The sequence below is a fragment of the Ictidomys tridecemlineatus genome, chromosome 15 (genome assembly GCF_052094955.1).
Source record: "Ictidomys tridecemlineatus isolate mIctTri1 chromosome 15, mIctTri1.hap1, whole genome shotgun sequence".
NCBI classification, from domain to species: domain Eukaryota; kingdom Metazoa; phylum Chordata; class Mammalia; order Rodentia; family Sciuridae; genus Ictidomys; species Ictidomys tridecemlineatus.
The window spans coordinates 58,459,139-58,521,417 of record NC_135491.1 but is presented as its reverse complement, the minus strand read 5'-3'; the positions used below and the strand labels follow the sequence as shown (position 1 = coordinate 58,521,417).

General features: G+C 61.8%; 2 long non-coding RNA genes across 2 annotated transcripts; one reads left to right on the top strand and one right to left on the bottom strand.

Moving 5' to 3' along the window:
* Positions 1-13,617: 13,617 nt before the first annotated feature.
* LOC144370947 (uncharacterized) lies at positions 13,618-23,990 on the bottom strand. The gene is made up of 3 exons (XR_013431080.1): positions 23,475-23,990; positions 14,538-14,664; positions 13,618-14,309 (listed from the first exon to the last, which is right to left on the bottom strand). It is a non-coding gene; the product is annotated as an uncharacterized LOC144370947 (long non-coding RNA).
* Positions 23,991-27,823: 3,833 nt separating this feature from the next.
* On the top strand, positions 27,824-30,957 carry LOC144370946 (uncharacterized). The gene is made up of 3 exons (XR_013431079.1): positions 27,824-28,458; positions 29,261-29,515; positions 30,486-30,957. It is a non-coding gene; the product is annotated as an uncharacterized LOC144370946 (long non-coding RNA).
* Positions 30,958-62,279: the final 31,322 nt, after the last annotated feature.

Sequence of the window (62,279 nt, the reverse complement as noted above, 5' to 3'; positions counted from 1 at the left end):
GGGGGAGGCTCTGGGTGGAGGGGGAGGGGAGGGGGAGGGGGAGGGGAGGGGAGGGGGAGGGGAGGGGGTGGGGAGGGGAGGGGGAGGGGGAGGGGGAGGAGTGAGGGCTGTGGGCAGGAGCCAGCAGCAGGCACCGCTGGTTATGGGTTGGTTATGGGTTGGTTATGGGCTGGTTATGGGCTGGTCATGGGCTGGTTATGGGCTGGTCATGGGCCGGTCATGGGCTGGTCATGGCCAGTGCCCTCTGAGAGCTCGCAGACACTCACTGGGCTCCCCCAGCCCCATTTCAGAGATGGGCAAAACCAGGCAGCGGCAGACCGTGGCCTCCTCGTGCCTCTGTCCTGAGCACTGAGAACTGGGCTCTGGGGGTGCCTTCCTGGCGCCTGGTGGGGGTCCCTCACACACCGCTGGCCCTGCCCTTCAGCGCCCTGAGGAGGCCTGGTCTCCAGCCCCTCCCTGTCCCTCAGCAGTGTCCCTCCTCCTGGGCCGTCTCCCACTCCTTGCCATGACGCCCGCAGCCTCTGCTCCACAGGGACAGAACACACGTCCCCTGCTCAGAACCCGGAGCTCACCCCTGAGCCTCTGCCATCCCCGCAATGGGCACATGCCCGGGGCAGGCCTCGGATCTGCAGTGGAAAGCCACAGGTGCAGGGAGCCGAGCCTGGCTGGCCGACCCCCACCCTGTGCAGCCACAGGAGCAAATGGCCCCTCTCCTGGGAAGTGCTAAGGCCCTGTGGTTGTTTCCCCGGGGCCTAGCGGGAGCCCCATAACTGCCACAGTGTGTGGTGGGGAACCAGGAGGGGTGCCAGCAGAGCCTGGCCCCTGTGTCCTCCGTCTCAGGGGTCTGTGCTGCCCAGGTGCTCGCCCCCCATCCCCCGGCCTTTTGGACCCTCGGCCTCCTGGAGTGGACTCAGCCCAGCTCCCTGCGCTCCCCCTGGCCCTGGGTCTGGTGGACCCTCCATCCTCCCACAGCACACCAGCTCCCTGTCCCCATCCTGCTCGCCGGCCCACGTGTCCCGGGGCTGGTCTGGCCCCCTCTCCAGACGCAGGGCTCTGCCAGGGCAGGCCATGTCTGTCCAGTGTCCCCCGTGAGGGCCGCCCCTGGCACACGGTGGCAGCAGTCGACATGCGGGAGGTCCAGCCGTGCCGGGCCTGTGTGCTGCTGCCCCCGCGTCCCTGCTGCTTGTCGATGGAAGCCTGCCCCCAGGGGAGAGGCCGGTGTGCGCCTGAATTTCAGCCAGGGCTCGAGGATCCTTGTAAAAACAAAGGGACTCGTCCCCAGATCAACGGTCCCTGGACCCAGGCCTCTGAGCCCAGAGTGACTTGGCCTTAGCTTGACCACGTCTGCGAGGACCGTTTCCACACGTGGTCACGCTCAGTGCTGGGCCGGACCCCGCCCTGTGGACACAGCCCTCGGAGGGCCAGTTTCTGGAAAGAACTTGGTCACAGACATCGGGAGCCTGAACACGGCCGGCTTCAGTCCTTCTGACGGGCTCAAGTGGAGCGGTGGCCGCGTCGGTGCAGCCCTGGCCCTGGGGGGCTGGGGGGGCTGTGCGCAGACGCCGCGTGAGGCCCGCGGATAAATGGCCCCACAGAGCTTCCAACTTGGGCAAGAGACGCCTGAAACAGAGCCGGTTAAATATGGAGTTGGTTTATCTTTTCGATGGGGGCTGGGCACCTCTGTGAGGAGCGAGAGGGTAAATATTTAGGCTGCCAGCCTGCGGTTCCACGGCGGTTCCCCTCCCCGTGGCTGGGGGGACCACCCGGACCACCCACGACGGCTGGCTGCGTGTCAATAAAACTTTATTTACCCAACAGGTGGTGGGCCGGTGGCCCCGGGCTGCCCATCACCAGCGCCTGCTCTGGACCCGATGCCAGCAGACGGCGGCCGACAGGACACCACGGGCAACACCGTCCCGGCCACAGAGCCCTGGGGCTTGGGTTCCAGAGTCAGGGTGGAGACTGCTCCAGTCGGGGGTGGAGAGACGGGCTTCAGGGCCAACACGGCAGGTCCTGCCCGGGCAGCTGCCCTGTGGCCAGGCCAGGCGCGGGCCTCGTCCAGCCGGGGGCCACCTGGAGTTCCCCTGTCAGGGCGGGAGCCGGGGTGGGGTCCTGGCTCCTGGGTGGGGCGCAGCCCCAGCCCTTGTGCCCACCCTGACCTCCAGGGAAGGTGCCGGGGCAGAGGTCCCCAGAGCAGCCTCAGTCTCATCCTTGAATTGCTGTGGAGCCCTGTTGTCCTTGCCATTTAAACATGAAGAAAAATCCACAAACGACGCCGTAGGAGAAAACCCGATGGTGTGGTTCCTGGTCTCCAGCCGGCCCCTAAGTGAAGTCGGCTGGACAGGTCAGCTGAGACGGCCCTGAGCCACGGCACACCACCCCCGGCCCCGCCCGAGTGCCTGCGCAGGAGCCGGGTGAGTCCGGGCACACGCCCACTGTATGCACGTACATCTGTGTGTGCACCCATGCAGGCACGCACCAGGGTCCTGGGTGCCCACCACCGTCTCCCCTGTCGGCCCCTCTTCCTGTCTCTCCGGGGAGGGAGGGGCTCTGCGTCTGGGAGGACACGTCGTACTGCAACGTGGGCCCTGGCCTGGGCTCTCTCCGGGTCTGCGGTTCAGACTCTGGAATAACAGACATTTGCTCTCGTACATCTTCAAGTCCAAGTTCTTGGGCTCTGCGGCTCCTGCAGCCTGGAGTGGGTGTCTGGGATGGCCTGGGTGACGGAGGGCACCAGGCCATCCTCTCTGAGGAGCTGTGAGGCCACAAGGACCATGGGGTCCCCAGAGCTCCCTGTGTGGACCCTGGGTGCAGACGAGTCATGGGCAAGCAGCCCCCCACCCCCTGGGCAGAGAGCTGGCTCTGGGTGGTGCTGTCCGTCCTGGGCTCAGGATCCACCAGAGGTGGTGGGAGGTGCAGGAGTGGGGGCTTCCAGAGGGGGCTGGAGGAGTGAGGAGAGAGGGCATGAAGTTAGACTGCCAGGCACCTGCCATGCGAGGGGGCCCGTGGAGAGGCAGAAGACAGCCACAGGAGACGTGGGGGGCCAGCTGGCATGGCCCCACCCTTCATGCCCTCTGGTGCTCACCCATGGATCACCTGCACCTTGGACCACCTGGGCACTGTCAGCCCCAGGACCTTTGCACCTACTACCTCTCTGCCTGGGACGCTCTCTCCAGGTAGCTGACTTCTCATCCTCTGCTCTCAGCTCCATGGCCACTATCTCAGCTGAGAGGCCACCCGGCCTCCTCTGGTCAGTACCTTCAGCAAGTGCTCTTTGCCACCATACCTGCCCCCTTCCTCAGAGCCAGATCCCCAAGGTCTAGCTCTCAGGGCTGTATCTTGTTATAGCTTCCTCCCTGTCGGATGACGGCCCTGGGAGGGTGAGGCTCAGCCCTGTGTGGGTCACAGCCGTCTTCCTGGGGCCAGAATCTAGTAGATGCTCAATGAAGCCTGGTCCCTTTCGCTGGCCTCTCCTCCCTGGGAGGCCAGGACTTGGGGGCATTGCTGGGGTCTAAATGGTGAAAGGAAGAAGACACAGAGGGTCCAGGCTGGCCTCGGGTTGCACTTCCTGCTCGGGTTCAAAGTCAGCCCTACCAACATGAGTTCAGATTGTTCCAGAATCCCGCCCGCTAGAGCCCGTTCAAAAGGCTCCCAGCTGCTCTCAGGAAACGGCTCAGGAAGGTCTCCATTAAACACAGAAACGGGACGCAGCCAGCCAGCCAGGGCCTGGGAAAGCGCTGGCGGGCAGAGTCCCGCGGGCACCTTCCCTAGAGGCAATTCCCCAGCTGGAGGCCACCTCTCCGGGAAGCTCACGCCTTGCATGGTCCCCCTCTCTGGCTTTCCCTGTCCCTTCCCTGTTGCTTGGACAAATGTTTGGGGCCACTGCCAAGAGAGACCCTCGGCTGGGCCCTGGGTCCAACATGGATGTTCACAGGAGCCAGGAGTCTGTCTCTGGAAGGAGAGAGGAGCCAGGAGAGGAGGGCTGCCTTTCCTTCCCTGCGGAAGCCTCACTGCCCGGAGCCTTCAGCAACCTGAGCCCCCAGGAGCCTGCCCAGCCCCCGTCTCGCTCTCCTCAGCCCGCAGGGGCCCTGGTGCCCACAGTGGCCCACAGGGGACCTGCTGGTCTCCCCCAGGCACAGGCTGGTCTCGCTGCCGGGCTTCTGCCCTGGCCAAGCCACATCCCTGCAGGGTTCCAGCCTGCTCTGTCCTCCAGGCCCAGCTCAGATCCCACAGGACACCTGGAGATGAGAGACGCATCTGGTCTTATCACCTCCTCCCTGCAGGTCCCGCTCCCCCAAACAACTTCTATCTGGAAATAACGTAATGCAATTAACGTCCCGACTGCCCGATGCCCTCTGGGCTCTGGAGATTTATCGGGTCCTCTGCTGCTAGGTGCCCAGGGCGGTGTCCACTCAGAGGCCCTTGATTCAACAGGGAGGCCAGGACGCAGCCCTGAGAGCCGTGCGCCAGGCGCTGCCCCGCCCCCACCACGCTTTCTTTCTCTATTTGGATCTCAAACGGCTCCATTCCTCGCACCCCACCCCTTCCCGGGGCAGGAAAAGTTCTGCCCCTTGTGAGTGCTGCCTGCATTTACGTCACCTAGGAATTTCTTTCTCTGGCTCACTCTCTGGCACTGCCCGGCCCAGAGGCTCCAGGAAAATCGTAAACTCTGCTGAATGGCACCACGTCAGGGCGACCCCGTTGGAACGTGTCTTGTAATGTCAGAGGAACTTGGCCTTCCGCGACCCTGGGGGAGGCATCATCGCAGGGACAGCTAGCCAGCCCCGGGGACACGGTGGGGGCCAGTCTGGCTGCCTCGGCTGCCCTGGCGGTCCACGAGCACACCAGGACCCCACTGTGTCGCAGAAGACCTGGGCAAGCTTCAGCGATGCCGCCACCCTCTGAGCTTCAGTTTCCATCTGTACACGGAGGGGACACGGGGCAGGGCCAGGTGTGTCCAGTTTTGTTTTATTCTGGGGCTTTATTACCTCTAGAAAAGGTACCAGGAAGGGTCCTCCGTAAAGCAGCCTTCCCATGTGGAGCCCGGCTTTGCTAGCAGAGCCCCACCCTGGAGCCCCGCGACCTCCCCAGGAGACCCTCAGCCTCCCCAGGAGACCCTCAGCCTCCCCAGGAGACCTCCACCTCCCCAGGAGCCCTCCACCTCCCCAGCCCCTCCACCTCCCCAGCCCTTCCACCTCCCCAGGAGACCCCCACCTCCCCAGCCCCTCCACCTCCCCAGCCCCTCCACCTCCCCAGCCCCTCCACCTCCCCAGCCCTCCACCTCCCCAGCCCCTCCACCTCCCCAGGAGACCCCCACCTCCCCAGCCCCTCCACCTCCCCAGGAGACCTCCACCTCCCCAGCCCCTCCACCTCCCCAGGAGACCTCCACCTCCCCAGCCCCTCCACCTCCCCAGGAGACCTCCACCTCCCCAGGAGACCTCCACCTCCCCAGGAGACCTCCACCTCCCCAGCCCCTCCACCTCCCCAGGAGACCTCCACCTCCCCAGGAGACCTCCACCTCCCCAGGAGACCTCCACCTCCCCAGGAGACCTCCACCTCCCCAGGAGACCTCCACCTCCCCAGCCCCTCCACCTCCCCAGCCCCTCCACCTCCCCAGGAGACCTCCACCTCCCCAGGAGACCTCCACCTCCCCAGCCCCTCCACCTCCCCAGGAGACCTCCACCTCCCCAGGAGACCCCCACCTCCCCAGCCCCTCCACCTCCCCAGGAGACCTCCACCTCCCCAGCCCCTCCACCTCCCCAGGAGCCCTCCACCTCCCCAGCCCCTCCACCTCCCCAGGAGACCCCCACCTCCCCAGGAGACCCCCACCTCCCCAGGAGACCTCCACCTCCCCAGGAGACCTCCACCTCCCCAGCCCTCCACCTCCCCAGGAGACCTCCACCTCCCCAGGAGACCTCCACCTCCCCAGCCCTTCACCTCCCCAGGAGACCTCCACCTCCCCAGCCCTTCACCTCCCCAGGAGCCCTCCACCTCCCCAGGAGACCTCCACCTCCCCAGCCCTTCACCTCCCCAGGAGACCTCCACCTCCCCAGCCCTTCACCTCCCCAGGAGCCCTCCACCTCCCCAGGAGACCTCCATCTCCCCAGGAGACCTCCACCTCCCCAGGAGACCCCCACCTCCCCAGCCCCTCCACCTCCCCAGGAGCCCCTGGGGGCTTCTCAGCATGGAAAGGAACACACCACCAAATGCTCCTAGCAGGGTGCCCTGGTGGGGGTGGGGGGGGAGGTCTCAGGCTGGTGATTGGTCTGTTCGTGTCCAACCTGGTCTGGTCTCATCTGTCACTACCATTGATGTGCCTGTCATCCTCTCCTCAGCCACCATCTACCTACCAAGTCACCAGCTCCACCCTCATTTGTCCCCACACTGTCATGTCAGGGAATCCCTGGGGACCTTGTCCCCGCAGCGTCCAGGCTGTCTCCCACAACCTCCGCCTCTGAGGTGGGCAGAGGAAGGTGGCACTGGGCCTGGACTGCAGGTCCACCCCAATCTGGCTCTTCTCTTACTTCACTGAGAGAAGAGCTTCATCCTGGATCTGACATTGGGTGTTTTTGCAAAAAGCCCAGAGTCACATGCACCCAAAGTGACCATCCATACCACACTTGTGTCCATGTCGGCGCCACTTTACCACAACTGGGGCCTAACTGCATTTGCATTATGGGATAATGCAAAAAAAAAAAAAAAAAGCCTTTTCCTACTTGTAACGGAGGCATAACCCCGACCTCCTTCATGCTCACGCACCCTGCACTGCAGCCCCGTCCCAGCCTGTGAGAATCCAGCCATGTTCTCACCTAGGTCCATCAGGACATGCGGCAATGTCCATCACAGTGCTGGTTATGGTGGTGAGAGCCAAGGAGCTCCTCACAGGGACAGTGGGTGGCACGATGTGGAGATGACCACTGCAGAGGGAGGCACCAGCTGGGGACAACCTGAATGGATCTTTATACCTTTCTGGGGGAGGGGAAATAAAAGGAGCGAACACCAGAGCACTTGTGCAAATGGTGTGCACACAAAAGTGTGTGCGGCTGACACCTGTAGACACGCTGCAATGTTGTCCACTCTTCATGGGCACTAACAGTGACCGCCCGCAGGCACGAAGTTGCTACAACTGTTACAGTTGCCCAGGGCTTAGGCAGCTGGGCAGTGGCCCATGTGGTGAGCAGGATGAGCCTTGCAAACCCAGGCAGAGGGGCTTGGAGCAGTGACAGGCGGGCCCATGGGACAGAGATGGAAGGGATGCCCCGGCTGACTGCACCGGAGAGCCCTGGAGAGTGGGACTAGACGGTTAGCCTAGATGTCTGCGCAAGACTTAACAGGCCCCTGTCCCCTCTACCCTTCCGAGCCTGCACAAGACTTAACAGGCCCCTCTCCCCTTCTACCCTTCCGAGCCTCAGGCCACCTCTTGTCCTCACCACTAAGCCCTTGGTCACTCCAATTCCCGCACTTCACCCCAGTGGACAGCAGCGGCCAGAGCTCAGAGGTGTGGCCCATTGAAAATTAAGACAAGGGCAAAGAAGTGACTCATCAGGCCACCTTTCCCTGTTCTCCGCCCTCGTGATTGACAACAAGTGGGGCAGCGCTGACTGTGTGCTGGTGAGCTCAAAACCAGGAGGCCCCTGGACCTGGCCACAGCAGGATCGCCCCAGGCTCTGCTTTATAAAACACTAAGGTCCCAGAGTGCTCCGTAGGAGGCTCCGTGGGAGCAGAAGTAAAGAATCCGCAGTTCAAAAACACGAGACCGTAACTCCAGGAGTCCCGGGTGATAGCCGAGTTAGACTGGGCCTGCAGACACACCTGTGGGTCTCCAGGTGCGGGGACGGACTCACCTGCGCCCCCTGGTGGTGAGCACCAGTGCTCTCGGCCACCCCTGCTGGAGGAGCATCCCCCAGAAGCCTCCTGTGGGCGGGGCCCCGGGGCCGAGGGTGAAACCCCAGCCCAGGGGGGGGCTTCGTGACCCTGGCTTTTTTTTTAGTTGTAGATGGACACAATACCTTTATTTGTTTTGATTTTCATGTGGTGCGGGGGATCGAACCCAGGGCCTCACGTATGCTAGGCAAGCGCTCTGCCACTGGGCCACAGCCCCAGTCCTGCCCCTTGCTTTTGATCCTCTCCTGCATCTTACTGCCACGGGCACGGTCTCGTCCAAGCTTGCTGTGTCCACGGGTGCCCTGCGGGGTTCAGAGAAGGGCTCTGCCACGAGGCCCAAGCCCCTGTGGCCGGGGTGGTTCTGCTGGAGACCCTGCTCTTGTACCCCTGCACGTTGGCTCAAGCCCACCCTCAGGCCAGCTTCCTCCCCCTCATCCCTTCCCAGAGCTCTCCGATGATCCCTGAAACGGGACGGGGACTTGCCTGCACCTTGGCTCGCGGGAAGGGCTGTCTGGGCAAGGCAGACTTCTGAGTGTGTTATTCTGCACGTCGTCTCGGCAAGAGCAGAGCGTCCTCGGGAGCTCGGGTTGTGTAAATGGTCACACCCCCCCTCCAGGAACTTGGCGTCTACAGGAGCCATCGAATAGCCACACAGATAGACAGAACTAGAAATAGAAGCTCTGGGGCCTGAGGCCTGGCTGCGAGGAGGCAGCCGCACGTGCAAAGGCCCTGTGCTGTGTGTGGCAGAGCTGCTCCACAGGAAGGCTGCAAGCTCTGGTGTCCCTGGCGGAGTGACCCAGATCACACTGCTGTTTCCCCAGATGCGATGCACGCTCCTGATTTAGAGGGATCCACGAAGCCAAGAAACCTGTCAGGAGGATATCTGCTTCCTGCTGGGCTCCTCCACCCGGGCCTTGCCCCAGAACCATCACTTGGGATCTCTGTTTCCTCTCTTGTCACTAGCTCTGGGCCTCCATTCTGTTCATCAGAGAGGAGAACGCGCACCATCGCTGGATGAGAGAGGGGATGTGGGTGAACTGCCACCTAGCCCCCGGCAGGCTGGAGAGGAGAGGCTGGGGAGGACAGGCTGGAGAGGAGAGGCTGGGGAGGAGAAGCTGGAGAGGAGAGGCTGGATGGAGAGGAGAGGCTGGGGAGGAAAGGCTGGAGAGGAGAGGCTGGGGAGGACAGGCTGGGGAGGATAGGCTGGAGAGGAGAGGCTGGGGAGGACAGGCTGGGGAGGACAGGCTGGGGAGGAGAGACTGGGGAGGACAGGCTGGGGAGGACAGGCTGGGGAGGAGAGGCTAGGGAGGAGAGGCTGGGGAGGAGAGGCTGGGGAGGAGAGGCTGGGGAGGACAGGCTGAGGAGGAGAGGCTGGGGAGGAGAGGCTGGGGAGGACAGGCTGGAGAGGAGAGGCTAGGGAGGAGAGGCTAGGGAGGAGAGGCTGGGGAGGAGAGGCTGGGGAGGACAGGCTGGGGAGGAGAGGCTGGAGAGGAGAGGCTGGGGAGGAGAGGCTGGGGAGGAGAGGCCGGAGAGGAGAGGCTGGGGAGGACAGGCTGGGGAGGAGAGGCTGGAGAGGAGAGGCTGGGGAGGAGAGGCCGGAGAGGAGAGGCTGGGGAGGACAGGCTGGGGAGGAGAGGCTGGAGAGGAGAGGCTGGGGAGGACAGGCTGGAGAGGAGAGGCTGGGGAGGACAGGCTAGAGAGGAGAGGCTAGAGAGGAGAGGCTGGGGAGGAGAAGCTGGGGAGGACAGGCTGGGGAGGAGAGGCTGGAGAGGAGAGGCTGGGGAGGACAGGCTGGAGAGAAGAGGCTGGAGAGGAGAGGCTGGGGAGGAGAGGCTGGAGAGGAGAGGCTGGGGAGGAGAGGCTGGAGAGGAGAGGCTGGGGAGGACAGGCTGGAGAGGAAAGGCTGGAGAGGAGAGGCTGGGGAGGAGAGGCTGGGGAGGAGAGGCTGGGGAGGAGAGGCCGGAGAGGAGAGGCTGGGGAGGACAGGCTGGAGAGGAAAGGCTGGAGAGGAGAGGCTGGGGAGGAGAGGCTGGAGAGGAAAGGCTGGAGAGGAGAGGCTGGGGAGGAGAGGCTGGGGAGGAGAGGCTGGGGAGGAGAGGCCGGAGAGGAGAGGCTGGGGAGGACAGGCTGGAGAGAAGAGGCTGGAGAGGAGAGGCTGGGGAGGAGAGGCTGGAGAGGAGAGGCTGGGGAGGAGAGGCCGGAGAGGAGAGGCTGGGGAGGACAGGCTGGAGAGGAAAGGCTGGAGAGGAGAGGCTGGGGAGGAGAGGCTGGGGAGGAGAGGCTGGGGAGGACAGGCTGGGGAGGACAGGCTAGGGAGGAGAGGCTGGGGAGGAGAGGCTGGGGAGGAGAGGCTGGGGAGGACAGGCTGGGGAGGAGAGGCTGGGGAGGAGAGGCTGGGGAGGACAGGCTGGGGAGGAGAGGCTGGGGAGGAGAGGCTGGGGAGGAGAGGCTGGGGAGGACAGGCTGGGGAGGAGAGGCTGGGGAGGAGAGGCTGGGGAGGAGAGGCTGGGGAGGACAGGCTGGGGAGGAGAGGCTGGGGAGGAGAGGCTGGGGAGGACAGGCTGGGGAGGACAGGCTGGGGAGGAGAGGCTGGGGAGGACTGCCTGGACACTGGAGGCCTCTGGGCAGCTCCGAGTGCTGCCTGAGTCAGGAGGAGGGCGCTGGGTGCACCTTCCCTTGGGGCCACCTGCTAGGCGGGCAGAGGCGGGGTCCCCATGGGCTGGTGTCTGGGGTCTGCTCGGCCATGCCGGCCCTGCTAGGCAGGGTCAGCTCTCTGCAGGCTGGCCTGTGTCGGGCAGGATGACAGGAGGAAATGGCCACGGGGCCCGGCCGTGGGAAGGAGAAGGAGGAGGGGAGGGACAGCTCCCAGCACTAGCATCAAGCCAGGTCACCCTGCGGCCACCTCCCAGGGGTCTCCAAGAAGTGGCACACAGGGCAGTCACAGCTGGCAGAGTGGCCTCTCAGTGAGGGGACAATGGCCAGCAATGTCTGGGGCTCATTCTGGCCTGTGTTTTCTGAGGTCCCATGTCACCCCTCGGAGAGGAGACGGAGGCTGGAGAGCTGGGTTCCCACACCAGCTGGGCCAGAGCCAGCCTGCTGGACACTGTGACAGGCGGGGGTGGACTTGCTGCAGGGCTGGCTGGGAGGTGGCGGCTCAGTTATCTCCGGTGACTGGCGGAGAATCCAGGTGGCGTTCCTGGGAAGGGCAGGCCAACCGCAGGCGTGTGGGCAGGGGTCAGTGTGGCCATGCCTTCCTCCACCGGCCTCCTGCAGCCCTCTCCTGACACCGCCCAGCAGAGCCCTGAGACGGGGGTGCTCCCAGGTCTCCTGGGCATTTGAGGAGTCAGTAGAGAAAGAGCCGGGAAGGGCTCCTTTCAGGCTGGTCCCAGGGGAGTCCAGGTGGCAGCCAGGACTGGACCGACAGAAGCAGGCCAGGGGGACTTGGAGAGTCAGCCAGAGAGCAGAAGGCTCAGGCCCTGCTGGGAAGGAGCCAGCTCAGGTCCCCTGCCCCTGCGCCTCGGCCGGGAAGAGCTGAGTCGCCCACACGCCCTGTCCCTCGTCCCTGCCTGGAGGCCCGCAGACTAGCGCCCTGAGCGTGGCTGGGGCGGGTCAGCATTTGGTGTTGGCCCTGCTCCCCACACTGGAGCTCCTGCCCACTGCCCTGGCCTGGGGGACAGATCCCAGCAGTGACCGTGGCCAACAGGTTCCCTCGTCCCCAAGGGCCAAGGAAGCAGAGGGAGGGCCCTGGAGAGCAGGTGGGCTCCGGCTCGCTGCCTGCCCAGGGCGGCGCTGTCCGCTCACCTCCTTCACCTTCCTTGAAAAGTCTGACCAAGACCGTGGGGTTGACTCGCCGCAGGGCAGAGCTCAGGGGAAGCGGGGTATTTGTGAACCCCAGCTCGGGGACGGGGACGCCTGCCATCCACGGTCTGTGTGTCGGAAGGGAACGCATGTCCACGTGGGGACCTTTGTCTCAGGACATCAGCAGTCGGAAACCTGACAGGAAAAGGCATCTCCCAGGAGAACGTCTATTCACGTCCATCGGAAACGGCCACCACCGGCCCTCCGCGCAGCCTGGGCCACGGGGTGGAGGAGCCAGCGGCAGGGCAGGGACAGGGCAGCCGCGTGCTCACTCACTCAGCCACAAACACCTCTGAGCACCTGTGTCCCGGCTCTCCTCGATGCGGGGACACTCAGCAGGCGCCTGCGTGGGGCTGACCAGGAGCTGGCGAGAGGACGCGGGTGCTGCAGACAGCAAGTGGGTGGGTGGGTGGGGGAGCAGGGCTGGGCCGAGGGGCAGGGACAGGAGGCAGGGGTCAGCTTGGCTCTCTGGGTCCTGGAGGGAGGAGGTGCAGAGGGCCAGGCAGCCAGGGCAGCTGGGGTGGCCGGGACAGCTGGGGTCAGGCGAGCTGTGGGGAGGGACACTCGTGCTGGGACAGGCCCCAGCTCATGAGCCAGGGCCATTTTGAGGACCTTGGTGGCAGTGTGCAGAGACGGAGCCAGGGGAGGTCTGAGCGGGCAGCAGCGTGACCCGCGGGCAGCAGCGTGACCCAGCTCAGGCTTAAAAACTCAAGCCGGCTGTTGTGGCAGAAGGGCCTGGAGGCTGCCAAGGTGACACAGGGAGGGGGCAGCTGGGCCTGGACAGCAAGAGAGGGGCATCAGGTGGGGGGGGGAGCCTTGTGGGGAGGGAGATGGAGGAGGAGGAGAGACACCAGGGAGGGCGGGAGGCAGGGTGGGCCAGAGAGGACCAGGGGGTTGAGGCCGAGCCCCCGAAGGATGAATGGCAGCCGGAGGAGACTTGGAAGGGCAGGTTTAGGGACATTTGGGGAGGGAGACAGCTGTGGCCACGGATGTTCCCAGGGGACATCTCCAGACCACAGAAAGACGGGGGAGGAGGGGGCATGTTGCAAAGGCTGCAGCAGGACCTTGGTGCTGTCCCCATGGTCCCCGGAGAGCGGTCCCCAGCTCCATCCCGCAGCCCCCGATGGATGGCTAGGCTGAGGCCACGTCTCCCAGGGGCTCTCCCAACTGGTTGGAGGGCCTGACGGGGGGGGCGCCCGTGGCCCGAGCTGTGACAGGAACTTAGGGTTGAGACTCCCAGGCCCCTGCACCCCACTCGGGTGCCAGACTCCCCCTCTCGACCTCCACCCTGCCACCAAGGGCCGCTCCACCTTCCCTGTGTCGCTAAAGGAAGTGCAGCGCCCCCGGCCACGCGTGCTCGGCTCCAGGCAGGTGAGGGCTGCTTCCCGGAAGGGCAGGAGGGCGGCCAGCCGGACCTGGACGGCACACTGTCCGCGCCCACACACCGTGGCCCGACTCGGCTCCCAAAGCTCATCTGCTGGAAACCGGACCCCAACACGGCTCGGGGGTGCGGGATGAGGGGCGTCGGTCCAGGGCTGCACCGGGGACGGGGCTTGTTCTGAGAGGACGCGACCCTCCCCTGCCTTGACCCCTCTGTCCCTGGCCCCGGAGCACTGGACTTCTCAGGAACTGTCAGAAATAAGCCTCTGCTCTGCAAAACCGTCAGCCCAGGTCCTGTCCCAGCAGCAGAGAGTGAACTGAGACGGAAACCCACCTGTAACACACAGGAATCTCTCGAGGCGTAAGTGAGTCTCTTGTTCTTTTATAAATATATTTATTATACAGATTCTATATATAACATGGCCATTTTGTATAATACAAGAATAACATAAAGATTATATAAAATAAATCTATATATATTTAAATAAATACATATTTTAAACATGTAGATTTTATTTTTTCCTTGAAGGCTATATAGATATTCGTAGGTGTATGCACACACACACACACACACACACACACGAACCCTCAAAGAGAATCACTTTGAGGCTGGGGACAGGGCACACCTGTGTCGTCATGCTGTTGCTGGGCCCAGAAAGGCCCTGCCCAGGACGAACACCTTTGGGAAACTGGACAGCGGCCAGTTCTCAGCACGAGCTGAGGCCCAGGGGCTGCAGTTCTGTGGGGCGCTGGGGAGCCCCGGGCACCTGGTCTCACCCACCTAACCCTGACGGGTCTCTCGGGGTCCCTGCGGGAGCTGGGAAGGGCAGCGGGTGTTTGCAGGTGTTGGGCTCTGGGACCTCCCTTAGAACCGAGACTGAAAACGCCAAGGGCAAGCCACCCAGGTCCCTTCTGGGAGGTCCCTCCCCATGGCTGGGCCCGGAGTCCCCCCCCTCTCCCCCCGCAGGCCCTGCCCACAGCTGTAATTCATCTCTGTGCCACCTCGGCGGGCGGGCCTGGGGACCCACACAGGTGGGCGTCTCTGCCCTGCTCACAGCTCACCAGCCCAAGCCCTGCCGATCCTCCAAGCGAAGCCTTCACTGTGGTCTTGCCTCTGCTCTGGAACTCAGGAGCCTTGCGATAGTCAAGACTGAGAGAGAACCTACAGGTGCCCTGAGGACCGCACACTGATACAACAAAAACGCACGGATCCAGGCTTGCAGCTGGACGGACTAAGCAGCCTCTCCACCCAGGAGCCCCCACCCCTTCCTGCTCCCCTCTGGCCCGCCCACCTCCTGACAACCCGTCAGGCCTGGGGAGGCCTGCGTGCAGTGCCAGATTCACTGGACCCTGCAGGTTGTGGGCGGACCTGGGGTGGCTTCCGGGAGCCCCAGCACAGGGGGCGGGACACTCACAGGGACCTCTGGAGAGCAGGGTGCCCATGGGGAGCAGGACTGGACTGGCAGAGACGTCTGTGGGGGACAGGGGACAGTTGCTTCTGGGACTGGTGGTCCGGAGGTCACCAGGGGTCAGAGAGGCCAGCTGAGGAAGAGAAGGGGAGAATAAGAACAGGTTGTCACCACCAGCACCGCCTGCCCGGCTGTCACTAGAGCCAGGGAACTCCCGGAGGACAAGGTGACTCTCCACCTCCACCTCCCAGTCCTCTGCCCATTCCTCCGTTGCCAACTGTAAGCTGGCACCCCATAGGGGAAGGTGGCCTGGCTCAGCCTGGTCAAGCACCGGGACGCCCAGGGGCAGAGCCTAGGACCTGTTTCAAACACTGTGGAAAGGGGGTGGCACGGGGTACAGGCGGCACCCCCAGTGCCCGCTCCTCCTGCCTGGCATTGGGCTGGCAGGGTTCGCCCTGGCTCTGGGCATCTCACTGGGCATGGTAGCCGCGGCACCCCCCTCCCACCATCCTCAGCTCCACCTGGCTGCTGAGAGGCAGCAGAGCCATTTCTAGCCATGGCTGTCCCAGACGCAGTCCCCGAAGCCCGCCATGGTGTTCCCACAGGTACAATGCACGTGGGAACCTCTGGTCCCAGCTACGCTTCCGTTACGCTCCTGTGCTGTGGCCTGTGCTGTCCACCTGAACCACTCTGGCCTGGTGGATCTGGGGTCTGTTAGTGAGTAGCCACTTGACCTCGAACCGTTCCCCCAACCCCAGAGCCGGTTCCCTCCCGTCTGACTCAGGGACAGGGAGATGCAGACAGCTTCGGTCCAGCTCCTGCTGGACTACACATCACATTGCTTAGTCGGAACTCGACTCGGCTGGGGGTCCTGCATCTTAGCAGGGAATCCCCTGCGGTCACTCCGCAGATGGCAAACTGCATCCGTCCCTAGCCATTAGGGGACCAGGGCTTGAAGGCAGACCTCTCACCCCCACCCAGCCTGACCTCCCTGCTGCTCCCTAAACGGATGGGGAAGGAGCCAGAGGTGGGAGGCAGCACCCCAGGTCCCCGTGTGGTGGGGGAGCAGGGTGGAGGGACGCCCCTAGGCGTGAGTGGGGGCTCTGGTGATCCCCAGCCCTCTCTGCCCCTTGGGCAGGAGCCAGGAGCTGGGGAGGGATCCGCAGCGGAGCGGAGGCCGTGGTCTTCCTGCCCAGCCGGCATTCCCCCAGCGAGGGTCGAGGAAGCTGCGGAGGAAGCTGGGGGCCAAGGGAAGTCCTCTCGGGCGGGAGGCCCGCTCCCTGGGCAGAGGCCGGGAAGCCTCAGGCCAGGCTTGCCTTCTATTTCGGGGAAAACGGTACAAAAATAGGGTCCACATGGAGCGTTTCTGCCGCCCCCGCCCTCCTGCGCTGGGGACCCCTGGCAGAAGGTCACACCCCGCACCAGACCTGACAATGAGCCCGAGGCCCGCGGCGAGGGTGGCAGGGACTCCTTGGCAGACGCCTCACATTTATTTTTATTAGCAAGGGCTCAAAGCACCTCGGGTTCTCAAAGGAAATTAGAACCAGGAGATCAAGGGAGCTCCTCAAGGTCGCGGAGCACAATAGTCGTTTCCCAGACCCGGCTTCCAGCCGCTGCTCCCAGCGAGCGAGCGCCACTCCCAACTTGAAACAGAGGAAAGGCTGCAGCCCCAGGGCCGCCCCCGGCCGGAAGCCTGTGCTTTACCTGTGTGAAGGCCAGCAGTCTGGAGCCGCCTGAAACCCGGGGCCAGCACACACCTGAGCAGGAGGGGTCCCTGGGGAGCAGGGCAGGGAGGCCCAGGACGGAGGCCCAGGGAGCTGCCCCCGAGCAGGACGCGCCACCACCCCTTCCAAGACACGAGACTCCAGACCTCGGGGTCGGCCGGCCCCGGAGCAAGAAGCTGAGAGGCCGGGTCGCGCACCACATGATGGTGAACTGCCCCCAGCCTCGGCCTCCCAGGCACACAGGCCCAGTGGCCGCAAGTCCTCCTGGGTGGACTGGCCAGGGGGAGCCGGGCTGGCCGGGGGTCCTCCTGAGGTCCTCCAGGGGGTGAGAGGGCCCGAGGCGAGGGGCTGGGCCTGGGAAATGGTCATCCCTGACTCAGGGCTAGCGAGAGCTCTGACGTCCCTCTCCACGAGACGCGGCTGCTCAGCTGCGTCTCCACCCAGGCTCCTCAGGGCCAGGAAGCAGGCCCAGTGACTCACCAGGGGTCAGAGTTCACAGGGTGGCCAGCCTTATTTTGGAGATCTTCCCTGCAGTGAGTCCTGGCAGGCACGTGGGGCTGAGGAGGGCTGGACTCTACCTCATCAGGTCGGGGTGCTGGTCCCCCAGGAGAAGGGCCCCGGGCTCCGCTCAGAGCCTGGACCAGGCCTGCTCCCAGGTCTGGGTGGTGGGGCTCTGGCAAGTGGGAGACCGAGCGCCCGGGCAGCTCAGCGGTGCCCCCTGCCACGCGGCGGGCACACTGGCGTTCCGTGTGGGGTCGGAGACGGCGCGTCGATGGCCTGATCACTTGAGGGCAGCTCCTGACTGTGGAGATCCCCTGGTCTCTGCCACACGTCATCCAGCAAAGATGCCTCCTGTGTCCCTCCCCATCTTCCCAGCGAGCCAAAAAGAAAACAGATGCCAGGAACGGAGCCAGGCGCCTCCCACCCGCCCGTCCTCCCCCGCGGCCACCAGGGTCTGCTCCTGCCATCTGCCCCAGGCCACCCCACTGGCCAGGAATGCAGTCACTGGAGAAACCGCGCTGCTGTCCACAGGACCAGGGATCGTCCAGGACCCTGCTCCAGGGCCGGGAGGGCCAGTTGTCTCCAGACCCAGGCACCTGAGGTCGCAGAGCCTTTGGCCCGCCCCCAGCTGACCGCTCAAGCTCTGCTGCTGGAGCTCGGCCCCGGGGCCTCAGGGGCTCTGCCCAACCCAGTGAGCGACCCCAGCGTGGGTTTCCCCATCATCGCCTGGCCGACGGCCACCAGGAGGACCACGGTGACTCCTCTATCAAGGCCCTGCGGCCCTCACACAGGCAACCAACGGCACTGAGTCGTGGGACTGACTTGCGGACCTCAGCTTCATGGCCAGGGGGCTGCTGGGAGAGAGGGTGGCACCAGCCGATGCGAAGCCAGCGTGGTTCCCGGGAGGCAGACGGGGTCCCCCGCGTGGGCTTCAGGCGGAACCCTTTGCTTCCTGAGCCAGTGGCGGTAACAGCAGGCCACGCGCCTCCGCCCACCTGGGCCTGCGCCGTCCACGTGCACTCAGGTGCCCTGGCCACGCGGGTGGACAGCCGTGCCCACCGCTCACAGAAGGACAGTACGAGTGGCTCTGTCCACGCCCCACGTGGACCAGAACCTCCGAGGCTGGGAGCGCCCAGCACTGGCCTGCAGTCCTGTGCCCCTGGGCGTCACCGTGTAGTCCAGCAGGGGACAAGTGGCACAGAAGTGGAAGAGCTCGCTGAGGGGGCTGGACAGGTGAGGATGACCAGAGCATCCCAGAGCCAGGGCGAGCGCAGCTGGGCCGCCCTGGGAGGACCTGCGCATCCACGAGTCTCCTCCACACCCCCCGCTCTTCAGCCTTCAAATGTCTCGTTCTGAGCGACTCCGACCTCAGAAGGGTTCAGAGCCAACATGCAGAGCTCCTCCCCACCGCTGGCCTTTCGGTGTGCGCTCGATGGCATCCGCATGTCCTTTGCCCCTAAATGTCCAGGGGTAACCACAGCACAGTCACCGAGTCGAGGACGCCATGGCCCACGCTACCTGCAGCTGCCCGAGAGCCTATTGAAATGCCACCTGCGGGGCCAGACACAGGGACTCCCGCCAGTCACAGGGCACCCAGGGTGGCCTCTGCAGGGCACTGGGCTTCCTGAGCCCGTGGCTTCTGCTCAGGTCTTAGGTTCTACCGAGCTTCTCCCTCCACCGCTGGGAGCTGGACGCAGCCCTCGCTGTCCCCACACTTCCCACACTTGGGGTTAAGACCCATCAACACCAGATTCCTTCACTCACTGCAGATGTCATTCTGCACGCCCCAGGAGCACCTTCTTGTCCCTCATGCGGTGGCGACCCCCAGCTCAGCATGAACCACCACCCACCGTAGACCCCCGCCCGACTGGGAAGGGCTGAGGCACCTTTGGGAAGCAGGCAGCAGGGGAGGCCGGGCGGTGGGCAGGCAGAGTGGCCTCCCGGGTCCTGCTGGGCACCTGCCCCAGGAAACGCAGAGCGGTAGGTGGGGTGCCCTGGCAGGAAGCAGACCAGCCGGGGTCGGCCACCTCTGGAGCAGGGCTCCACTTCACCGTGAGCTCCTGCGAGGGACGCCCCAGGGCCCCGGCATGGCGCATCCTCTGCGTCACTGGTTGGGGAAGGAGAGTTAAAGCCGCAGTTCAGAGAAGGAGGAGCCCGAGTCGGGGTCAGGCCAGGGAGAAGAGGCCTGATCCCGGCCCACCCAGGCGCTGTCAGCACCTCCCTTAGCCGTGAGCCTCTGCTGATGGAAAGGTAGACGCTGCCCAAAGACCAGGGCTTCTGTCCAACGCTGCTCCTGGCCATGCGGCTTCTGTGTGCACTGAGATCACGGTGATTCCCTAGTAAATACAGCTCTGAGCTGCGCAAGGCCGGGGAGGGCAGGAGGGACCGGCGTCCAGAGCCTGCAAGGCAGTGGACAGTGTGCGGCCTGCACAGCTGTGCCCAGCAGCTCAGAGTCCAAGAGACACCTGGATATTTTTTAGGGAACTTCACAGAGAGTTCTGCTGCCTGGCAAGAGCGAGGCCCGGGTTCCGTTCTCAGGACCCTGCGGGAATCTAGACAAGCAGCCACCTGGCTGACACCCGAGTTTGGCTGGGCGCGACCCGTGACCCGGCTCCCCTCGTCGCACACGCACACTGAATTTTGAAACCTAACTTTTGCTCTCTTTGCTTTGACTATCAGGAAGCTCAGACGTGAATTCATGAACATTTTAAAAAGACTCGACTTTAAACTGGGAGCTCTTGTGTCTAAATCCACCCGAGCCTCATTCTGCTCTCTGTTCCTTATTTCAGACACAGAGGGTGCGTTTTCATTCAGGTAAGATGGAAACGTCACGAGAGATGAAATCCCCCACTAACCAAAACAGCAGCAAGTACAGCCCTCCCGTGCGTTGAACGGGCGTTAAAATTTGAATAAGACAAGATCTCTGTCATCATCGAGGAAGAAGAAACCGTTGAACAAGAAAGACAAGCGTGGGGACACCAGAATGACACTGCGGGAGCTCTGCCCAGGGTACTGTGTAATGTCTTCTTTACACAAATAGTATTACCTAAGTTAACAGTGGTGGGTCCCCATTTTTATAGATAAGAAATAAAGGTGGCACAAGGTGCCAATACATTTAACAGGAAACCCAAATAATGGCGGTTTTAATAGAGAAGGTTTTACTTTTCTGTTTTATAAAACAAGTTCAGAAGCAGGGAGTTCAGGGTCTACTTAGTAGTTCCACATTCTGTGGGGACTCAGAATTCTTTCCGTATTTACTCAGCTTTAGCACCTCACAGCTCAACAGAGTTGCGGGAGTTCCAGCCATCGTATTTCTAGTATACGCAGAAGAAGGAAAAAGGGGAATGCATGACGACGTGTCTGTTTCTTTTTCAAGGAGGCTTCTCAGTTGACCTATCCAACAACGGTCACTTGGATCTCACTGGCCAGGCCCGCTGTAAGGGAGCCTGGCAAATCAGTCTCGTGGTCAAAACCATTAGTTCAAGACAAACATGAGGTTCTGTGGGTGAATGCTTTGGTCAGAAGGGCCAAGGGCTGAAAGAAGCCATCTCTGAACTTGAAGCCCTGACCAAATCAACGTCTGCCTGAGTCCACGTGGCCGTCTGCACAGGTTGGAAATGTGGGGCGCTGTGGTTATCTGCCCCCCGAGTCCCTCCGGGGCCAGGTGTCCTCCGTCGGTGGCCCCTCCTCCAGGTGCTTGGGTCCTCCCATTCAGCGGGGTTGGACAGGGGTGTTGGCTGCCCGGGGCCGGGTGCCCCCCACCCACGTACACCATTGGCCTGGACCAGGTCACGGGCTGCTGCCTAACTGCGGAGGAGGCTGGGGAAACGTCACTGACTGCATCTCAGGCAGAGGGGACCACGGTGTCAGGTGCGTCCCCCTCTGGGGAGCATGGACAGAGGGAGAACAGTGGACGTGGGCCCCCTGCAGAGACAGCAGCCACTCGGCCTGCGAGCTGGACTCCAAACCCGGCACAAACAGGGAGGAGTGCCCAGCCTGGACCCCACGGGCTGTGGTCAGGGTGTCAGGGTCAAGTGCAAGCGGTGCCCACCAGTGCTGCGGGCAGGGACACCCTCCTCCTCCTCCTCCCCCAGAGGCCCCGCGGGCCCTGCGAGGGCTGCTGCCGGGCGCCCGTCCCTCCACCAGGAGGTGGGCGCAGCCTCCTCCCGGAAGCGGGCCCTGAGCAGCCCCTGCACACTCCGCCTGAAGGACACAATTAGCCCCGCTCCCAGACAGGGAGCCAGCCTCCCCTGCGACCTGAAAGGGCCGTCTGTGGTTCAAATGACAGACAAATGCAATAATTAGGCCTATTTAGTAAAGAGGAGGTGGAAGGTCAAACCGTGGCCACTGGCTCCTATTACCAGCCCGGTGACCGCCCAGAGCACTGCACAGGCTGAAGTTTGTGCAACCAACCAACCTTGGTCACCACTGGCCACCACGCTGCAGACCCCGCCCCTGCTGGCCATTCCTCTGGGGCCGTGGCTGTGGTTCCAGGCAGGGCGCAGGCATGAGTGTCCAGGTCTTCCCTGGACCACCCTGCATCTCCAGAGATGTGGCCACAGTGCTCAGGAGTGCGCTGGGCAGTGGGCGGGTGGCCTCCACCCTGGTCTGCCGCCGGTCCTCTCCCCTAACCGTCGAGTCTGCCGTATTCTGGTCCAAAGCAGATGGCCTACCCCTCAGTCTTCCCCCCCCTGCCCGGGGGGAACCTCCTGGGGTTCTCGGGGACTGAGGGGCGAGGGCAGGGGCTGCTGAGGGGCCACAGGGCTGGGGACCCAACTGCAGCAGCCGTGGGCAGGGACGGGGGCTGCCGTGAGGGACAGGCCACTCTGGGGGCTGGCTCTGCCCCACCCCCATCTCCTGTCCGCTTCTTGGAGCCTCTTGGGGTGACAAAGCCAAGGGTCCTTGGAGCCACTCCTCCTCCCGGGCATCTGGGGGCGGGGAGAGGGCCGCTGGTCACCCCCTCGCCAGGGGAAGCTGCAGCTTGTCCCCCACGGAGTCCTCGCACTATGGGGACGGGCGGGGCTGAGGAGCAGTCAGGGCTGGTGAGGCCGTGAGGGAGGCCACGAGGCGCTGTGGCCCCACGAGGAGCGGAGAGTCCTCCCCCGCCTGCTGTCCTGCCTCGTGCCCTGCGCCAGGCACGCGGCGAGGTGCCTGGACCTGCAGAGCCGCCCTCAGCGCTCCCTGCTTAGAGCCACTCGGCTGCGGTCCTCAGCGGTGGACAGAGCCTCGCGTCAGGCCAGGGAACGGGCGCGTCGAGACCGTGGCACCTGCCTGCCAGCGTGGCCCGTCCCGCCTGCCGCACCTCTGCCCCTCGCTTCCCTGGGCTCACACACGGGGAGCAGGGAGCCGAGGTGGAGAGGAGGGACCCGGGACGCTGGGCGCCTTCTGGCCACCTGGCAGGGAACGTGTCTCTCGTTCTCCAGGTCGGGGACGAGACTCCAGGAGTCAGGGGCCCAGCGTGGCCCTGCCTGCAGCCGTGGGCTCCTGTCCCTCGGCGTCAGCCTCCCCTTGTCCCCTTGGCCTCCCGGGAGTGGGCAGTGGCTCAGGACTCTGCTCCGACTGTCAGCACCCGTCACAGGTTTCGCTGTCTGCCACGGGCTGTGGTCAGGGTGTCGGGGCCAAGGGCAGGCGGTGCCCACCAGTGCTGCGGGAGGGACACACCTGGTGCCGGGCAGCGCCTTCCAGGACCAGGTCCCCTCTGGCTGTCGGGGACCCCCTCGCACACTCCACGGCGTTCTCTCCTCTCACCTGCTACTTCTGCTTTCAAAGTCACGTGGGCCAGGGAAAATGGCCCAGGGCAGCAGGACTGTCCCAGGTTCCATCCACTCAGTCTATGGGCCAGAGGTGGCCGGCCCAGGGCAGGGCAGCGGCACCCAGGCTCAGCAGACTCTGCACCCGAACGTGGGGCGGGGGCTCTTAGGCCGGCTTCCTGGCTCACACCCAAAACAAGATTTTAAAGCGGGTTTCAAGGCCCGACACCCGCCCTGGGCTCCCCAGTGTTGGAAAGCCACAGTGGGGTGAATTACGGGCACAGACCCTGGGGGTGGGCAGAGGGGCCACGCGCACAGGACAGCTGAGGGGAGGGGCCTGGTCAGCTGCAGGCTGCCCCCCGGGAGGCTGCCCAGCAGGCTGCCCTGCTACCTGGGAGGAGGCAGGAGGCCTGGCCTGCTCCTGGAGAAGCCCATGAGTCCCCCAAAAGCCCCCCCCCCCAGTCCCAGGAAGCTCCAGGGACAAGCCTGGTCCCCGGGAGGGACACTTGGTGTTTTATTGTACCAATTAGAGCCCGAATGCCAAAGCCACTAAGAAAGGGCCCTTGAGACTGCCAACTGGGGGGGCGGGGGGGGAGAAATTGGGGAAGGAGGAGCAAAGGACTCCCAGAAGGAGAGGAAGCCCGGCTCAGGAGGGTGGAGGCTGGCAGCGTGCCCCTGCCTCCTGCCGCCGTATGTGCTGGTGGTGCAGGTGCCCCTGCCAGGCCCAGGGCCAGCGTCTATCCGGCCTCCTCCCACGGCTCCCAAAGGAACTAGAAGGCCACAGAGGAGGGAGGTCCCTGGCCTGGCCTCCCTGCGCTGGACGGTGGGAGGTCGAGGGGTGGCCAGGAGGCTGCCACCAGGACCTCTGGCAGGTGAGACCCCTGGGCCTGGGGTGGTCCCGCTGGCCGCTGTCCTGCAAGGTGGCCTCCAGTGCCATCGTGCAGGGTCCCTGTGACCTTCCGTCTTACCAGGGTGGTGACCACACTCCTCTGCTGCCTTCAGGAACTCGGGGGTCTTCTTTCTGTGCCTGCGTGCGTTTGTTCAGACGGCAGGACACTGCCCACGACCTCGGTGTTTCCAACCGACAGAAATGAAATTCCGAGCCGTGGACCCAACACAAGCCCCCAGCCACGTGGGCCTCGCCAGCAGGACAGGCGCGTCCTGTGCCCTGTCCCCAACAGCGCTGGCCGGCCCGCAAGCTGGTGAGTGCGTGGGTGGGGCTAGCGGGAGTGCTCAGCAGGTGACAGAGGAGCAGCCGGGGACGTGGATTGACAACGCAGGTGGCAGAAGAGCAGCGGGGACGTGGATTGACAACGCCAGACCCTTCTGTTACGACTGGAAAGCAGGCGCTCACCTAGCCGCGGCCAGAACTATCCACGGTGAAGGAAGGGGACCGTCCAGGCCAGCGGCACGGGGTGGCCTCGTGTCCTCGTCCCCGCCTCTGGAGCCCTGAGCTGTTCTGCGGCGCCTTGGAGATGAGGGCGCCCAGCACTGGCCCGCGCCCCCGGCCTCCGCGCCCCCGGCCTCCCGCGCCCCGGCCTCCCGCGCCCCGGCCTCCCGCGCCCCCGGCCTCCCGCGCCCCGGCCTCCCGCTCGGGCGAGGGGACTGTTTGCTTTTCTCTGTGATTTTTTCCTGAGACGTCTGCGTTTCCTGCTCAGGTCACCAAGACCACTTAGGACCTGAAGCCGATACCTCGCTCTTAGCCTGTCACAAAATCAGATTTAGTAATAATCTGATTCCAACTCCCTCGCAGCGGCTTAAAAAAGAAAACTCTCTTTACTGTGAGATTTTGGTTTCGGAGCCTAATTAGGTTGGTTCCACCATTATTGCGTTTTAAAAGTAAAAACATGGTTTCATAATGAAGAGTGAAACCACAGACAAGACGTGTCGCAATTGGGTTCACTCAGATAAGCCCCAGAGTCAGGCCAGATGCTCGGGGGCCGGGCGGGGGAGGGCCAGAATGGATGCCTCAGGGCTGCGGGTGCCCCCCCCCCCCCCCCCCGCCCTCCCCTCAAGGCGGCTGAGTCTTTGGAAAGAGCCTGGACTCGGAGCCTGGACTGAGGGTGAGGGATTAATCAGAGTCTTCCCAGAATCTCTGCGGACTGGCTCCGGGACTGGCTCTGGGTGGCTCCGCCCCACCCTCCCACGTGGCCTGGATTCTGCTTTTAGCCCTGGTGCAAGGCCCCAGGACCTGAACTCGGGCCCTGCCCAGAAAGTTCCGCAGCAGCTGCGTGGATCTGTGGACCTTCCGCCAGGCCACGGGGTCCTCACCATGTCCCTGAAACCTGGGGACCCGCCCGGTGCGTGGGTCCACTCCGCCAGAGCCCACTTTGGTTTGGGAACACAGAGGTGGCGCTGGGTGACCCCCAAAGCTGGGACAGGGGCAGGAGTAGAAAGCAGGGCGTCCCCAAACCTGTGACGGTCCGTCGGCAGCCACCGCCCAGGCCCTTCCTCTGCGTTCCCACTTTCTCTGAATCGAGTTGAGAACTTCACATGCACCATAAGAGCCCCAGGAAAGGAGAGAAGGAAGAAGACCGTAAGAACTGAAGTCCAGAGAGACCAACCCTGTCCACTGCAGATCAGCGTGAGGAGACTCGGTGTGCGCCTGGCCACCTAACAAGTGACCAGCCTTCTGTCCCTCGCCTGCCTGGCGTTTATGAAGCACCTTCCGTGTGCTAGGTGCTGAGCTGGGGGCTGGGAATACAGTCAAGAATAGGACAGATGAACATCTCTGTCCCCGTGGGGCCCTGGGATCAGGAAGTAGGGCATTGAGGCTCAGCAGTCGGTGGAGTGACCCCCAGGACCAGCCAGGCTGCGAGGACTCAGATGGGAGCCCGATGTGAGTCTCCAGTACGAAGCTCCTGGCTCAGCCGCCCAGCTGACCCCTCAAGCTCGCTGGTCAGCGCACGGCACCTCCTCCTGATACCCTGGCCCGCTCTCTCACACCGGACGCCCCGCGCCTGCTCCCCAGCAGAAATGCCGCCCCTTTCAGTGCTGAGGAGACGGAAGCCCAGGAAGTGATTGACGGATGGCCCCGGCAGCGCTGGGAGCCCGTGAGCAGAGGGTCCCACGGCTCCGTCCTGCTGAGGCCACTGAGGACATCTGATAGGGACAGATCCGAGGCTCCCAGGGTGACCTCTGACATGGCTCAGTCTGCAAAGCCCAGCGGAGCGGCCATAAAGCTGAGAGAGAGCAGACTTCCTGAAGAGGGGCCTTTATCGCAGGAAGACCGCCTGACCGCGGCCAGCCTGGACCTCTGCTACCCCGCCTGACCGCGGCTTGCATCTCGATCTGTCCCTGAGGCTCGGGGAAGAGAAGGGGCCAGACCCCCGAGGACAGAGGCACAAGAAGATGGCCCGGCACTCGGGTCTCCTCACTGGCTCTTCACTTTTGTTTAAAAAAAAAGAATTAAAAGCAGCCTGAAAATGAGTGTCCTAAGGTCACCAGAGCCCTGGAGCTGGACCACCAGGCCCAGGGCGAAGGCTCCTTCCCACAGCCCACAGCCTCCCTCCTGCAGCCTCCCTCCCTCAGCCTCCCTCCCGCAGCCTCCCTCCCTCAGCCTCCCTCCCTCAGCCTCCCTCCCTCAGCCTCCTTACCTCAGCCTCCCTCCTGCAGCCTCACTCCCTCAGCCTCCCTCCCTCAGTCTCCTTCCTGCAGCCTCCCTCCCTCAGTCTCCTTCCTGCAACCTCCCTCCGACAGCCTCCTTCCTATGCAGTGGTGCAGCCCCTGCCCACAGGAGGAGCCTGCTGTTGTTGGCACGGGGTGTGGAGGCCTGAGGCTCCTGTCAGGACGCCCTCCGGTCCATCCTCACGTCTGTTCTGAGGACGTCTTTCCATTCGTGTGTACTCAAGCACATTTGCCTGTTTGCTTTTTATCTTTTGTGCTGGGAAAGGAACGAAGGCTCGTCTGAGTGGACACTGGGGTATGCATGGCTGTGGGAAGCGTCCACCCCTCCTGGGGGCAGCAGAGGAACCTGCAGAATCCTCCTCCAGCTTTGTGCTGCGTGTCCTATATGTAAAGGGCTCACCACGCACCAGTCTCACTGTGGTGCCCAGTGATGTCCAGGGGTGCCCAGTGATGCCCAGGGGCACCCATGAGGTCCTGATTGACAGCCATACCCATGAGAGCCCTAGATGTCCTGTGAGGCCCGGGATGCCCGGTGATGTCCAGTGGAAATGGCCCTCCCCGAGCTTGGTGCCAGCTCTGAGCCTATGCCCCCGCTGCCTAGCCAGGAAGGCTCCTGGTCCAGCCCTTCTGCTGTCCCTTGGGTGTCCTCTCTTGAAGTCCGCACCCTCCCCTCCCGGGCCCCCCTCTTACCTGTGGACGCTGTCCTGACTCTGGGCCTCCATGATCAGGTCCTGCTGGGCTCCTGCCTGGCTCACCCCACTGCGGTCCTCTAAGCAGCTCCCGTGTGTCCACCTGCCCAGGAGCAGCCCGGGCGTGCGCCAAAGCCAGGCCTCCCAGCCCCAGAGGGAGAGCGGCCGAGGGGCTCCCGCACTAAGGTGACCAGCAGGCCCAGCGGGAGGAGGCTCCATCGAGAAGATCAGAGCCGCTTCGGCCAGTGGAGACGGCAGCGTGGACGGTGCTGGCCAAGGAGCCTTGCTGCCTTCCTGCTCATCACCCAGCCCGTGTGACAATCGTCCAGAAAGAGAGAGCATGTGTTCAGGGAGGAGGTGCACTGACCCCAGTGGTCACCGAGACAGGACCTCGTGTCAGCGGATTCTGGGGCCCAGGAAACGCACGCTCTGCCTCCGTCTCCGCGCTCCTAACAAGATGCCCAGACGGCAGCCCTGCTGCGAAGGCCAGCAGCGCCCACCATGGACACCACCGCCCTGCAAGGTGACCAGGAGGCCCTGCAGGGGACCAGGAGGGAAGATCCTCTGGGAGGCCACCCCCCCCACCCCCGCCGTGCCTGTGTCCTTAGGAGTCGCGGTACCAGGTACCGTCTGTGTGACTCCCGCCTGCTGCTGTCATTACTGCTGGATTTCAACCCCAACGGCACATTGTGGGACCAGGGGCTGGGACGCTGGGTGTCCACGGGTCCCCAGAGTTTCCACCTCCCGCAGCCTCGGGGTCTGCGCAGCCTCTTTGTCAGGCCCTGGGCACAGGGACCTCCGCGGGTAGCACTGTTCCGAGAGTTGACTTTTCCTGGAGGCGTCCAGCACCCCGCAGCCCACGGAGCTGAGCTCCGGCTGCCTGCACAGCCGCCCGCCCAGGAGAAGCCATCTCCGGGGAGAGGCGGGAGTTGACAGAGACGCGCGCGAGGTCCTTTCATCTTTAATATATGGTCCTCCCGTGAGCGAGCGGGTCGTGCGTGTGGGCGGGACGGAGCCGGCCAGGGCCAAGGCGAGGGCTGCCAGGGTTCACGGCTTCCAGCAGCAGCCTCCCGCAGAGCCTGGCCAAGGTCAGCCCCGAAACCTGATGCAGTGCCCAGAGAGGGCACGGAGGACAGAGGGGAGGGAGGACAGGCAGGAACAGGGCACAGGCACACCCAGGGAGAGACGGGGGACAGGACCCAGGCAGAGACCACAGCGTCCTCCGGCTTCACTCCCTGCTCTGTGTGGGGTGTGGGGGACGCGGCCCCTTCTGTTCTGAGCAGGAATCACGGGTGGGTTCTCAGGTTGCTGCAGCCTGCTGAAGCAGTGTCCCTCGATGGCCCCACCCCGCGGTGTGGCTGGCCGCTTGGTGGTGCCCCTGATGTCACAGGGCGCTGCTGGCTTCCTGAGCTGAGCCTGGGCGTGAAGGAGAACCCGTGTCCAGCGGCCTGGAGGGCTTCCAGGAGAGCTCCCAAGGCCCACCAGGGACAGGGCTCTGCTAGGACCTCCCGTCGGGGGTCCTGTGCCCCAGCTCCCAGGACAGGGTCCCATGGGCGCTAGGAGGCCGTCCGGCAAGAGGGACTCTTGGAGCCCGTTGGTGGAGGACGCGTCTTGAGCAGGGTCACTTTGCAGACAGGTGAGGTCACATGGAAGGACAAGGGGCTGTCCGCTGGTGGAAGGTGGCACTGGCGACTCCGGGAGAAGCAGGCGCTCGTCACAGGCGGCTCCCCTGAGCCCCAGGCTGCACGCCTCAGGGACCCCGGGGCCTCCGCGGGAGGACTCTGGTCCCTCAAGGCTCAGGACCGTGGCAGCTGGGACACAGGTGCAGGGACCCAGGATGGCGAGACGGTCCACCTGAGTGGGGTAGAATGCTTGGGAAGGGGAGGGGGCAGAGGATGGTTAGACAGAGCAGGGGCAAGAGGACGCGGAAGGGTCAGGAGCACGGGGGGCGGGGGGAGAGGCACCCGGCTGAGTGGGCAGAGAGCAGGGTCCTCCAGGGTCCTCCAGGGCCTCCCGTGAGGAGGGGACTGTGGCCCTCGCCCCTCCCAGCCCGGGGTCCACAGGGCCAGGCAACGGTCCGTGGTGGGTCCCCCGGGTGGAGCCCCGGGTGCGGGCTGCGCTCCCTGCGAGTGACCGTGATTCCCCGGCAAGAACCGGGCGTGACGACTGCCAAGAGCAGAGCCGCGGCCCCGGGTTATTAAGACCCAACTTCCCGAGCACTATGGGCTCCCGTGGAAGACGCCCATCTCCCTCCCGGCAGCTAAGCCTGCAGAAATCCGCTTTTAATTACCGATCGGCACTGACTTCACGTGCCATGGCTGTCTTACCACATTTAGAGCACGTGTCCACGCAGACACTTAATCTAAAGTGAGACCCCTGACTCCCTCGAGGTCCCCAGAGTTTCCGCTATACTGTAACTAACCAGCTTGCACATGCAGCTCTCTCTGATGACATCGAGGCATGGACCACACTTGGCCTCCCGCTGCCTCAGGGTGGTACCCAAGCCTGGGTCATCGCCACCGCCAGGGCCTCGCGGCCACGGAGATGGAGACTTTTCTGAGTGGCGCTCTGGTTCAGATGAGGCTGTCAGACCTGGGAACAGCAGCCAGTCCTGGAGGACAGCAGGGAGCCTGTCGTCCGTCCAGCACCTGGTGGGCAGGTCCCACTCTGTGCCCATTTTGCAGAGGAGGAAGGTGAGGCGCTGGCCACACAGCAGTGGGCAGAGATGGGTGCTCTGCCCCTGTCTGCACCCTGAAGCTGCCTGTTTGAACCCAGTGCTCACGGGGATGGACCTGGGGCCACAGACTCCTGAGACCCGCAGCTCTGCCCTGGGCTGGACCCCTGCTCCCTGGAGGAGCATGGGGGGGCACCCCAGGGAAACCGCACAGGAACGGGGGCAGCAGCTCTGCCCTCCACTGCCGAGGGGAGAGACCATCTTGGAGCGTGCTCAGTGGCCACAGGGCCTTGTTTCCTGGGAGGTTGACAGTGGCTCTGTGCAGCCGCCGCCCTGTTGTGCAGATGAGGAAACGGATGCTCCTGAGTCTGCAGAATCCCCAGTGTCCCACCACTGGCAGCCGGGGCCCCATCCACAAGCCACACCAGAGGGAGTGGGGAATGGGGGCTGGTGGCAGCCCGGCCCTCAGGGGTGGGGGCCGCCTTTCCTGCTCCCATCAATCAGCTTCACTCAGAAATCCCAAGGACGGGTCTGGAGACCTTGCTCCTGACGGCCATGTGGGCTCACTGTGTCCCTCGGTAGGTGTGTGAGCCTACGTTGGTGGCAGATCTGCACCACCAAAACGATCCCATGGCTCCTCTGGTGGGTGGTCGCTTCTTTTGAAAACGCTCCACATCTTAAGCTTCAGGAAGCATCGAGGGCTTCGTGAGACGTCGGTGCCCCCCGTGCCTCTTCCTCCCCGAGCCCTGCAGAGCCCAGCACAGCGTGGGGCTGGCCACGGGGACTGACCTGGTGGGGCCTGGGGCCCCGGGGGGCCTGCCAGGGGTGGAGAGCAGGGAAGCCCCCCGGCGGCCCCCTCGTGGGCAGCCGCCACAGGCCAGAGTCTCGCGTCTCCTTCCTCTGCTCGCCGCTGGCCATGTTTGGAGCCTACGGGGAAGTGGGCAGTTGAACAATAAAAAAAAGTCTTGATATTTTTTACCTGATTTCAGAAAACCACAAATAACCATTCCAGAGCAGCAACTGGACCCCCACCCACCACCTGGCAGGGAAGTCCGCAAACCCTGGACGTTCTGTACCACAGGGGGACACAGGGCAGCCGCTCCCACGAGGCTTAGGAAGAGCCGCCAGGGCTGGGGACATTGAGAAGTTCGCCACAGTGTGAATCCCGGCCACCGCTGAGCGGGAAATGTCACGTCTTGCGCCACTCCTGCTTTCCTTTTCATAGTCTCCTGAGCGTCCTCCAAAGAATAAAACACGTGACCCCAGGGTCACCACCAGCTGTCTTTCTAAAAGCAAGGCCGCTGCGCGAGGGCACGCGGAGATGACGGTGGCAGAGAGTGTTCCCGGGGCTGGGCCGGGGCTGGGCCGGGGCTGGGCTGGTGGTAGAGCACTCGCCCCGCATGTGAGGTGCTGGGTTCGGTTCTCAGCATGTAAATAAATGAATAAAATAATAAAGGTCCATCAACGTGTAAGAACATAATTTTTTTTTTTTTTTTTTTTTTTAAAAAGAGAGAAAGTTCCAGATGATTTTTCAAATGTAAATCAGAGGCTTCGGGTCAACACTGTGGTGGACTTCTTCAGAGTTACGGGCCTGGTGAGGGCAGCGTCCCCTCCCTCCTGGGTCCTCGCTGCCCTGCAGCTGCCCCCCTGGTTGTTCCCCGAGTGGCCGCCTGGACTGCCGCCTGGTCCTCAGGGCAGGGCGCACACGGGGCTCACGCCAGGGCCTCCCCGAGCTGGCAGTCACACGGGCCTGAAAGGTCACTGCTCAGCCTCTGGCCCGGAGCTGGAGGAAGCCGCAGTCATTTTTCAGGGCTGTAAATGTCAAAAGAGAAACACACTGAGTCACCCGCCTCCCGCCCCCAGAGCGCCCCTCCCCGCGGACGCTTCCTGGCCAAGCCCAGATTCTTTTCCTCCCGAACCTGGAACAGGCCTCGGTCACCTTTGCTCCCAGGAGACCCGGCTCGGGAGACCTGAGCTCCGGGCGCAGGCCCTGGGGTCCCGGCCAGCGGTCCTTGCCCCAGGGAGCTCGGCCCCAGAGTCACACAGCCCCCCAGAAGCCCGGGACAGGACCTTACGCCCAGGGAGCCACAGAGCACCCTCTCGTGTCATCAGGACTGGGGCTTTGAAACGATGGAAGGCTGCAGAGCAGTGGCCCGACTTCCTCAGACTGGAACTGAACAGCTTCGAATTCACAGCTGAACCTCTTCTCTGTACCTCGTGGGGCTGACAAGTGCCCAAGAGAGGTCCGTGGGACAGAAAGTGGGGCGAGATGAAACGTAAGGCTCCGTGGAGCTGAGAAGTCTCCTGTCCCCATCAGGAGCACCCATCTCACGGATGAACGGGCTCCCTTAAAACCCCCATCGTGTGCTCCTGGCAGAGCGCGATGATCCGTGGGCTAATTCATACTGACGTGTGGCTGGCTGGCTGGCTGGTCCCAGGGCCTGTCCTTCAGAGACCCGGGACTAGACACTCAGGGAATTAAGTCCTGAGAATAACTCAAGGCCTGGGTGGGTAGCTGGGGAGCAGAGGAGCAGGCCATCAGCAAGGCAGAGCCGAGGAGGACAAGGGGGTCACTGCAAATCGTGTCTCTGGTCAGCTTAAAGGCGTTTCTGCAATAGAAAATCTGCTCTCTAAATCTGCCCTTAGTGGGAAAACCCAGCTGGGTGCTTTGGACTAATTCGGGTTCTATTTCAGTTATTTTACAGACTTTCTCTCTTCTTTTTTCCCTCAAGTAACCTGTGAGCCAGGAGCCAAGGGCCAGTGATTTCCAGGTCCGCTGGGCCGTCTTTGAGGCTGGGCCGGGCCTCTGGCGTCCTGGAAGCCCAGGGTTGGTGTGACTCTTGTACGAAGCCCCCACTCGAGGGGTGACCTCACAGTGGCTCTGCTGGCTCTGGAGGAGAGGCCTTTAGGGCAGTGAATGGATGGATGGAGAGTCTGAGAGACCACTGGACCCTGTCCCCCAGCCACGCTGCCTCTTTAAAGTGCAGAGGGCTCCTTGTGTTCAAGAAGCTGCTGCTGCTGCTGCTGCTGCTGACGCCGCCTGTGTTTATGGTGCTGGGAATGAGACTCGGGCCTCGTGCAGGCCAGGCCAGCGCTCTGCCCCTGCTCTGTTTCTTTATAACTCGTGTCCCTCAGCCAGGCACTTCACCCTGCTGCATCTAGTGACCTCAGTGGTCCAAGGTGGGAACAGCAGTTTGCACTCTGAGCATGGTGTGAAGCTGGAGACGCCGTCCACCAAAGCCCTCCTCGGGGCTCAGGACAGGTGGCTTCCCAGATGCACCGTCTTCTGAGGACTGGTCAACTAGGGCAGGAGACCGAGACCACCTTGGGAGTGACCCCGTAGTCTGGACCCGGTCAAGCTCGCCGGGAAGGAAGAGTTGAGCTGATCTGAGTATTGAATGGATGGATGGTTGGATGGGTAGGTGGGTGGATGGGTAGGTGGGTGGATGGGTGGATGGATGGGGGGTGGATGGATAGGTGGGTGGGTAGATAGATGGGTGGATTAGGATTTTTTTGGCTTTGAAACAAAATGAAAGTCTTTATTGCTGTGCCCTGATCTTCCTGATTCGAAGCTGAACAGCCTACTGTGCTCACTCCCAAGATGGTCTCTGTGTTTCCTGCTGTAACTGATCACCTCTAGGAGACAGTGCGTCCGGAAAGCCACCCTGGCTCTGGAGCCATGTGGAGCCCTTGGTGAACAGTGTCTCAGGCCTCAAACAAACTGCTGGATAGACGGGGGGTGGTGGGTGGAGGGATAAGTAGATGGATGGGTGGGTGGATGGATAGATGGATGGATGGATGGGTAAATGGGTGATGGGTGGGTGGGTGGATGAACGGACGTGTGTAGATGGATATATAGGTGGATGAATGTGCGGGATTGGGGTTGTCGGACCAATTGACCATTACAAGACCTTTGCAGCATGAGGATTTTCTTCTGAAGAGCTGAGCCAGTTCACAGAGGCGTGAATGCCGAATGAACATGCGCAAAGTAATTTTTTTTAAGTCCAAAGCCCAACAGCAAGAGACCATTTCTCCCCATTGTATTGACCCCATGAAAGGATTGGGCAGTCCTGGGTGCAGCCCAGGCCTGGGCACCGGGACCTGGTGCAGCGTGTCTGTGGGAGGATGATGGGCACCTCCTCGTCAGCAGATGCTTTGCTCAGCTGCATTGTCACTTGACACATGAGAGCCCCATACTCTGGCTACCCCGAGTCTAGGGATGTACCCCAAAGAAATACTTAGACAAATGGGCAGTGGATGTCCACTGTGGTGCTGTTCATCATGTGTAGCAGCAAACTGAGAAACAGCTTGAGCGCTGGGGAGGTGCAGAAGCACACCGCTGTTCACAGGTGACGCCGATCTGTTCTTACTGGCAGGAAAATGCATTCCTGCCACATCATCAGGTTAAAAATTATTTAGCCCACAGCAGCATGCAGCACACAACCCCGTTTTTGAAAAATAGTATGCACGGGTCTCCCCGGGTATGATTTGCATAAAGAGATGTTTAATAAAACATTGCCAAAATATTATTTCTGAGGAATATGGTTTTGGATGATGGTTACTTTTTTCTTTCTACTTTGATGATTTGAGGGAATGTTTTATAAGGAATATTTATTTATTTTGCATTTCAAAATTACACATGTGCTTTAATTTCAAAAAAAAAAAAAATTAAAGCTAGCTGAGCTCTGCAGAAACCCTCCAGCTCCCCCACCAGGACCTGGTCCCTAATAAGGTGACCTTCCAGGACAGAGAGCTGGCAATTACCTCAGAAGACAGCTGACGGATGGCAGAGGCTCGGCCCTGGCTGATAAGATGAGAGCCTGGGCCTGATGGGCCTGGACCCCAGGGCTGGACACAGACCCCACGGTCCCCAGCTACTCCCTGCAGTAAACAGGAAGCAGAGCCAGCACCGAGGGCGGGCGGGCCGTGCCCCTGGGCCAGAGCCGGGACCTGGCCCCTTGCTGCACAGGAACTGAATTCCCAGGACCAGGCAGCAGAGCAGGGTGCCGGGCGCTGGAGACAGGGCCTGAGAACCAGGCCCCTCGGCCCCTGGGGAGCGGGGAACAGGCAGGCAGACAGGCAGCCGCAGGGGCAGGGAGAAGCACACTGGCGGCTGGGTCCCCGCGTCCTTTCTCAGGACGTCATCGTCAGGATTAAAGCTGCTGCATCAGCCCGGTGGTGACACGGGTCACGACCACTCACTGCCACCATCAGACCCTGATAAAGCCACCTGGTCACAGAGGAAGCCTCAGCTCTCCAGTCCAGGGCCAGCACCCAGGCCCTGCTGGCTCGGTCAAGTCCCCCGCGGGGCAGGGGACGGACGGAGCCTGGCCTCCGCCCTCACCCCAGGCGGTTGAGAGGAGGCTGAGGGAGAGTCGGTACAAAGTCAGCCTCTGTGTTCTGGAATCACTTGAGTAAGTCCTCCGACCTCTTGAACAGAAAGGCAGCTCGGCTCTCCCAGAGGAGCTCAGGAGAGGGCCGGGGCCGTCCCACACTGGGCTTCCTTTGTTCGTTCACCAAGGCTCGGGTGTCCGCTGGCCTCTCCCTGCATCCAGGGGGCATCTCAGCCAACAGACCATCCTGCTCTGGGCTGGGCTCTCAGGAGAGGACGCCTTTCCTCAGCAGCCTGCGGAGCTGTGGCCTCAAGCCCCCGCTGGCCGAGGCCGTGTGCCCAGCAATACTGAGCGGCCGGCCATCGGGGGCCGCCCCAGGGAGAACGGCACTTGACCACAGCCTGGGGCCGTGTCTCCCAGAGCGCTTGGTCCACGCCACACAGGCCCACAGCGCCCACCCTGGGCCAGTCTGGACCTCCCGGTGCCCCGGCTGCCAAGGGGCAGCCCTGCCCAAGCTGCTTCCTGAGGTGAGCCGTCCAGCGGCCATTTCAAAAGGAAAGGCACAAAGACCCCTGCCCGTCTGAGAAGAGTGTGACCGCAGCGTCAGAGGTGTCTTCTTTAATGACCATTGTTCCTGACCTGCTGCTGTTGGTGCAATAAACACTGTGAATGAGTCTTGTAAACTTTGAGGGTCTGAGAATAAAAATCTCCCCGAAATGGCGCAGCGAATGTGAGAGATCAAAAAACAGTGACATATTTTAAAAACAGCCTAGTGTTCATTAGAATTGAAGTCTTGAGCACTCCCACTTTTATTATCACGGATTTGCTCAGCTGCTGTTTGTGCAATCAGTACTTCAAAACAATTTTACTTTTTGGGGGGTACCAGGGATTAAACTCGGGGGCACTCGACTGCTGAGCCACATCCCCAGCCCCGTTTTGTATTTTATTTAGACACAGGGTCTCACTGAGTTGCTTGGCACCTCTATTTTGCTGAGGCTGGCTTGGAACTCACAATCCTCCTGCCTCAGCCTCCCAAGCACCTGGGATCACAGGCGCCGGCCACCGCGCCCAGCTTCAGAGCAGCTTTAAACCAGGGTCTCAGGGCCCCACCAGCCGCATGCTTTGCACACTGTCCATGGACACGTCCAACCTTCACAATTGTGACCCCAAAATCACAGATAAGGGAACAAACCAGAGGCACAGAGAGGTCAGCTGACCTCCCACACAGCAGGCAGAGGCCCGGGCTAGGATTCCAACCCAGACCACAGGGCACTGGCCTCTGTGCTCAACTCCTTGCTCTGGCCCGGAGCTGTGTGGGAGAGGGCGGAGGACCAGTCCTGATGCTTGGTGACCTCTTATGGGCCCACACTGGGGGGACACACAGACCTATTCTGATCCCCATTTTACCAGGGGCGGTCAAGGGACCTGCCAGGGACGAGGATCTGGGAGTGCGTGCGAGGCCACAGGTCACCAAACAGAAAAACAGACCAGCACCTCTCTGCTAGGATGTGACTCCGCCACCGGCCTGAGCCCCCAGCCTGGAGCTATGGGGAGGAGATCTGCCTTAAACCTTTTACAAACCAGTGCATCTCGGCTCTCAGGAGGGACCCAGGTCTTAGAGGGAAACCGTGGGGCTGGACCAGGCACGCTGCTGCCCCTGCGGGTGCTGGCCACAGGGAGCCTTCCCGGGGCCTGAGCCGGAGGGCTGGTGTGGGAAGGCTGGCTGCGCCCCTGCCCCCCAGGACCCAGGAAACCCGCCAGAATCCCCCCCCCCCCCGCGTCGGCTCGCTCCAGTGTGGGGGTGCCGCTGGGAGAGCCCTTCTCCTGCGAATCCCGTCCTTGTCCCTGTCCTGGTCCTGCTCAAAGAGCCGCTAGTGAAACCAGCCTGTGGGGCCGGCTCCTCCTTTCTCTCCTCCCGCAACGTGCGGATGGCCTCTGGGTTGCATTAAGCTGCATAAATAACACGTCTGTTGTCAGATCTCCCCCTGGCGAGGAAAGGGCAGATGGGGAAGCCGCGGGTCGTGACCTTCATGTTTCTCAGCGGGAGTCGAAGCGCCTTCCATGCCGGGCGGGAGGAGGTCTGTGTTATGCTTGCACTGGGCCCTGACAGGCAGATGTGAGCCCGCGCGGCGCGGGCCCTGGAACGCAGGGATTTGTTTTATGGCCTGGCGCGTCTCGCCCGTCTCTTCCCCGGCTAACATCTGGTGGGAAACGGCAAGGTCCCACGCCAGCCTGCAGGCGGGGTGGTGGGCAAGCTTGGCAGCTCCCCTGCCCCTCAGCTGCCCCGCAGAGGAGGGTGCATGTCCCCGACTCCTGCTGAGAGGGAGCGGGGACAACGCAGCTCATCAGCTGGGCAGAGCTGGGCAGAGGAAGCCCTGGGCCCACAGGAGGCCACTGCCCTGGGGCAGAGACGCAGGACTCGCCTTCAGCCCCCGCCGGGGCCAGCTTGACCAGCTGAGTTCAGGGGAGTGCGGCAGACGCCCAGGCCGCCAGCTTCTGACCCGCGTTGAGGGCCTTGTGGGTGACCTCCAGCGCCTCTGAGCACCTCTGCGAAAGGCTTCAGCGGTTTAAGTAAAGGGTTGGGGGACAGAGAGAAAGGGAAGGGGAGGTGAGGACAGGCCTCCAGGCCGCCGGCGGGGCTTCTAACTCACCTCCATGAAGGTGGGCACATGGAGGATCTGGGAAGTGGCGCAGCCCGCCTTGACTGCACCCCTGCGGGGCCGGGACGCCGTCCAGGAGAGAGAGCCCAGCCACCCTCCCCCAGGACAGCCCAGTGCTCTTCGCCTCCACAGCCGCTGGGTTGTTCCCCCTCCGTGGGGTCCCAGGTGCAGCAGGAACCCAGGAGGTCCCTGTCCCTCCTCTGGGGGAAGACCTGTCCCTCGTGTCCGTGTCGTTGGTAACTCACACCATCCAGAGGATGGGTGGAGTGTCAGGAAGACCCCGAGGGAGGGACCCCATGTCTCCTCCGTGCCCAGGACAGCAGGCTCTCTGTCCTGGTTCCTGCCTGTCCACCTGGGTTCAGTGTGGGGCTTCTGCACAGTCCTCGTCACCGCGGCCACCAGGTCTCTCTCTACGCTGACCAGCAGGTGTGGCCACACTCACCCCTGGGCAGCTCCAGGACTTTAGTCCACCTGCCACACCCGCTTTCCAGATGAGGAAACCGAGGCCAAGTACCAGGGGGAGCCCTGGGGCAACTCAGAGTGACAGATGGCATTTCCAACATGACATATTTCTCAAGAGGGCTCTAGGGTCCCAGTGGGCATGGGGCCCAAGGAGGGCTGCCCAGCGCCCGCCTCACGGGGCTCCCTCTCCCTCTGCCTGTGGTCTGTCCTGGGATCTCTTCTTGCTGTCTGCCGGTGTCTCCCTCCAGAGCACGAGGCTCCCCCAGATGAGTCCTCACGGCACTGAGCAGGACAGAGCAGGGGGGCAAGGCACAGCCCCGCCCAGGTCTCCCTGCAGCCCCAGGACTGAAGACCCCATTGTGTGGACCTCCGGGGACGCCCTGCCACACTCTCGTCTGCAGAACTGCAGCCTGGAGGGGCTTCAAAGCGGCCGCCAGCACGGCAGGCTCCCGGGCCGTGACAGCCCCTCCTCCCGCCTCCCCAACCCACTAATGAAGACAGATGGCTCCGGCCGCCTGGCCAAGCTGAGAGCCAGCACAGCCCTGCAGATGGGCCTGAGGCCACACTGCCCAGCCTGCAGTCATGGTCTGGGGGGTCATGGGATGGAACCTGCCGCCTGCCCTCTGCACCCACCCCCCCCAATAAGCAAGGTGAGCCTGAGGAGGCGGCTCTGTCCCTAGGCCAGCCTCCAGCCAGGACACCGGCAGCCCCACCTGGACACACAGGGCTACCTCCTCATTAGGAGGGGGACTCCCAGCACACGTGGGGACATGGGATACCGGGGTGCTGGGGCCTTTAGGGAGGAGATCGACCAGCGGAGGCAACAGGGCTGCCCGTCTTCCCAGCCGCTCAGCTGGGCAGCCAGCAGGGGTGCCCAGGGCTTTACTGGGGAGCTGTGCTCCTGCACTACATTAGCAGCCACCATCACAAGCAGGGACGGTCGGGCTGTCCCCCAGAGCTCCCAGGAAGTTTGGAGGCTGGAGACACGCAGAGAGGGGCCTGAGGACGCCCCATCCCTCCTGGAGCTGGAGCTGCATCTTTTATTTTTTTGGTGCTGACAATTGAGCACAGCCCTTTCCCTGTTTCAGACAGGGTGTCACTGAGGTGCTTAGGACCTTGCTAAGTTGCTGCGGCTGTCCTCCAACCTGCAATCCTCCTGCCTCAGCCTCCTGTGACCCTTGGCTGGGACCACAGACTTGTGCCATTGTGCCTGGCTTGCCACTATTTTGGACTGAATGGTGGCAGCCTGATGAACAGCCATGGCCAGCACTGTGGCCTGCCCCAGTCCCTGTGCAAGGCCACCTGTACCTCTGCAGTGGCCCCTGCCAGGTGGCCTATCACTCTCCCCACTCCACAGCAGCTGAAGCTGAGGCACAGAGAGGGTGAAGAGCTTGCCCAGAGTGACCAGCTGCGGCACAGCCCAGGCATGCGGGTCCAGCCATGACCAGCATAAGAGCTGATGGCCCTTACTCTGATCAAGGAGTGGTGCAGACACTGCCACCAGAGTGAAATTCACTGAAGTGGATGGGGAGGGGACCAGGCTCCAGAAGGCACCATTCATTCCCTGCCCAGTCACCCAGCTCAGGGTGGGACTCTGAAGCCAGGGGTTAAAGGGATGCCCACCCACCCCCATGCCTCAGGGTAAGTGCTGGGCGCCTGCCCTCTGCTCCTTCGGGGGATCCCGCTGGAGGGGGCTCGGGCAGGCCCTGGGAGCTGCAGGGTCAGGCCCGGCCGGCATCACGGGGTTTCAGAAATGGGTCTCCAAGTGTCCCGGGCACTCTGGTGAGGCCAGGGCGTCCTGTGTGCGCCTCCGCGTGTGTGCGTGTGGCGTGTGGCGCAGGCGGGCGGACTCCTGTGTGGTCCGAGGGGCTTTGCGTGTGTGGTCCTCCCCGGCCCCGCGACCATCATCTGTCCAGAGGCTCTTGCTGCCTGCCGATGGCCAGCGTGTTTACTTTAGCCCTGTCTGCAGCGCCTGCACCCGGAGCCCGCGCCTTCCAGCTGGACCTCCTCAGGGCGCCCGGGAGGGAGGCGGAGGGAGGGCTGACGCGGACCGGGAAGAAGCAGATAAGAAGAAAGGGACGCCGTGCGGGGCCGGGGACAGCCGGATCTCCGGGACCCTCGCGCCGCTTCACACCCTCCACTCAGGCACCTTCCAGCAGCCGGCCCCCGCCGCCCTGCCCACGTTCGCCCGTCCATAAAGCACCCCTGCGGAGCGCGGGCCGAGGTTCACGTCCCGGGTGGACACGGGCCACGAGCACCTGCCCTTCGCCGGCCAGCCATGCGCCATGTGGCGTGCGTGTCCGCCATGGGGGTGGCTGGGGACCTGGCCAGCCCCGCAGGCCGGTGGGCGGCCAGTACCCGTGACCTCAGAGGTTCTCAGCCTCTGCCCACCGGCCGGGAACCCTGTGGGGTGGCAGGAGTGTCTGGGGGTGAACTGGCAGGAAAGGCAGCCCCCGGGACACGGCCTGTGTGGCGGGAGTGGGGCTTCCTCCAGTGCCCGTACCCCCCTCCACGGCTTCTTGTTCCCTCCGAATCCACATTGTCCTGATTTATATTTCTTCACTGGTGATTTACTGCTTCCAACGTTTATTTCCTGTGAACCATTTTAAAATATTATATGAATAGAAAGGAGAGAGAATTTTTTTTTTAATTGAAAAGAAGGTTCTGGAAGGTCTATCTCAGAGGCCTGAGACTAGACTTCGTGTTAAGGAGACATTAAGATCTGCAGGGGCTAGAGAAAGTGGGAGGACTTAGGTGCAGCCTTACGTCAGAGGCTGCTTAGCCAAACCCAGAGGCTAATGGTCAGTCCTCTGGGCCTGGTCAGGACAGACGGAGACGCAGGCTCCAACCCCGAGGATACCACACTACTCCAGAGCAGTGACCTTCCAGATAAACACTTGGAGATAAGCGTCCAACTTGATCAGGTATCTTGCTCTACTGCAGAGCTGAGCGCTCTTTGTTGAGATAACTCACTAACAGGAACTTGGCCATTTAGAGAGTGGAGTCCTGCATTTCACATCTGCACCACATGCTGCTGCCCTAGCACCTTCCTGAACAGTCTCATCACCTGGAAAGGAAGCCCTGCCCTGGTACCTGGCCAGCTCCTGGAGCCCAGGCCCTGCAGACAGAGCCAGAAAAATCAGATGCTTCTGTTCACTGAAAGCCTCAGCGTGAAGAGTCGAAATCAGCTCGAGGGGGTTTCCGGTTCCTGGGAGGAGGGCAGTGCAGACTCGGGGGGGAAAGGTGACCTCAACCAAAGACACACCAGGCCCCTCAGAAACCCTCCACCTCCCCATCTGCCCCGGGTTTGCTGGCCCCAACACCCCCAGACAGCTCGCACGGGCAGTCACACACACAGGACCAGGGGACCCTAGTAGGCTGCGGCTCTGGAGCCTGAGCATCTAGATTTGCCCATGTCTGACACAGACAGTTCCAGGTCAACGCACCCTGCTGGTTTTCCCGTCCACGGAGCTCCTCCAGGACGTGCAGTTGGATGAACCTGTCCTGGGGAAGGACAGTGGACAGGCTCTGTGGGCTGTGCTGCCAGGCTGGGGGGATGGCAGGAGGATCTGAGAACCCCCGGAGCACCCAGGGCTTGCCGATACTAGGAACGAGACCGGAGCAAAACGCAGGCGTGTCCACCAGTCACCTCACAGACGTAGGTGAGGGCAGGCACAGGGCTTAGGGAAGAGCTGCCCCAGGACTGGTGACCCACCACAGAGGGACACCGGAAGGAGGTGCAGCTGGCTGTTCATGACACACACAGGGCAGGAACTGCTGTGGCCTCAGGGCCATTGTAGGACAGCGGAACAAGCTAGAGTTGGGATGAGGGGCAGCCTCTCAGGACCATGATGTCAGCCATGAGATGCGAGTGTGTGTGTGTGTGTGTGTGCGTGCGCACGTGTGTGTGAGGCCATAGGCTACTAGGGATCTCCACGCAGGCCTGGCAGCCTCCGTTTGGGCTCATATGCTGCATGCACACAGTGTGTCTGCAAGCTGGTTCAGCCTTGCTCCTGAGCACGCTGTGAGCCTGGTGGTCTGTGGCCTCACGTCACCTTGCCTTCAAACAGCTCAGGGAGTGACATTATTGTCCTGTTTTCTAGAGGAGGCAGGTGAGGTTTAGAGACACCCGAGGGCTGGGGCGGGGCAGGGCCAGCAAGGGAGGCCCACAGGGCAGCACCGAAGGGGCACAAGTAAACCCAGTCAGCAAGACGAAAGAAAATCTGACTTCAGGCCAAAATAATTCCACAAGGAACAAAATGTTAAATTTTAAATAAAACAGGAGGCAGCGTCAGGGTCCGGGGAGTGGGGCAGCTCAGGCAGGTGCTGGTCAGGTCTCTGTTCAAAGCGTCGCTGTTGTCAGGCTGTGGAGTACTCGTGTTTATTGGGATCATTTCAGATACAGCGTGAGAACGGTATTTATCTCCATGGCGGGACTCTTGGTGCCCCTTTTGCACCATGGCAAGGTAAGTTCCTGGCCCACGGTTCTGGTTTTGGCCACGCCAGCCAGTGGCGGAGTGAGGGTCTGACCCAGGGCTTCCAGATGCCAGGGCTTTTCTGCCAGGTTGTTGGTCTGAAACGACAGCTGCCAGCCGGACCCGGATCTGGGGCATCAGTACTGATGTCTGTGGGCAGCATGCAGCACATGGAGGCAGGGCCTGGACTGGACTAGGAAACACGCACCCCCGGGGCCCACGCTGCAGGCACCAGCACCTCACAAGGCGGAGCTCAGAGGAGCAGCGTGCGAGCACCTGTGAGTGCAGACACCTGGCCGTCATCTCCCAGAGGTAAAGGGGGGCCACAGGATCGGCCAACGGTGAGGTCAGATCCCCTGGAATACTACAGAGGAAGGAAGGATGCTGTGTGATTCTGCCCCCCCCCCCCGCAGCACCTGCCACAGACCCCCTTGGACTGTGAGCCGAGGGGTGCGTCTCAGAGGTGCAGGGCATTTGTGCAGGACCCAGCAATGATTCCTCGCAAACGCACACCCCAGCCCTCCTAGAGCAGTCTCTCGCGGAGGAGTCACGTATTTTATGTGAAATAGACACTTTGACAAGTTGTTGGTGACAAAACCTTTTCCACTTTTTGCTTAATGCCTAATTTTTTGAAACAGCATGCTTCTGAATCTGGGAACAGAGGAGTTTGTGGGGGTAGGGACGGTCACTTGCAAGTCGACTTCACCCTTAGCCTGCTCAGTGGCCACGCCTGGAATCCCAGCAGAGCAGGAGGCTGAGGCAGGAGGATCACAAGGTCAAGGCCAGGACGGGCAACTTAGCAAGACCCTGGCTCCAAATAGAAACCAAAAAGGGCTGGGGGTGAAGCGCAGGGGTGGAGCACTCACCTAGCATGGGAGAGACCTGGCTTCAATCCCCAGGGGACAAAGGAGTGTTTTAGTTGACTCCTCTGATGACCTGGTTGTCCTGCCTGTCTTGTCCTGTGATGAAATAATCAGCCCAGCTCTTTGTGCCTGAGTGTGTACGCGCACACTAGCACACTGCTGTCCTTGGCCAAGACCTCGTGCCGGCCGTGTCGGGGCAGCCCTCTCTGCAGCCCCCAGCCCACTGGCCCTAACTAAGTGGACTGGTGACTCAGTGGTGTGACCACCCAGCTGAGCTGAGCAGGTCCCAGAACTGGGTTTTCCTACCCTGAAGACAGGCAAGGAAGTCACCATGGGGGTGGCAGCAAACCCGCCCCCACCCTGTGGGTCCCCAGAGGCTGATGGAGCTTCTTGGAGACAGGCTGGTCGTGTGGCACTGGGCTCCCTGGAACACCTCTCTCCTTCCCCACCACGTTCCCTGGCCTCCCCCACCCCTCAGAACAGATTCTCTGCCCAGAAGCAAACGTTTCCCAGGGTGAAAGCCACCTGCCCAGGGGAGGAAAGTTGGGTCTGATGGTGCATATGGGGAGGGCGTTAGAACCTTGGAAGAAGCTGCTGTAGGCTCACGGACCAGCCGGTACAGCAGAGGCGCTGCTCAGCCGCCCGGAGAACCCAGTTAACAGACCCAGTCTGGTGGAGGTGCCACACCGCACCCCAAGGGACGGGGCCCCGTCCTGAGGAGGGGTGGGCTGGGTGCAGAGCCACAGCTTCCCCCTCCGGGGGCAGACCCTCCCCTACAAAGCCTGCTGACAGCTGAACGGTGCTGTTTAAAAATTCCCAGAAAAGGTTTACAGAAGCGATAGGTGTCTACTGTGGCATACCGGGGACACACACAGCAGCACCAAAGTGCCACCGAGAGAGAGGGCCCGTCGGCACCTGGGTGGGGCCTGGGCACCGGCTCACATGTGTGGAGCAGCGCAGGGCAGGTGTCAGCAGCCAGTGTCACCTGTCGCTGTCAGGAGCAGAGCTGTGTGACGGCTGGAACACTGCCCCCACGTCCAGCGGTTTCTACAGATGTCCTACTCCTGGGGCTGTGGAGTGGCAGGCCGCCCTCTCCCCTCCCTGACGGAGACCCCGGCCCTGGCTCTGCAGAGGCAGCCCGGCTGAGAGGTTGATGAGTTGGACGTGCAGCTGTCAGTGCAGGGAACCCGACTCCTTTACATTTCTATTTTTCTCAGCTGGTGGGGTCGTCCAGGGGAAGGGACGAACCAGATGAAGCAGCTAGGGCCCTGCTGGGCCTGCCTGGCTCAGGGTGGACCAGGTCAAGGACTGCAGAGGACGCTGCCCTCCCGGGACACTCAAACACAGCTGTGGAGGTGGGCAGGGCCTGCGGCTGACCTGCACCAGGGTCCTCACCGCCACCAGAGGAGCAGGACACCGAGTCCCCAGCGAGGCAGGGAAAGCTGGTGTCAGGTCCCTGGGCCTGAGGGTGCCCCACCCGCCTGAGCGCCCAGGAGCAGAGGGGAGGGAGAGGGGCACCCGTGGGCAGGAGCAGGCGGGGGAGGGAGAGCGCCGGTGAGTGGGCCCCGAGGAGGGCTTCCCTGGGCGGAGGGCGGGTGGGAGGGCAGCGCTGGTCTGGGGTCTGATCATCCCGCAGCAGCCCAACCCGCCTCGGCTCAGGACCCCGGGGCCTGGGGCTGCTGGGGGAGGCCGCAGGCCGTTCTCCACGGGGTTCCTCCAGGAGTCCCCATGTCCCAGGGGTCCTGCACCCTGGCCACTTGGTCCTGACCCAGGGAGAACTGCGCCATGGAGTGCACCTCTGCCCTCTCCCCCCCAGGTCCCCCACACCCACTGGACGGGCCATGCCACGGAGGCCCTTTGGGGTCCCCATACTTGGCCACTGACCCCCAGGGTGCCCCTCCTCAGGACCGCCTGTTGGTGAGCAGTGTGGACACCAGCCGGCTCCTGAGCCCCCCAGGTCTCTCACATGAGTCACCCGGCAGTTAGCACAGGCTACAGGCCCAACCTGGACGGAGTGACCACAGGAAGGGCCCAGGGTCTGGCTCCCAGGGGCGCTCAGGTGACCCGCACTCCAGGGTGCCCTCCAGTCCCGCCAAACCCGTCCCCACTGAATTCACCCCACCCACCACGGATGACACCTTCACATTGGGACGGTGACGTGCTGGGAGACTGGCAGGCTGGGAGGAGGGGCCGGGAGGGAGAGGGTCCTGAAGGGGCACAGCCGAGCGGCTCTCGGGCCATCCCTGAGGGCCAGGGTCCTCACGCTGTCCTCTCGTGTGCCAGGGTGAAGCAGAACAGCGGTCGCCATGACTGGGGGAAGGGCTGGCCACCTCTGCAGAGCTAAGGCCTTGGTGGCCGCCTCAGGACACCGTGGGCTGGTGCTGGCCTCCCGTTTCACTGACATGTGCACGGAGGCGCCCGGGTTCCACACTTGCCCCAGGTCCAGCACCGCTGAGCTGGAGTCACGGGGTCCGCCCATGGTACCAGCAGAAGGTGCAGACCGCCAGGAGCCGGGCCCAGTCTGTGAGCCTCCACCAAGGAGCTTCAGACGCCTGCGTCCCCCTGGGAGGGCACTGGGAGGTCCCCCAGCCTCGGAGGTCCCAGGCAAACCCAGGGGTGTGGTGCAAAAAGGGCCTGGGGTCAGGGAGCGTGTCCTGGGAGGCTGCGAGGAACTGGATGCTTCCTGCTGGGGGAGTGGACGGAGGTCTGCAGGAGGGGGGCAGGAGGGGGCAGCTTTAGCGTGTGCTGCTGCAGAGGACAGCAGAGCAGGCCGGCCCTGCTGGGCAGCTCCTTGGGCAGCCTCGGCCCTGAGAGGGCACAGGGGAGGTGCCTGGAGCCTCCAGGCCGTGGCGACTGGGGTGTGCTGTGCCGTGCCAGCCTGTGGGCCAGTTCCTGGCCCCTTCGCAGCGTCACCCCAGCCAGTCCCCAGGAGGCAGCTGCAGAGAATGTCCATTTCACAGATGGAGAAGCTGAGACCTGGAGAGAGAGCAGGGAGGCTGGGGCCTGCAGCCCAGCAGCCACGTGTGCCCAGGAGTGGGCACAGCCTCCCCCTGGGCGCGAGACCGAGGGAGCCCGGGAGGCGCTGAGCAGGGCGCTGGGAGGCACCTGCAGCTTTGGATTCCACGTGTCCTGGCCGGGTCCCTGCAAACAGGACGACTCGGGGTCTTCCCAAGGTGCCAGCTCCGTCTGCATGGCCCCCGTTTCCCAGCAGGCTGAGCTCCGCGGCCAGGGACCTCCCATTACTGGCTGCCCTCTGTCCCTTCTCTCGTCCTTGCTCTCCGCTGAGGCCGGTTCCTGTGAATCTGCCTCCACATCTCTTGGGAGGTTCCCAAATCGAAACCGTCCCAGGAAGTCTGGCGTCCGCCCTCAGGCACGAAGCCTTCCCAGACCAGCCGTCCGTGGAAGAGGCTCCTGCGACATAAACAGAGTCAAGTACCCACAGCCTCATGGCGACTTTCGCATTTGGAACGGGCCCAGGCGAGACTCCGGGACCATCGTGAAGGCTCAGCCCTGGAAGTCGCCCAGCTGCAGGCCCAGGAGCCTCCAGGAGCCTCCAACTCAGCCAGAGCAGTCGCCGGCCGCCCAGGGCGCTGTCCGCAGGACTGGGAAAGGGCCTCCCTCACACTGAGCGGGTGAGGGGCTTCTGATGCACAAAACCTGGGGCAAGTCAGGGCTGGTCTCAGGCTGGACGGTCATGCTGGGCAGGACTCTGTGCCCTGGTGCCTTGCAGGACAATGATGCGCTGTATGGGACGCTTAGCAGCCAGCCACCAAGTCGGAAAAGCAGGCTCGGAGAGAGAAGGAAAAGCAGCCGCGGTGCTGGAGTCTAAGAAACGGGGACCCTCAGGCTGAGGGCCGAGGCTAGCAATAGCCAGGTTAAGGCAGCGGTTAGGACTTAAGCTCAAGCTGTCGCTTTAGAATATCTTTGTGTTTTTCTCATTGAAATAAAATAAAAGATAGGGATGTGGCTGTTAGCCTCATGGAGATCTTTACAAGTCTTTCTGCCCGCTTTGCAAGCTTCTTTCTTTAGGGTCTTGCAGTTGAATAAGGCTGCTGGAGCACCAGCCATTGCATTTACATTTCAGGCAGAAAATAAGTGGTGATGGGAGGAGAAAGATAGAGCAGGGCCCTGGGTGAGTCCACCCTTGAGATGCTGTCTTGGAAGTGCTACACAGTGGCTTCTGCTTATATCTCAACAGGGTAACAGAATAAAGGATATAAAAAATTATGATTTCCTGCACACAGAGGCTGTGGGCTTCCATATTCACACGAAATCAAATCAGCAGTCCTCCCAGGCCAGGCTGCTCTCAGGTGCCCGAGGTGCCATTAAGTGAGCTGCCCCATTTGTCCCCAGGACGCTGTAGTCCCCCTGTAGTCACGCCTGGGCAGGTGTGGGAGCTGCCACGTGCCCGCGGGGCCAGCTGAAGGAGACAGGTCCTGAGACAAGGCTGAGACGGGGCGGCACTGTGTCCAGCGCTGCCCAGCTCTGCAGGTCGGCTCTCCTCTGGTCACTTTGTTCCTGGAGCTGTGGGTCTGCAGAGTACAGCACCAAGCTGGACAGGGCCTGTTTGTCCTCTGGCCTCCTCCCACCCCGTCTCTGGGACCCTTGGGGCTCAGGATGAGCGGGGCTGGGGCTCTCACAAGTGGTTGGGGGCATCCCTCCCAGGTCTCTGCTTTGTCCCCTGAGCCTGGGGGATGGAGGCCAAGACTGACCTGGGGGACACAAGGTGAATTTGGGGACGTGGCTCTGCCTGTAGCCAGCTGTGTGGCTGTGGGCAAGGTGCTTGGCCTTTCTGGGCCTCGGGGCCATCGCAGGCCGAGCTGCTTCTGGCCAGTGCCTGTTCAGGAGCTCTCAAGCTGGGAAGCTGCTCCGCTGGGCACAGAGGGCCTCCCTCCGCTGGGCAGCTCCCGTCCCTGCATCTTTAGTTCCCATGGGACCCCCCCAGGACGCACGTCCCAGGCAGGAGCTTCAGGAAGGGTGCAGAAAGGTGCCACCCGCTCCCACGCATTTCCAATTGTGTCCAGCTGAGTCCAGCCCAAGGAGGGGACAGTGACGTCCCCAGGGGTGCACAGGCAGGCTGCACAGGGACCAGAGGCCAGGTGAACGGCAATCTCAGCAGAAGTGGCCCTGTGTGCTGGGCAGACGCTCCACGGGGCGCCGTGCCCCGTCCTGGGCTTGTGCATTCGACGTCCTTGGCAGAGGGTCCAGTTCTCGGCTTCTCCAGGGCCTCGTGGGATGTCACCATCTCTCCGTGGGAGTCCTACAGCTCACGAGTGTGGGAGGGCGAGTGCGTGGGTACGCAGGGCACCGTCCTGGGCAGTTCTAACCCAGGGAAGGAGTGTGGCACAGTGACGCTGTCCCTCTCTGCCTGGACCCGGCCAGGCGAACCTCAGGTCTCCATGTCTCCTGGGCAGGCGGGACTGTCTCCCTGCAGACGAGGTGATGGGTCCCTCCCGGGAGCTGGTCAGCTGGAGTCGGACGAGCTGCGGGTCCAGGGTGGAGGCAGAGTGAGGGGAGGACACAGCCTCGACCCTGGGACTCCCGAGGAGGCCCACAGGGCAGCGCCCACACCTCCCTGGGGTAACTGAGGTGACTCCCGTGCTCTCCGGCAGCTCTCCAAGGCCACCTGGCCTGCCTCAGAGGCCACAGAGCTTGTGTTGTAGCCTCCGAGTCCCCACAGAGTGCCACGTCCCCAGCTCCTGTCTCCCCGCCCACAGAACCCAGGCCCCCCGCAGCTGTGGGGTGAGCCCGGCTTTGTGGCCACCTTCTGGACCCCCAGGCTCAGGGTGGCCCCTCTGCGCTGCCTCCCCCGGCCTTTGCGTCTCTGGGCACACCCGCCACCCCCCATCGCCAGACCCTCACCTGGAAGGAGCCCCCAGGCCCCCAGGTGCCCCCGAGGGCAGAAGGCTTTTCTCCGACACCTCCTTCCTTAGGGAAGGGAAGCTTTCCCTAGGCCTCATTGGCCAGAAGTGGGTCACGTGGCCATTGCTAAGCCAATCACTGACAGGTGTCCTGGATCCCCACGGGTGGCTCAGACCAACCAGGCTATTCCTGGCTGGTGTGGCAGTGTCTCCTTGGGAAGGATCTGCAGGCAGAGGTGGGTTTTCTTAGTGAGACGGAAGATGGGCCCCTGTGATTTAGAAAGAGACACACATTCGGACCTAGAGGTTCGGCGTCTGGGTGAGGTGAGACGTACTGACGCTCAGAGAGCATGTGGCTGGGCACTTACTGCCCCGACACGTCCCTAGAGAGCGCCCATCCTGTCGCCCTCGCTCTCCCGCTGATCTCTCCCTCACGGGGCAGGTGAACGACCGGCCTCACCTGCGACCTGTCGGCCAAGCCCCTGTGTCACTGACGAGAGCCACCAGGGGTGGGCAGCCTGCGCTTGTCCAGGGCGGTCACGGCCTTGGGAAAGGACACTCCATTCCCAGGACACAGGGGTGAGTGGGGTTGGCTCAGGTTGGCCGCCTGCAAAGTTTCCTCCACCCCCCGGAACTGGAGAGCGGAGATGTCACAGAGGTGGCTTTGGGTGGCAGCGGAGGAGCCAGCACTCGGTCCCCCTTCCAGACCCTCCTGGTCCTCAGTTCTCCACGTGCACAATGAAGGTCTCCAGCTGGGGAACAGGTCTGAACGCTGGCCTCCGAGGTGCGGGAGGATGGAGAAGAGGCCAGAGGGCAGCCACGGTGTGCGTCCCGGAGAGTAAGGGACGTCCTCGCAGAGCCGCCTTCTCAGTCCCACTTAGTTGTTGAAGAAACGAACCTTCAATATTTATAAAGCCCCCCCACCCCCGCAACCCGGGCTCTGTCCCACGGGATCAGGGGCCTCCCTTCACCTTGGCCAGGGCAGGCTCCGTGAGCCACGCTTCACCGAGTCCCTGTGCTGGACTTAGTAAGATGGAGGCTCATTCCTCCTGGCCAGGTGACCCCTCAGGGGCCAAGGTTGCTGCATTCGAGCCCTGTGAAGCCACCTGTCACTTGCTGACCTCGGTCACCTTACTGCCATCTCTGCACGGGGACGTGGCCTCTGTAAGCGGGGAGCAGTGTCACCTTACTGGGTGGGTGGGAGAGTTGGCTTTTTGTAAGAGAGACCCAAACCCACAGAACCTTGGTGACCCAGAGGTCGACCCCGCCCCATGTCAACCTGAACCCAGCGGCCAGGAGAGGGGGTCCCCGTGGGTCCTGGGGAGAACAGGGTGGAAGGCGGGTCCGTGGGGTGGAGAGGGGAGGCGGAGGTGGAGGTGGTCCAGGGCGAGCACCTGGGCAGGCGGAGGAGCAGGGGTGGCCTCAGCCATGGTGGCAGTCCCAGTTGCAGTGACAGGATGTCCGGTTGGAGGGCAGCGATTTGGAGGGGGCGGTGGGAGGGGCGTGAGTGGCACTCCTGGGCACTTACGGAAAGGGCTGGGGCCAGCGGTCCCCGCTCAGAGGGGCCTCAGCAGCCAGGGAATCCAGAGAAGCCCCATCTGGGCTCCCAGCTCCCCAGTGCGGCGGCTTTCCCACTCCTGTGCGGCTCCTCCAGCCCATTCTCGGACCAAGCCCAAAGCTGCCTTTGGGATGAGCTCAAAGATGCTCGGAATATTTCCCTGACGGCACCAATCGCTGAAGCCCAACTGCAAACGCTGGCGGAGGGGACCCGGGCTCAGGCTCAGGGATCCTCAGCGCCCCCCTCCCCGCGGTGCCTGGGGGCCTGGGTTCCTGGAACCGCGGCCTCTTGTGTAAACAGGCTGCGGCACACTGATGTCATGGCTCGGGATTTCAGAACTTCCAGCTCCTGGTCTCTTCTGTGGGACTTTCCAAACTCTGCCCCTTTTCCCAAATTTCAGGTGGACAGAGGAAGAATTTGAAGTCAGGGGATCTAGAGCAGAAAGGGAGCGTGTGAGGACCCGGGTTCAGTCGGAAACCCTGTCCTGTGGTAGCTTTGATGAGAGGCCCAGTGGGAAGCCCGCGGCCGACAGGCGGCGGAAGCTCTTAGTGATCACGAAAGAATGACGATGACCACACGGGTCACTGCGGGGCCAGCCTGCGCTCCTCACAACCGTGACCCGTCAGGCCCGTGGGTCTGGGGGACAGGCACTGGCACTACCTCACGTGGGGATGTCACTTGATTTCAGTTGGGTTGATTGACTGCTGTCGGTCTGCAGGGGACTCACAGATTCTCCATGTTCACGGAGCAGGAAGAGGTGCCATTTCTGTACCTCACCCCAGGGGCAAGCCACCCGGGCGTCGACCTGGACGGCTGCTCCCGCTGTCTGTCCTGCTTCCTCCTGGCCTCTGAGACCTGCAGGGACCTGACCCTCTCCCCACGTGCTTCCCCTCCTGACCTGCAGGTGCCCGTCCCCAGGCCTCCCAGGAAGTCAGAGACCAGAGGGTGGAAGGGACCAGAGGCTTCCGAGCGACTCTTCAGGAAAGGACGGAAGGACGAGCAGCAAAGACGCAGCTGGGCGAGGCCCTGGGCAGCTGCCGCCAGGTCCTCTGAGGAAGTGGTCAGAGCCCACGCTTTGAGTCAGCCGCCATCTGCCCATCTGCGAGCAGGCCGGGGATTCCCCAGCAGAACGTCAGTGTCCCGCTGACCCGCGGAGTCCTCCTGGCCGTGATGAGCCACGGTCAGCGGGCCTGGATCCAGAGGTCCCCAGGTGGCTGGGAATCTGACCCTGGGAGAAGAGCTGGTGAATGTGCTGGTGGCACTGGTGACCACAGGGCTCTGGGGAGAGGCCAGGCTGGGCGAGCCCACAGACTTGGTTCAGTGTCCCCTGGGAGGCCTCTGTTCCCGCCAGGACAGGGCAGCTGCGTTCCTGCAGGACTTACCTCTCGTCACCAGAGCCCTGCCCAGGAGCCACACCCACCCAAAGACTGAACTGAGGGACGGAGGAGGCAGACTGCTCAGGGGCCTTGGGACTCCCCGAGTGATGTGGCCAGCTCCTAGTGCCCATCAACGCCGCCCGTACGAGGCACTGGAGAAGCCAGAGCCCAGAACCATCAGGGGGCCCTGACCCGGGGTCTGGGGTGGTGGCACTGGGCTGAGTGGGGAGCTCAGCCTATGCCCCGCCAGCATGGACGGTGCTGAATGAAGAGGTCCGTGCACGAGGCAGGGCCGGTGCACACACAAGTCCCACTCACGCTGACGTCAGCCGGGCCCAGAGGGCAACGGTGCCTCCACCCCATCAGTGAGGTGGACTGAGCGCCAGGCAGGGCCAGGGGCACTCGGCTTCCCCTCCCTGGTCTCCCCCGTGGCCCAGCGGGAGCTGACCTCACTCCCCCCACAGACGGCATGGAGGCAGCGGGCACTGTGTCGTGGTATGGAGTGCAGAGCTGCGTGTCCAGCCCTCCCCTCTGCAGTGGGCCCGAGAGTCACGGCCCTGCTCCTAATGGGTGGGACAGGAGCCCTGCTCCTAATGGGTGGGACAGGAGCCCTGCAGAGCTGGGTCTGCGTGCTCATCCAGAGCGGCTGCCTGCTGAACAAACAAACAAAACCATCAGACTGGAGCCGGAGACTCACGACCAACCCCCGAAGGCCCAGGATCCAAACACAATCCACTTCATCTTAGTCACCAGTTACATCTTGAAGAAGAAGACTGACCAGCCCAAAGACGGAGATGACCTGACACGGACCAGGACAGCCATCACCAGAGTGCTCCATCAAAAACCACGACCATGTTTGAAACATCAACAGAACGTCTCCGTGAGAAATGATCAGGCCCCAGAGGAACCGTAGGACTGAGAGTGACCAAGACCAAAAGAGCAAGCCTTTACGGGTGCGATGGCAGAATGACAATGACAGGTGAAAAAGTGACCCTGAGAATGGAACAATATGAATTATTCTGTTTGAACGACAGAAAGAAATCAGGGCAAAAACGGTGGACAGAGCTTCAAGAACCCAGAAGGAGAGGAGAGAGAGAGTGTGAAGCTAACCACGTGTTTAAGGAAATAATGATTAAAAACCCCCAGATTTGTTCAAAGGCATAAACCTAGCAGATTCAAGAAGCTGATAAAACCTAAACAAAATAAATTCACACTAAAATAAATTACAATCAGATTATAATAAAACTTCTATTTTTTTTTTCAGTACTGGATGGAACCCAGGGACTTGTGCGTGGAGGTAAGCACTCTACCACTGAGCTACATCCCAATCCATAATCAGATTTCTAAAAAAAAAAAAATAAAGTAAAATATCTTGAAGAAATCTAAGGAAAAATGATATTATATCAGAGAACATCAATTCAACAGGCAATATTTCTCATATGAAACTATGAAGGATAGAAAAAAGCAGAACACTATTTTTCAAGTGGTAGAAAAGAAGATGGACCACTGTTTTATATCCAGCAAAACTATCCTTCAGGGTTGAAGGGAAACTAAAGACATTCTTCAGTAAAGGAAAGCTAACAGAACCCACCTCTAGCAGACCTGCCCTTAAAGAAGAGCTACAAAAACGACTCTAAGGTACTCCAGAAAGGGGTGAAGAATGGATAAAGGGAAGGGCACGTCTAATGGGCCTACCTCTCACGAGTTTCTTGAGTAATCTCTAACAGTGGAAGCAAAAATCATGGCACTGTTTGAGGCAGCACTCAATGTTATAGAGAGGAAAACCCTAAGATAAATACGTTTTTAAAACAAGGAGGGTATGGTGGTGGTATATGGGCCTGGCAGTGCATGCCTATAATCCCAGTGACTTAGGAGTCTAAGGCAGGAGGACCGCAAGTTCAAGGCCAGCCTGAGCAACTTAGCAAGAGCCTGTCTCAAAATAAGTAGGACAGGGAATGTAACCCTGTGGTAAAGGGACCTGAGTTTGATCCCCAGTCCCATCCCACATCCCCCCAAAAACAGGGAGGGTAAAGGGACCTATATGGAAACAAACTTTCCAAATGTCACTGAGTGGTTTGAACTTTATAGCAGCAGTGTGACAAATCATGGAAGTATGCTGTAATATCTAGAACATCCACTGAGAAAACCCTAAAAGTCATCTACTCAAAGACATTGCAAATAAATAAGAACGGAATCCTAAACTGTTCATGTGACTATAAGAAACCCAGATAGATGCAAGAGTGAGAAACACACATAAGGAAGAGAAAAATGATCCACAAAATGGCAGATGTAAGCTGAGATGTGTCAATGATCACTTTACATGTAAATGGTCTGAAAAGCTGAGAGAGAGAGATTGGCAGAGCAGGTTTTTAAAAAACAGCCCTACTGTACACTATCCACAAGAAACTCGCTTCCAACAAAATGACGTAAGTTGAACATAAAAAGATGAATAAAGACACACCATGCAAAACCTTTTAAAAGACATGGCCACGTCAGCATCAGATAAAGTACACTTTGCAACAGAGAAAACTGCTAGAGGCAGAGAGGTTTTTTTTGCATAATGATAAGAAGATGAGTTCAATAAATCTGACCCCTGTCCTTTGCCATCTCTTACCAAGCCACACAACCCCTTGAAGCTTCAAACTTGATATCACTAAAATGGGGACAAAAAAATGTTTTGTTTTATGTGATGTCGTGAAGATTAAGTTCTTGGGACGGATTAGCGTGTTGGTAGAGGCTCAGTCTATCAGCTGCCACCATCATCTTAAATAATGTGTATCTTATCATCACCGTTTAAATCATGTCGCACGTGTGTGTACAATTCATGGCATTGGGCATGCTGCAGTGACCGTGACAATCCAGCTCCAGAACTTCTTCGTTTCCCAAACCAACACTTGTGGCTCATTAAACACACCAGTTATGTTAACAGCGAATTTAATGTAAATAATTTCTAAAACCAGCTACTGGAAGACTGAAACGGCAAGAAGGGACCGGGAGACCCTGCAGGGGGGGTTACAGATGGTCTCCACCTCCAGGGGCCCCAAGGAGGGTGCCTGGGGAGAGGCCGGGGTTGGTGGAGGGGTCCTGTGCCACTGAGACCCAGGCCCGAGGCCCCCACGCTGGGTGCTGGTGTCTGGGGCTGTGGAGGGTGAGAGCCAACCCCAGGGGCGAAGGGCCTTGCTGAGACGCTGGCTGGATGGAGGGAGCCGGCACAGCTCCTCTGGCTTCTGCCCGGCGGCCATCTTCCTCGAGTGCCCCTTGCACAGAGCCACGGCAGGACTGGTTGGCAGAGGGGAGCGTGGATGCTGAGCCCAGCTCCTGGTGGCCGAGCAGAGAGCAGAAGGCGGAGGCAGGGGCCTGGGGCTGCTGTCACAGACGGCTAGTGCAGCCCTGGCCTTCTGGGGGCCACAAGTCTGGACCCCTCCAAAGACCCCCGGGGAGGACCCCGCCCGCCTCTGCCAGCCCCTGGTGGCCCCACGGCCTGGGTCATGGCCTGACACTCTGTCCCTGCCTCGGCACTCACACTGTCTCCTCCCCCAAGCGTCCCTCTGGTGTCTCTTCTCTCAGAAAGATGCCACCACACTGGCCTAGGGCCCCCACAACCCAGCTGGGCAGTGTCGAGACCCTCCCAGACACTCCTGGGAGGCAGGGAGCTGAGCCCGCTCCAGCTGGCCCGGCACAGGCCATCCCAGGGCCTCAGTCTCCCCAGCTGTAAAATGGGACTCGGAGAAGCCACCAGGAAGGCTGCATGTCACTTGTGCTGGACACGGGAGAACGACACCCAGTCCCTGCCCTTGAGCTGCTCAGGTGATGAGCACCGCCCAGAGGGAGCAGGTGAGCTGGCGGGAGAGCAGAACCCCAAAGGCCCTCATGGGGCCTGGGGCGGGGAGCATCGTGGGATCCTGTCTGACCTGTGGAGGACCAGAGCCACCCAGCTGGAGTGGGAGCGGTGTGGACGCATAGATGGCCAGGCCTGTCCCAGAGCGGGCGACGGAACTGAGGAATCCCAGACGGCAGGGCTCCCACGTGGGCGGGTGCAGCGGCCTCCATACTTGCCTGACCCTGCGTAATGTAAACTGCCTTCCTCGCTAGAGCCATGGTTTATTTGTACAGTTTGGGCCGTTTCTGTAAATGTTTGGCCGGTTTGGAAATCCAATCCAGGAGGAAAGCAAATGAGCACTTTATATTGTGCGAGGGGATCTACGGACAGCCGCGGCTCCGCCTGTTGCGAGGGACCGAGTGCAAGTTCAAGCCGAGAAGCTGCTTCGTTGGTTCTGAAATGTCCCAAAGCCTGGGGGTGCCTGGGTTGGTGAACAGCAAAGAGGGGTGATGGCCCCCCGAGGTGTTGGGGGTCTCCTTCCACTGCAGCCCCCAGCACACAGCTCTGTACCCGGACATCCTATGGGGACAGCTCCAGAGACAGGCAGGGACCTTGCTCCATCTGAGCCGACTCTGGCAGGTGGGGAGCTTGATAAGGAAGAGAAATGCGGCTCTCAACTAGGACGGCTAATTGCCACGACGATTTACACCAACTATTAAAAATGCGTACACAATTCTATACAGTGGACTTGTTACAGCCGATAGATATATCAGAGAGAGAGAGAGAGGGAGAGACAGGAAGGGAAGAGGGGAGGGAGAAGGAAATGGGAGAGAGGGAGAGGGACAGGGGGAGGCAGGAAAGTCTGTGTATAGCAAAGTCCCGGCTTATAAATTATTGTTGTTATTGTTACTGTGCTGCTGTAATGTGCAGGGATTCGAGATAAATTGCAAACAGCAGAAAATTTTAAAATGGAGAAAGAATGAACTCAGCAGCTAGTTTCCTTGTGTGATTCCCAGACTGTGAACCACTGGTGTGTGGCCCTGGGCACTGGTCACTTGCACGGCAGCTCATGAGTCAGGAGGCCCCTGTCCTTGACGCCATTTCTGCCAAGGCCAACTGGGTGGTCTTCTCCTCCCGAGGCCGCACCCAGAGCAGCCGCTGCACGGCTGGGGCCCGGGTCTGCTCAAGCCCCTGCAGCCTCTCGACCTTGCAGCTGGCCCAGAGGTCTGACCACTGGCCTGGGCGAGACTCGGGGGTCTGTGTGGACACCGAGGCCCCTGGGGCTGCAGCTGGGTCCTGGGGGAGCAGACGCTTCTGGACCGTCTGCCGTGTCCGCACACAGTCCTAGAGACAGCCAGCATCTGCGAAAGACCAAGACTCAACTGTGAAGTGGCTCCCGATGGGCAGCAGAGGCCTGTTCCAGGGCCCTGGCCTGAAGGGGGTGCAGCGTAGGCAGCCCCCAGGGGGAGCAGGAAGCGGGCCTGCTGTGCGAGAGCCATTGCCACCCCCAGGGCCAAGGGGACAGGAAAGAGCTGGACCACTGTGAGAATCCCGAAGCAGTGGCCACTGTGGAGGGACGCAGCAGCCCAGGTGCTGGAGGACCTCCAGGAGGGACGACTATGTCCCCAGCACCCCAGCGGCCTACAGGGCCCAGGCCTCCTGTGTTCCCACTGGCTGAGCGGTGGCAGGCCCACCCCAAGGGACAGTGAGATGGAGCCCCGTGTCCTCCCTAAATCCACGTCGCTTCTCTCCCTTTCGCCCGTGGGATCTCATGACCGCTGAGCTCCCCTAGGTGAGGTGTGTGCGGCAGCCCTGGTTGGAAGAGGACGAGGCCTTCAGGTGTGGACGTGAGGGGAGGGTCCTCCTCCAGAGCCCCAGGGAGAAGGGATACTCAGTCACACTAATAGCACCTGCAGCACTGGGCCATTCTGTGACCGTGTTGTCATCGATGGTGACTAATGCCACCATGACTGGCCCTACCAGCCCAGCGTTGTCACCCTGACTGTGTTGGGGCCAAGGGGGACTCCTTGCAGAGGCAGGGGCTGGGCCAGTTCTGCCCACCAAGAACTGCCCCTCCGTTATTTGCTGGTCTCAGTGAAGATGGTCCTCTGCACATGCCCTGCTCTGCAAGGTCCCAGAGCCTTGAACCCTGGAGCACACCTGGCCTGGGTGACAGGTGCCCCTCAGCTGGGTGGTGGCTGTGAGGGGGCACAGGTGGGCAGGAGGAGGGCTGTGGAGAGCCCCCAGCCTTGGTGCCCCTCCCAGAGCCCGGCACAGCAGTCCACGGACTGGCTTGGCGGCTGCTGAGCACAGCCAGCCTCCGCCCTCCGCGGCAGCCGCGTGTCGGCAGGTTGTGGTCACACCCGAGCGGTTCAATTTCACCTAAATCAGCAGCGCTTGGGGTGTGGCGCAGGTGACCACCGGTGCCAGTCACAGGGGTGCCAGCTGCCTTGGCAATCACACCTTCCCAGGGGGCCAGCAGACGGGAAGGCGTATCCCAGAGTTCACTGAAACCGAGAGCGGGTCTCCACATCAGGGAGCGGCCCCAACCCGTCCGTCCCCCTCCCTCCTGGGCTGAGCCGGCCCTCCTGAGCAGGCTTCGTTGGGACCCAGCTTCCGTTACCTCTAGTCGTTGGCTGAGACGGCCCCTGTGCACACGGGCATTCGGTGGGTCGCGGGCCATCGCGCACCCTGGGGCTGTGCGTCTTCACTGTGGGCGCTGCACCGCCTCAGAGGCACAGGGGACAAGCACCGAGTGACATTAACTGGCATGAGGGGGCAGAGGCACCTGGGCAGCGACACTGAGTTACTTTCCAGCCGCTGGTTTCCGAGCTGGTGCGACGCCTCCACCCTCCGCTTTGGTGGGGCTGAAGCTGTGACTGGATCCGCCCGTCCCTGGTCCCTCTGCTGGGCTCTGAGCTCAGCCTGCGCTGGAGCAGCTTGGATTTTCTGTTAAGCAGATGTTTTGTTAATAAGGAACAAGAAATAGTCATCAGGAGCAAGTTCATGGCAGAAATGTCTACCGTAGGTGGCGGGTGTTTGAATGTATGTTCTTAGTTGTAGGTGGACACAATACCTCTGTTTATGTATTTTTATGTGGTGCTGAGGATCGAACCCCAGGCCTCCCATGTGCCAGGCGAGCGCTCTACCGCTGAGCCCCAGCCCAGCCCCCAGATGATAGAGTTTTATCTTACCACTCTGTGCTACGGCATTTTAAAAAATCTAAAGGTATCTGTTCAAACTTTACTTATTTTTTTAAAAAGCAGCCTTGGTGAGATAGACATTCAAGGTACCATAAGCCACTTATTTAAAGTGTGAAATTCAATGAGTTTCGGTATATTTTTAAATTATGGTAAACTATACACATAACATAAAAATGTTCATTGTCACTGTTTAGGTGACAGCTCGGTGGCTTATCTGTACTCATGATGTCCTGCCATGGCCACTTCCTACTTTCAAAACCTTTACTTCTTCCTAAAAGGATGATTTTATTTTTCATCATCTAGCCTCTGTCTAGCTATACATTCTGGGAACATGGAGATAAGCCCTGAAGACCATGTGCTCAGGTTTCCCGCAGGGTCGACCCAGGTGCAGATCCACCTGTTACCAGAAGGCACCAGAAGGTTTGGTTCTTGCACCTGAGCTCCGTGGAGAAAGCACTTGGTTGTGTCAAAATCTCAAAGGGATGGTGGCCCATGCAGATGGACGGTCACTATTCACCCATCTGTGGCTGGGAGCGTCTTACGCTGGGTGTTGTGTTGGAATATGGGGGGCTGGGCCCAGAGGGCGCCCCTCCCTCCTGTGGGGCTCAAGCCGCGGAAGAGCCTGCAGGGACTTGTCCTCCACGAAGGCACTGTGCCCGGGACCCAGGGGGATGACAGGAACCGGGCGGGGTGTCCAGCCATCGCCTCCCACCCACTTAGCCCTCCTGTCTGCCTCCACCCTTGCATGTTCCTGGGGCCTCTTTGGCAATCAGTAGAACGAGGGGTTCTTGCCCCTTTGACAAGTGGACAGGCTGCGCCCAGGAAGCCTCAGAGCAGTGGGGGAGGTGAGACCCCGGGGTCCATGCCCTCACCCGGAGCCCAGGAGGAGGCTGGCCGCTCACAGCTCAGTCGCCAGGACACACAGCCTTCGCCCATGAACCTCTTTGAATCAGCTTGCGTGGCTTGACGACCCTCCTCCCACCGGACACTGGGCCCTGGTCTCCCTCCCTGTGGACACGGGCTGGCCCAGCGACTTGCTCTAACAACAGAGCACAGCAGAAGAAGCTGTGTGCTCTCAGCACGGCCACCAGGGTGACGCACCCACCACCACATGCAGGAACCAGGCCCAGATGAGGCCATGGGCCAGTGCTCCGGTCAGCAGCCCCAGGCAAGGCCCTGCAGGACCCCGCAGCCTCAGCCTCCACATGCCAGAGCAGCTTGTCAGGGTGACAGATCTGAAAGGGAACTCCAGATGTGAAGCCACTGAGATGGGGGGCTGCTTGTGACACAGCAGGAGGTATCAGGGATAGTGGACGCCACCTCCCGTGAGACGCTGGACCTGGGCCGTCTGGCTGCTCCCTGCCCTGTCTTCATGCCTGTCCACCCAGCCCCAGCTGGCTCCCCCTCCTCCCGCGCTCTCCCCTGATGGAAAGCTTTGCCACACTGCATGCTGTTTCTTGAAGGAAATTCAACATATTTAGCAAAAGTGTCCTCTCCTCCCATGGCCATAGACACCACCCTGAACGGCAGACTCAGGAGCAACCACCAGCTTGTATTCTGGCCCTTGTGTGACCCCCTCACCTGTAACTGCTTCCAGCCTCGAACCACAGCAAAGCCCTACAGGGCAAAGATGGCCACAGGCTGGTGGTGCCCAGCATTGCTGCCCCTGTCCTTACTGGCCTTGCTGGCCACGACGGAGCCAGTGGCCAGGAGGATTGAGACTTCTTCCTGGTGGCCGGGAGAAACCCTGGTGAGCAGCTCAGTCCTGGGGAGCAAGCAGCCTCCCTCCCTGACCTGAGGGTCCTCGCTGCGTCCCTGTGGGCCAAGGGCGCCCGTGGACAGAGCCTGGGGCACGGGTGTTTTAGAGCTGCAGCTCTCCCGGAGCCGGGCAGGGGCGGAGTCGCTCTGTGGCTGGGCTACGGACTTCTCCCCCGAGAAGCCTCCCCTCAGCCCACTCTGCTCCAGGACGGGCCATTCGTAAGTCTGTGGCTCCTGCAATGACAAGATAGTTGTCACCGAGCTCCTGACTCTGGCTGCTCCTGTTCTCTCCCAGCCTGCTGCCTGGAGCCTGGGCATGATGGAGAGACCCACGTCTTGCAGGGCTGGTGCCAAGAAACTGGACAGTCAGCTGCCTGCCAGCCACAGAGCCAGGCGCCTGTGGACAGGATGGCCGGGCAGCGTGCTGTGCAGCCGGCCTCTCACTGCCAGACGTCAGCTCCCTGGCTGCGTACCCCAGGGGGTGAGCCTGGGCCCCAGGAAGGGAGACAGGCATGGACCAAAGACTGCAGGAACACGAGACCCCAGCCCACGCTGAGCCCTGGGAAGGAAAGCCCAGCCTTGGGGTGACGTCCAGGATGCGGTCTGAGGTCCAGATGAGCAAGCCTGGGCAGTGGGGCCGAGTGCAAATGGAGGCAGGACCCCCCAGTCCTTCCCCTCCCAGCCTCCTTCCCCCTCCCAACCTGAATCTGACGGACCCCCAGGGGCTCCATAAAGGTGATAGGAAGGACAGTGGCAGCTGGGTCACCTGTAGCCTTGGTGATGGTGCCCACCATGGATGTGAGCTCCGGTGACTTTCTGCTGACCCCATAGGCACTCAGGCATGGCTGAGATGACGGTGTGACCCCAGTGCCCCACCAAGCCACCGGAGGGGACCGGGAAGGACTCGGGGCCACAGGACCCTGGAGGAGAAGCGTGGCCTCCTCCATAGCCAGGAGCTGGGCTGCTGCCTGCAGGGCACCCTCCAGGCTGGGCAGAGGTGGAGACCGAGGCGGGCAGCTGTGCTGGGAGGGAGCAGGCCCCGGCTGTCTGCTGTGTGTGCCGTCAGCAAGGTGCACGACGCCTGGTGTCTGCCCGGAAGCTCCCGGCCAGGTGGCCGGGCACCGGAACTGCCTGGTGTGGTTTGTGGTACACACAAGATTCAGGGCAGATGCGGGATGGGGGGCAGGTCTGAGGGTGTGCACACGCGTGAGTGTGTACAGCATGCATGTGTCAGTGCTTATGAGTGTGCACGGGTATGTGACCTGTGCATGTGAGTGTGCCAGAGTGTGTGCCAGAGTGTGTCCCTGGGTGTGCAAGGGAAGGTTTGAATTCAGACTTGGTCAATGCACTCTGTTGCCCAGGGTCTGCTCCCCATGGACGGCCATCTGCTGGCCCAGGAATTCCCAGAACCCCC